The 71,152-nt window shown below is 31.0% G+C and overlaps 6 protein-coding genes and 1 pseudogene across 9 annotated transcripts; 4 read left to right on the top strand and 3 right to left on the bottom strand.

Annotated features, from left to right (window-relative positions):
- Positions 1 to 5,855: 5,855 nt before the first annotated feature.
- On the bottom strand, positions 5,856 to 10,139 carry LOC111305541 (alpha-1,6-mannosyl-glycoprotein 2-beta-N-acetylglucosaminyltransferase pseudogene; annotated as a pseudogene). The gene is made up of 2 exons (XR_016331449.1): positions 8,676 to 10,139; positions 5,856 to 6,153 (listed from the first exon to the last, which is right to left on the bottom strand). The product of XR_016331449.1 is annotated as an alpha-1,6-mannosyl-glycoprotein 2-beta-N-acetylglucosaminyltransferase pseudogene (transcript).
- A 1,315-nt stretch (positions 10,140 to 11,454) lies between these two features.
- On the top strand, positions 11,455 to 12,522 carry LOC111306202 (uncharacterized). The gene is made up of 3 exons (XM_022904115.2): positions 11,455 to 11,822; positions 11,928 to 11,997; positions 12,125 to 12,522. The coding sequence occupies exons 1-3, from the start codon at positions 11,678 to 11,680 to the stop codon at positions 12,267 to 12,269; spliced, it is 360 nt and encodes a 119-aa protein (XP_022759850.2). The 5' UTR covers positions 11,455 to 11,677; the 3' UTR covers positions 12,270 to 12,522.
- On the bottom strand, positions 11,983 to 19,394 carry LOC111306201 (SNF1-related protein kinase regulatory subunit beta-2-like). 3 transcript variants are annotated; one of them, XM_089750594.1, is made up of 7 exons: positions 19,096 to 19,394; positions 18,738 to 18,901; positions 17,895 to 18,044; positions 15,472 to 15,653; positions 15,204 to 15,366; positions 13,300 to 13,619; positions 11,983 to 12,258 (listed from the first exon to the last, which is right to left on the bottom strand). In XM_089750594.1, exons 1-7 carry the CDS (start codon positions 19,163 to 19,165, stop codon positions 12,222 to 12,224), a joined length of 1,086 nt encoding a protein of 361 aa, XP_089606720.1. In that variant the 5' UTR covers positions 19,166 to 19,394; the 3' UTR covers positions 11,983 to 12,221. The 3 variants fall into 3 exon arrangements, with proteins under 3 accessions (XP_089606720.1, XP_089606721.1, XP_022759848.2); XM_089750595.1 differs by lacking the exon at positions 11,983 to 12,258 and having other exon boundaries at positions 13,039 to 13,619; XM_022904113.2 differs by lacking the exons at positions 11,983 to 12,258; positions 19,096 to 19,394 and having other exon boundaries at positions 13,039 to 13,619; positions 18,738 to 19,034.
- Positions 19,395 to 29,936: 10,542 nt separating this feature from the next.
- On the top strand, positions 29,937 to 32,508 carry LOC111306200 (uncharacterized). Its single transcript, XM_022904112.2, has one exon. The coding sequence runs from the start codon at positions 31,636 to 31,638 to the stop codon at positions 32,386 to 32,388; it is 753 nt and encodes a 250-aa protein (XP_022759847.1). The 5' UTR covers positions 29,937 to 31,635; the 3' UTR covers positions 32,389 to 32,508.
- A 5,541-nt stretch (positions 32,509 to 38,049) lies between these two features.
- Positions 38,050 to 39,707, top strand: LOC111305540 (nuclear transcription factor Y subunit B-3-like). The gene has a single exon (XM_022903178.2). It carries the CDS (start codon positions 38,769 to 38,771, stop codon positions 39,402 to 39,404), a length of 636 nt encoding a protein of 211 aa, XP_022758913.1. The 5' UTR covers positions 38,050 to 38,768; the 3' UTR covers positions 39,405 to 39,707.
- Positions 39,708 to 46,133: 6,426 nt separating this feature from the next.
- Positions 46,134 to 47,732, top strand: LOC111305538 (fasciclin-like arabinogalactan protein 2). The gene is made up of 2 exons (XM_022903176.2): positions 46,134 to 46,727; positions 46,862 to 47,732. The coding sequence occupies exons 1-2, from the start codon at positions 46,209 to 46,211 to the stop codon at positions 47,486 to 47,488; spliced, it is 1,146 nt and encodes a 381-aa protein (XP_022758911.2). The 5' UTR covers positions 46,134 to 46,208; the 3' UTR covers positions 47,489 to 47,732.
- A 542-nt stretch (positions 47,733 to 48,274) lies between these two features.
- LOC111305539 (thiohydroximate-O-sulfate sulfur/sulfate-lyase (nitrile-forming) NSP5) lies at positions 48,275 to 50,967 on the bottom strand. Its single transcript, XM_022903177.2, has 2 exons — positions 50,724 to 50,967; positions 48,275 to 49,496 (listed from the first exon to the last, which is right to left on the bottom strand). The coding sequence occupies exons 1-2, from the start codon at positions 50,751 to 50,753 to the stop codon at positions 48,540 to 48,542; spliced, it is 987 nt and encodes a 328-aa protein (XP_022758912.1). The 5' UTR covers positions 50,754 to 50,967; the 3' UTR covers positions 48,275 to 48,539.
- Between the last annotated feature and the right edge of the window lie 20,185 nt (positions 50,968 to 71,152).

Below are 71,152 nucleotides of genomic sequence, written 5' to 3'. Positions count from 1 at the left end.
GCCATCAATAATTATTTTCTCTAAATAATGTTATTTTCATTTTCGAGGAATGTCATGGTGAATATCAATCAAATGAGTTATTTTTAAAGTTCAGCCTAGATGTTGAAGAATTTTAAGAGAATTCCTTAACTTAGAGATTTCTTCGATATTCTTAAATAAAAAACTTTAATAAAATTACTTTTTTTCAAAAATAAAAAAATAAAAATTTGAAGGGAATTAGTATTAAATTTTAAATCAAAACAATTTCATCCAACACTAAAAATAATGCATGATTAATTGGTATCAATTTATAGGTATTATTGGAGTGCTAATCCTTCTCTATGTATAACCGACTCCCAAACTCAAAATCTATTTTCATATACCAAAATTTATCTTTTGATAAACTTTAAACTCATTTTTATAGTTTATTTATAAGATAAACTTTTAGGTGACCAATCACACCATAAAAAAGATTGGTGGTGACTTTTTTCCTTTTTTTATTTTAAAATTCTTTTTGTCTAATGGTCTCAAAACCGTTATGACACTAACCATTAGTTGATTTCAAAAGAAAAAAAGAGTTTAAAATAACGAAGGAAAAAGGTGTTAAGACTGCTATCATAACGTATAAATCCGTAGACTTACCGTTAGACATGATTTAATAGAGTCATCACCAATCTTTTTATTTAGGTGTAATTGATCACCTAATCGAATTTAACCTATTTAAAGAGGAGTACCAAAATTGACTTAGGTATCTTTAAATAGTAGATTCTGATCCACGAAACAAGATTTTAGGTTCGAGAGTACAATTACGTGTGATGAAGGTTATAGTACCATCACAACGTCCATCAAAAGATGACATCAGTTTGGTTTCAAATTATGCGAGCCTTAAAAATGTTTACGCTTTACTAAGATATTTAATATTGAGAATTAATCTTAAAACTATTCTAATAATTTGGTAGTAATTTAAGATAATTCTCTCAACTTAGGAATATTCATGGAGACTAGTGTCCCGCTTTAAAAAGGCTTCGTTGTCAGATTTATTAATTTATTTTATTCAAAAAAATTAGTAAAGTCTTCTAATAGTTTGGTAAGATTTATTTTGAGGCAGATCTCCTAACAGTTTGGTAAGATTTTATTTGAAAATACTTCTAAAAATTTTATTTTTTTGAGAAAGTTCATTAAATCTCTCAATAGTTTGGTGAAACTTAATTTAGGAAGTAATTCTTCAATAGTTTGATAAGATAAATATATGAGATGAATTTATTTGAAAAGATATTTTAATTTTTTTATTACTTTTGTTTTCCATAAATAAAAATAAATTTTTGGAAAAATATTTAATAAATAATAAGTTACTCAAAAAAATAAATAAATAATAAAATCAGTAAGATAAAATAAATAATTAAAAATTAAAAATAAAATCAAAATCAAAATCAAAATATAAAATAAATACAAAATTAAAATTAAGTATTAATACAGGTAAAGATAACGGTCTTTCTTTCTTCTTTGGGATACAGAGTCACCGTTAATTAATTAACGGGAGTTATAAACGCACCCAAAATTAGTTAAACATTTTGTAAGTATTTGGATATTTATTATTTTTAAAAAGTCATAAATTTTTTAAATTTTATTTTCAAAAAATCATAACACTTATCGAAAATATATTTTTAAAAAATCATAAAACATCTCGAAAATATAATTTTAAAAGTTAAAGAGTAAAATTTTATAAAAAAATTATAAAAAGAGAAATATTATTTAAAATATTTATAAAATAGTGTAATAAAAAAGTTATAATTAAAAAATAATAATAATAAATTTTAAAATTAATAAAAATATTACTTTTATTGTTTTGATTTTAGAAGTGTATAACGTCTCTTAATATGACGATTATATACTTGCTAAAATTTTTTATGACGTTTCAAAGAGTTGGAAAAATAAGAAAAATCATTATTATCATGTCCTCGATCTCATTTGAATTTGAGAATCAATAGGAAATGTTTTGAAAAAAAAATTGAATTAATTCAAAGTTAAAAATTTTCTTAATCAGTATTGCATGCCTATGAATAAAGAGATAGTAAGATAATACATATAAATATTATATAATTTTGTCAAAATTTAATATGCTAATTGAATAAATCCATCGTAATAAGTACATAGAGATACTTCTCAAAGAGTTTAGTTTAATTAAAACTATTATAAAGTTTTAATAATCACTAAAAAATATTTATTAAAAAATGATAAATTTTAAATTTATAAAAAAATTATATTTCTTATTAATTTTTAATTTAATTAGATTTTCATAAGATATTATTCTTTCTTTAATAATAACTTTTTTTGTTACATTTATTTATAGATAATTTTAATAAAATTTACTTGTTGATAAATTTTCAAAAAAATTTAGTTCTAACACTTTTAAAAATATATTTTTGATAAGTGTTATGGCTTCTGAAAAATATATTTTTAAGAAATGTTATAATTTATTGAAAATCTATTTCTGAAAATTATAAAATTTAAGAGAAAAATATTTTAATAATTTCACTTAAAAAATTTTTTGAATAACGGTATACAAAGCAAAAACAGTAATGCAAATAGAATTCCCCATTGATTAATTCTTTTGAGTTTAAATTTCATTTAAACCCCTCAGCCATTAATTAATTCTTTTTATAACCCTTCAAATGCTACATGGTTATTCGTCGGTTGTTGCATGCTTGTAACCTTTGTATTGTAGAGGGAAAGAAAGGAAAAAATTATGAAGAATCTTTTTCTATTTGCGATGGTAATAATTGAAGTGTCTAACGCGTTTATTTTTCATGGTCAAACATTTTTGGCTTATACGTTTCTTGATTGTTTTTTAGGAGGCTTTTTAAAAAATGTTTAATTCTTTTTATAATGCAATTAGAGGTATTTTTAAGTTTTGTTTGATTTTAATTTTTTATAAATAATTTTAAAACTATATTTTTTATATTGACGAATGCATCTGAAAAAAAAAAATTGGTAGAAGACAAATTATGTTTATAGAAGTAATTCCTACATTCTTTTAGGGGTTTTGCTTTGTTTGGGATGGATGATTGGTTGTAGATGAAGATGCTTACTTATTTGGAAAGAATTTCTTGCTTTTTAAGAAAGCCCTTTAATGCATTGCATTGAATACATGATGGTTTATTTATAATGAATATGCTTAAAGTAGCCTCTCAATTAATAGTGTTCAATGGACAATTAATAAGTATCCAATTTCACGCTATTTGTCATCTTTTCATTGGTTGTTGTATAGATTATTTATTTATTTATTTATTATTATATTAATTTGAAGAAAGAAAAATATTCCAGAAAGGTAAAAACATCAGGAGAAGGAAAACAACAAGGGAAAGGAAATAGGGTAATTAGGAAAGAAGAGATGAGAAAAAAAATTAAAAGATGAGAGATGGGGATGGAAGGAGGGGAGGCAAAAGAGAGATTCGACCAAGTTGTAATCGGATTTGACGTATCTGAGCTATAATTGTGAGGGAAAGGTGGTTGAGTAGAGAGAAGTGGGGTTTGGAAGAAAATAAAGAGAGTTGAGAAGCAAGAGATGTGGACCATGAAGACAAGGAAGGGAGGGAAAAAGAAAATAAGTGATGTTGAAGAAAATAAGGGAGGGAAGCAAGATGTTTAAATGCATGTTGTCTTAATTTAAACATAATAGTTGTTTCTTGAAGTTTGATGTGGGGTTGGTAACTTGCATAAAATTTACCAAATCCTCGACCATTTGTTGTCTTAATGGATCTCATATTAATCATAATATAAAATTATGAAGCAAAATAGAAAAATAATATCCACAGCAACACGCAGAATATTTTCTAGTGAAGGACTACGTCAACATACCTTGAAAGGATTTTTGCTTCTTTGAAGTAGTTTATACCTTATTTAGATTTCATCACAATGATGAAATTCAAGAGAGTTCTTACATTCAATTGCACATTAATGGTGTTAATGGTATAATTGGAGGCCAAAATCTTTACAAAAAAAGAAAAAAAAGAATGATTAAATGAATTGTTGGATCTTAAATTAATTGTTTTAAGAGTAAAATTTAAAAATTAAAAAAAAATTCAATTATCACTGGTCACTATTTTTGATGGGGCAATGTGAAATGTAAAAATTTATTAATCTTTTTTAAATTTTAAAATATTCAAATTTAAAAATTAAAATATCTCATTTTTAATTTTAAATTTTCAAATCGATTTTGTAATTTGATCATTCAGGTGACTAGAGATTGAACGACCATATCATCTTTAATTCTTATATTTGACTTAATTATAATATTTAATTGTATTAATTTTTTTAAAATTTTATATGAATTTATTATTAAATTTTTGTACGATTTTTTATTATATGATTTGAAATCGTCAAATTTTAATAAAAAAAATTACGGATAAAATGCTACCGAATAAAAAGATAAGTGACAAGTGGCAAGTGATTTGAAGGCCATTCCCTCGAAATAAGGTAATAAATAAATGAAAATTAAAAGGGGTTAATCTGATAGTGCGCGTGGGAAGATTGATGTGTCAGCATCGCAATTCACATCTCACAACTTAATACCATCATGTGCCTGGTAGTTACGGGAGGCAAAGCAAACGGACACGTAATTTTGACACGTGTCTTTGTTTTACATTCCTGCCGTCCCCCAGAGGTGAGAGTGGTGATTGGTGAGTCCTTTCCATGCATATCACTTATAATTTTTTTATTATAATATTATAATATTTAATTATATTAAAAAATATAAAATTTATATATTAATTTTAATAAATATCATATAATTTTAAATTTTAATTAATTAATTAATTAAGTTAAATTAAATAATTATAGATAAATTAGTCTCTTTCCACCAGTTCACATCAGTCCAAATCCCTTCTAACTTTGAAAAGGCAATTACCAAACTAATATCAAGAAAATAGGTGACAGTTTTCAAAATTTTTGTTAAGAAAATTTTAAAATAAGTAAATTACTCTAATTTTCAAGTTAAGAGGTCAATTAGTATGTTCATTGTTCGCCAAAGGCTAGGACTAAAAACAAAGCTCAACCCATGTGGCACCCAACTGGCTTTAATACACGAGTGTCCTCTGTACGGAAAAGGCTTAACTTTGGTGTCAGAAAGGATGGATCAAAATTATTAATATAGTATGGAATAATATTTTAATTTTTTTAAAAAATATGATATATATTAATCTATATTAATATCAGTGATTTTATTATGTTATTTCGAAATTTTTGATTTATTATAAATATATATAAATTTGTCAATTAATATAATATCTTCAAAAATTAAATAAATAATTTAAAAATATAAAAATAATATCATAAATTTTTTATAATATTTTTAAATATTTAATATGATCATATGATATTTAAATAAATATTTTTCATATATATATTAAGATAAAATCAAAATGATAAAAAAATTAATCTTGATTTCATGATTATTAAACTTTATAAAAATATCAGAATTAATTCTTGAGAGAGATTGAGATATTTATGAACTTTAATTTCAAAAAATAAAGTATAAAAAATAAATAATTAATTAAAATATTTAACTTTTAAGAGTTATTTTATCGATTAAATTTTTTTATTAAGTTAAAAATAAGTAAACAATAAAAATAAATTTAAAATTTTAAAAATATATTTCGATCGAAATACATTAAATCACCAATATTTATCGAAATCAATCAAAATTAATAAAAATAATATGTATTACTTGACATAAATTTTCATATAAATAATATCTTTTAATGTATCACATTTTAATATAAATAAAGTGTATCAACTATTATATTCGATATCAAAACAAAATTAATAATTATGGAATAGACACAAAACAAGACTTTAACCCTGACCTCCATATCAAATTAGACAAAAGCAAATCTTGGTTGATGAAGACATTAGCCAGCACACATGATCCAAAGTAAAGGCTCAAAACCCTTGGGTCATATTATTCTCATTTACAACAGTCTGCATCATGTTCCCTCGTTTTCTTCTTCTCAAGCATACAATTAATTTGAATGTCGGAACGTTAGAACATACAATTGATATGAGTGTCAGAGTGTATTTAAATTCCAACACCTACTATTGTTCTTTGGTCCTTGATAGATCTAGTTCATCATCATCACCATCTTTGCAGCTCTTCTAAATCTTTTTCCATTAACCCTAAAAAGACCTCAACATAAATAAATACTGAAAAATATAATCTTCAAGTATAGAGTATCGAAATAAAAATAAAAATAAAAATAAATTTAACTTTAACTCACTTTTATTTATCAAAAAAAAAATTATTTAATAAAAGTGTTTCATTGGGAGTATCACTTCTAATTAATATTAATGAAATATTACTGTCGTATGCATCAAAATGCAATTAAAAAAAATATGACTAATGTCATGAATTAAAGTTTATAATGCAAAAAATAGAACTAATGATTCTCTTATTAGACTAGCCTAATTATCGATCCACTTGAAACCTAATTGGACTTAATTGAAATTGATTATAAAACATATATATTTTGTATTATTATTGAATCAAATTATTGGATGCCATATTGTTAAAACAATTCAATATATTTTTAAAAATAATTAATTTTGAATAAATCGTGATTTTTTTCATCAAAGGATATAAAATATTATAAAATTTTATATCAGTTAACAAAAAAGAATCAAGATAGCATGCTTGCATGGGAACAGGGAACAGGGGCCACGACCAAGGCCATTGGTTTTGGTTAGAGGGATGGCAAGGGAGACAAATAAAAGAGGCTGAAAGGAATTTTAAAAGTATTTTCTTTGTTTCACTGTCTGGTTGAAGGAAAGAAGATCAAAAGAAAGAATTAGAAATAGGTTAGTACGTTCAAAAATAACTTATTGCGCCCGAGTATTTGACTCAATTATACTGCAAGTTGAAAAATATTCTGCAAGTTCCAGGCAAAAATGACACTACAAACAATTTTTAGAGACTGATTTCCAGGTACCGAAATTGAAGGGCATCTAAAAGTAGGAACAAAGAGCTTTCACTTGAGCAACTTATTGCAATTGACCGCAAATTTAAATACAACAGAGAAAAGGGACTACCATATGTAAATTCAGCAGGGGAGGCTGACCCTCTTAAGGTATCAGTTACGCAGATAGCAGAAGAAAGAAGAGACAAGAAAAGAAATGGAAACATGGGTTGCCACAAGCAGAGGCTGATGCCCCAGGAAACACACTGCCATGAATGCATGCATGCAGAGACATGATGGATATGATCACCTTATTGTTCATATTGGAGTATATATACCTTGTATAAAATGAAAACACAAGGTGTAGATATGATGAACGACAACTTTTTGTCTTCATTGTTGACCCAACCTCAGAAACTCAAACCTCTTCCAGTTCCCCAGTTTTACAGAAACTTCCATGCAAACAGCCACATTTTTCCTTGCAAAATTTTTGTTTCACTACAAATTTGCTGTAAAACTAAGCTTGACACAAGAATTGCAATTAACAATGTACCACACTAATTTCTATTGATTTTTAGATATAGAATGAAATTATTCTAGAACTTAATGTATTCTGTAAACCTACTTCTCTTAGTAAGCTGCAAGTTCGATTTACACCATCTATCTTACCAGTTCCTCATAATGTTGGACCATGAAGGAATGAAATCAACATGATTGTACTATGTTTTCTACAATCCTCCCACCAATTACAACATTGTCGGTCTCCAATCATTCCAATTCCTATTTAAATAGTCTATAGCAAGTGAAATTTCATTCTCCATTCTAAACCATTCATATCTTTGTCATCCACTCAAAAAAGTTGAATGGCCTATCTCAAATGTTAAAAGATTCCGAATAAGTTCATGACACACCCAATAAATCTGCTCGAACACCAAAACAGAGGCAATCCTCAACATCATCTAGCAATTTGAGGTTGAAAAAAGCTGTATAGTTTTAGAAAACCTCTTACAATTGAGTCATAAGCCATTCTATTCCACTTATCTTATCAATCTATATTATATCTACATGGAATTCATATATCCTGTCAATCATCAACATGGTGCCATATTGTTTTGTGAACATAGAATAAGCACACGACAACTAACTAAATAGTGTAAGAATCTACAATCTTAGATGACTACTTCATTGACCAAAAGATCATCTGTTAGTGAAAGTATATGTTAATTTCAATTATGTTTTATGAGGAATTTGAGTTATATAGGTCTCTAAACATGTGTAGGTAGGACAAGTTAATGTACTGGCCAATAATCAAGCAAACACATTGGTTTAAATCATAGGCAATGCAACAATTTTCAACTCTATGGGAAAACGTAAACAAGGCATTTTTTTCTTTGTGCATGCATGAAGGTAGATGACATGCACGCTCATCCCGACAAAGGTATTAAAAAATAACATAGATGTTGGTGTTTATTTCTAATATCGTATAGAAAATTTTGCCTATCAACCAACTTACAGAGCAATCTGGCTCAAGAGGAATCCACTACTGTAAACATTGCTCCCAAGTAAGTAGTTATGACCTCTAGGAGGATCAAATTGCTTCAATTTTGCAAAGAAAACAAGATCTGGTTTCTTTGCAGCAAAATATGGTGTAAGAATAAGATTATTTCTCAATGTTACAAAATTATAACAACTTCTAATACATATATATTTGTAAAAACTATTGAAGAAAAATAATCAAGATCTCACCAGTTACAACAGTGAGAAAACTGAGATGCTGAAGTCTCAATTCATCACAGCTGAAGAAGTGCTACATGAATGGTACATTTGAGCAAAATTCAAGCACAGTAGACGATCTCTGTCATCCCCCCAGCCACCCCAACCCTTAAAACCAGCTTTATACCCTGGTTGATTGTGATACACATGCACATCCCATTCTGATCTGATATTAGCAACCTTATCAATGTCATCTACTTGAAGGTTCACTAATCCATTATCAATGCAAGCATTACTCTGCCCTTGACCCTGATGCAAACCACACTTCCCAAAGTGAACTGCACTAGTCCTTGGACCTCGCAATGTGTACACTGGACTGCCAAATGAAGGATAGACAGTTGCCCACATTGTTATATCCCAGTTGTAATCGTCAAAGAAGCAAAACTCTTTAGCCTTCCTATGAATTTTTCTCCAAACAGTCCGATTGAAGGCATAACCCACATTTCCCATTCTCTCTGCAATCAAACTATCCCATCCTTCTCCTCTTGAATTCACATCACAAGGTGCAAGATTTGCAGCATAGCAATCTGGGCATTTGTTAGGCTTCAGTGATACAAGAAGCTGTAAGTTGCGATATGCATTGGGATAAATGAAGTGATCCTCTTCTATGAAAAGAATATGTCCATCATGCCCTCTGGTCTCCTGCAATCCATCCCACACAGTGTTCATCATCCACCACCAATGATGCTTCAAAGAAACTATCTTTGGAGACCGATGGTTTCCATACTGATCAGGATTCCCAATACAAGGTTTTTTCCATCTATCATCCTTTTCCTTACAATCATTCGGTGACACACCAGGAAAACTGTTAGTAAACACATGGGGCGAATAAGGAGCAAATATCTGTTTAACTTGGCAAAATTTGATCCCTTCCACAATGTTATTCATTTCTTCAAAGTATCCATCATGGCTAACTATCAATAAAGTTTCACTTATCCCCACAACCTTGGACAAGCTCTTAACAACTACTTGAAGATATTGAGGTCGATTATGCACGTATAAAACAATAGTTATATGATCTTTAGCTAACTTGGGATACAGATCTATATTCCTAGGGGGCAACCGGTTTTGTTTTTCCAATCGAATTGAAAATTCATTCTGTTTAGGAAGGTTGAGTTTTTCACTAAAGCTCTGAATATCGATAGGTTCACTTAAATCTTCATCCAATCCATTTGAAGCTGGTGTTGTATTGGTCCTAAGAGACACTATCAAAAGTGAAACCCCTAACATAGTAACTAAAACTACACACAAGAAACGTTTAAAAGCTGCATCTTTCAAACGGGAATTCCTGTTATTAGCCATGGAACAAACAAAGTTGCTCTCTTCAAAGAAGCATCAAGAAAAAAAAAAAAAAATTCAAATTCATGCACAATCAAACAGCAAAAAGTAACAGCAACCCATTTCCGAAGACGCTGAATAAGTAAAAGGTTAAGTGCCAAAAACCTCAAAGAACAATTTTTTAACACTGAGCTCTCCCCTTGCCGCAACTGGAATCAAAGGTTTTAGCGGTTTAAAAGAAACCGCAAACCCAATGAAAATGGAGATCAAAGTTAGGATATGAGCTAAGCGAAGAGATCACGAAAAGCAAGACAAGAAAAAAAAAAAACAAAATGGGAGGAGGATAGAAGCCAAAATCAGAAAGATCAACGGTTTAAATTACTTGGTTGACGGGTTCAAAGTAAGAAAGGTAAGTCTTTCTACAAGGAGAAATTGACTTTGGTTAAGACTAAAGACGGTGAGTTCAAACAGAAACGGGATAAATGGAGGCTTAATAATTAATAACTACTGTTTACGATGCAAGTTTGGCCCAAAAGTGGAGAAAAATATTAATTAAGCTTTAAGTTCCATCAATTAATATAAATAATGAACTCGAAGCATATTTCAATGATTTATAGAATTATTTTTGAGGATTGATATTTAATAAATTTGAAATTTAAATTTTAGATTATAATTTTTATTAAAAAATATAAATAATGAGATTTAAAAGGAAAAAATAAGTTAATTTTTCTAGTTTAGCTTAATAGAATTACTGTATATGTTGGTTTATTTCATTTTTTTAGGTTTATAATAATAAAGATGTTATCAATAATTACAGTGAATTTTGATTCATAATATATTTGTAAGAAAATGTTATAGTGATATTTATAGAAAGGATTTTGTACTTTTGTTTTTTCTTAACTGAAACATTACCTGGTTGATGCTTAGCAATGAAGTGTTTCCCAAAGAATATGGTCACCAACCAAGTTGATTTAGCTTAAAGTTTAATCAATTGACACTTTTGTTTATTTTCATTTTTTAACTCTGGTTGGGAGGTCTTAATTGTTGAGCCTGCCGGCTGCTATGTTTTTGGAAGCAACACAGCTACATTTGCAGCATGGATTTTGTTAATTACTTTCCATAACTGGCTCTAGAAAGCCAGGCCTTGAATCCTCTAAAACTTTGAGATCCCTTCTCAATTTCATTATGTCTAATCAATGTTTCATAGACTAAAATTATAATTACCTCAATCATTTTATTACTACTAAAAGATTCAAAGTGAGAAGTCCTTGATTGGGCTTTAGCCTTCTTATGACTTGAGGCTTTAGCCTTCTTATGACTTGACTAATAGATACCAGTATTTTGATGTTTTGTTATGACTTGACCAACAGATATCAATATTGAACCTCTTGTTTCCTTGCCCAAAAATACCCAATGATTTTAGTTTTGTTTTCTGTGATATCTAAATTGCATAGACAGGTGATGCACTGCACTAAGTCTGGTGATGGGAAAGCCGCATAGCTACAAGGATGAAACTGTGGGAGTGAGAGACAAATGGGCCACTTTGGCATGGTAGTCATAGGTTTGCTTAAGATAAGGTTAGTATCATTCCCAACTTAGCTTTCCAAATATCAACTGCCACCACATCCATATCCAATGCCATTGCCATATATGTGGTAGTCAAGGAATGCAAAAAAAGTAGAAAATTCTTCTGAAAAATGGCAGCCATAGTGACTCTCTCTTCCTCTCTCAGCACCCAGACTCCAGTCTTACCCAAGTCTTCATTATCTGCATCTGCTTTCCCTTGTGCTCTCAGTTCACAAAAGACAAGGGTCCATAAGTTCAAAATTTATGCAAACTTAGGTATGTTACATTTTCTTTGAATTTCTTTTGTTTGCTTTTTGGTTGGATATTCAATCAAAACAATAGAGGGATGATAATAGGGAAGAAGTGGTTTTGATTTGTTAGGGAAAGCAGAAGGGGAAGTCAAGCCAAAAGGAAAGAGGAAGTTCATAACAAGAGATGAAGAACCAGAAGAGTGAGCATTCTTCAGCCATTTATTCAATAAAATTTTACATTCCTCGTTCCAAGTACCTTGAGCTATAGGTAGCAGCAATTCAAGTTCTAAATGATTGAATACCAGAAGTGGTTTAAAATGAGTGCAGGTTTTGGCAAACTGCAGGAGAAAGGGAAGGAGAGAATCCCATGAAGACCCCTCTTCCTTACATTATCATATTTGGCATGTCGACACCCTTTGTAATCTTAGCCATTGCTTTTGTTAATGGCTGGATTAAGGTACCTGTTCGATGAAAATGAGAGACAGGATCTTCAATGTTCATTCACTGGATATAAGCATCTTTAATTCAGCCTTCTTGGCTTTCTAATGTAAGCATATGTTGTAAACACACTTGTTTTGAGTATTTATGTTCTGAGTTTCGCAAGCAAAAGAAAAAAAAATTGTCATCTACAATCATTCATCATAATGAATGAAATGTACCAAACTGAGGATGGAAATACCAAAGAGACATCTCTCTCTATGCAAAACTAAAGCATTTCCTCCAGATGTAAGTACATTCAGACTACTGGTTTTGAATCAGTTTTTTTAGAAGAATAATCATTCATCGGAGTAAATGTTGCTTGGAAGATTTCTATTTTACAAGACCTTGGGTTCAAAGTCAAATCCACGCCTCAAGGTGAATATGGTGCAGTCTGCTCAAATTTTTTAGGTTTTGGTTATTTGTGTTTATTGGGTTTAAGTTGACATTTCCAGTGATCCGGATTGAGTTGGATGACTCTCTAAAAGTTGGTGATCTACACTTTGTCAAATTCTGCCATTTTCACCTAGCTAAAGATGACAATCAAGTTTATATTCAGCTTTAGATTTGAGTCATCTTGGGTTTGCATTGTTCAATTTTCATATCAAATCATCAATTGAATTTCGATTATTAATTTCCTGAGTAAATTCAAGTGAATCTAATTAGGTTTTAAGCAAATTAGAGCAGCTTTTACTACATTGAGCTTCTCCAAATATGATTCCGTAATTGCAGTCAGTTCTAACTACTAGTTAAACATCTGCAAATCAAGCCAATCTTCTTTCTGCATTTCAATACTCAATATAACAATAGAGGCTCAGTAATGAAAGGTTCCAACAAAAAGTTAAGTACTGTCTGCAAAAGGAATAGCACCTGAAAGAGCATGTTCCTATGGCAAATAATCCTACTTCCTATGCTAAATCTTTTCTTACCCACCATAACCTTTGTCATTTTCCTTTTCATTATGTCAACAATATCAAATAGTCATAAGCAGTATTAAATATACTAAGTATAAAGGTTTAATTTACCTATGCAAGGACTTGTATAGTACGACAGTCACATATTTTTGAAGAAACCGGTGTGTTGTGCAAAGCGCCACAGACTGACTATCATCACCATCTTGTCTGTAAAGATGGTTCAGCAGTGTATGAGAAGGCCTTCGCGAGAACCCGTGACTCCTAATAACAAATGATTGCTCATCCAACAACTTTGTCCGAAGCTGTGGAGGCAGTTCAGGCGGAGGCTTGCTGAAATCATCATCATTTAGTGATTGATTGTCATAGCTTGATATCGGAGAAGGCGGAGATTCGAACTCTGAGAGGCTTTCGGGAGCCTCTGGAACAAACTCCTGTTACAACACATCAAGAGTGAAGCTGGGTGTGAAAGAACAGCATCAAGGGATAGTCTAGCTTTTAATGTTGATATTCAAGCAATAAATTAAGTAATGCATCAAAGATCATTACACCATAGCTATTTAATAAATCAAAATTGCTATATTTAAGTCAATTTTGCAGAATAAGCGGCAGAATCGGGGTGAACAGAACTTGGACTAACAACTATAAATCCCGTTTGCTCGTTTGAAATTTTCCAAGTCTTGTTGCCGCAAGCACATGTCATTAAAGCTTTTAAAACGATGTAGAGGCTTCTGCAAATTCCATATGTCTGACTTTCCATAATGAATTATGTAAATATGGCTTGCTTTCTGGAACATAATACTTCCCCAAGTGTTGACAGCAATATAACCCGGTGAGATTTTGGTGTTATGAATAGCGTTATGGAGAATATGTGAAGAATAGTCAACTCAAAGTAGCAAAAGAGAAGCCATGGTCACTGTCAATCATAATAATATGTTATAAAGCCTTAGCAATTTGCAAGTACCATATACAGGCTCGTATCATTAGGATGTAAGTAGCAGATTTATATCTGCCCCTTGAAAACGCTAGCATTACAGCAGATATGAGCCCTTGCTCAAAGCAACTGACAGACCATAGATATAAGTCCCCAAAAACATTACAGACACAACTGCATTTTCCCTTCCTGTTATACTGCCTTATTGGCAACCAGAGATCATTAATTTATCTTGTTCAATCAATTAAGGTTTTTGGTTGCTGATACAGCACAAGAGGAAGAGCAGTGGCTGGTAGCTAAACCAACAAACAAGTTGCCTGATTTAATTGCTCGGTATGTTAATAAAGGGCTGTGTATCATATTTAGCTTCGGTTTAGTCTATTTGTATCAGAACAGGAGATGTAAGAAGCAAAAGGGAAAAGGCAGTCAAATATGTTTCCTAACATTGCATGAAGTCGTTATTGTTAAGGATCAAAAGCTGATAAATAGCTGCTACAAAATGATTTTTTCCACAGAAAAAAAAGTGCACTTATCTAGCTTTTGGTTATTTAACAAGCTAGCATCCAGGGACATGCCGATCTCTGCCTGCTCTAATCTGCAATTTAAATGTAATGCATGGGTGATAAGAATCAGATTTTTAACTTCCTCTCATGCCAGCTTATTTAGATCCTATTATTGGCGTCTCTGATAAACAGTACTTGTGGAACAAAAAATCAAATATCAGAAGGAAAATGGGACTACAAGTCATTGTAAGGTACTCTCGGCATTCTTTCCAATCTATAAAACAGGTATCTCCTTAAGATATTGAATGCCAGAATTTTTCACACATAATTCAGGCGCTATGGAAACATCAATGTCCTTATGCTTCAAAGAAGGAAAACATTCACTTTTTCTGGTGTGGGAGACTTTCTCAATATGCTAATTACTTTCAATATAAAGTTGGTGACAACAGAGAATCGCACTAACTATTCTACTTCTTTCAATGCTACTTTATTTTCACTAAAAAGGCTTGGTCAGAAAGTAACAATCACAATACTCAACTATTTGTAATGGTGTATCACTAAAAAAAGAAGCTTTAAAATACCTGCAAATCCAAAATGTTATAAGCACCCCCAGACTCGTCAAATTCCCAAGGCAAGTTTGGATCATATCTCATAACATCATCCACAATGAAGTAGTAGTGGTAAACACCTGATGGGAGCATCTTCATGATAATGAATTCTTTACCCAAAGAGTGCAAGGGTTCTCTAAAAGGAAGAAATAAAAGTTCCTCATTTTATATTGTGAAAAGAAAAACTGCTCAAACTAAAGAATGAACCTTTAAAGATAAAAACCATAACAAATTCCAGTACGTGGTCCTCCAGTTATCCCATGATCCAGTAATAGCTACTTTCTTGCCACCAAAACACCATGCTATCATCACTGCTCTCTTCTCCTCTTGGTGGAGATCCTCACAATATGCTGTATTTTCTACCAGTGGATCATTTTGGATTTGCATCATTTGACCAGGTCTTGGGAAGGGCGCCTCATGGATCTGGAGAAAGAAATGGAACTCAATTTGGATTTTCCTTTACATGTATCTCCATGTGTGTCCTTACATATGCCAAACTATAATGTAGATAATAGAAAGCCTTCATAAGCAAGCACTTTTTCATGTGTTGAACAAATATTACAATTACTTTCGATTCACTTTTGGCATAATGCTCTATCCCATTCAAACATTATAGTGACAATAAAGCATGTATCCCATCAACATTCACTACATTTCACGTGCAACTTTATAATCTCAACAGATAAAAAAAAATACTGTCAGGAAAAAGGTCTAAATTTTAAAGCAACCAAAGATAAATTGGAAATATCACTGACACAAAGATAGTGGAGATAAATTCCATTAGCTTGCACAGGTGAGCTGATTATTATCACTAAAATGAAAAATGAAACTAGTCATGGCAAAAGAGTTCATAAAGATTGATACTTTCAAGCATAAAGCAAATAAAGAGGAGCATATATTTGAGTAAGGGTAGAATTACACCATGTCAATTTTTTAAAGGCAATGAACTGTTACATTTTGCAACAATGGAATGTTACTTTAAAGTTTAACCCTTTACCATAGAAAAGTATATAATACAAACATCAGTAACAACTAAAAAAGGTAAATGAAAGGATATATTACATGAGGTGAAATGAAATATTCCATTTACTCAAACACATTAATTTGGTAAAGAAACAAAGAAATACAAGTCCATTCCTTTGAAGCAAATTAGAATATATGAACGCAAACCATAAAACAAGCTGTAAATAAGAGATCCTCCAAATATAACAGATAATGGTAGTAAGATCCAAGGTTTCCTTATTGTTCTAATTGGCAACAATCAAAAACTAATTTATCTTGTCCTACAATGAATGAAATGGTAGGCTCGTGGCAACATCAATTTACTAGTTTCTTTTTTATGTAAAAGTGGAGACCTACTGGATTTAAGTATTCAGCAGATAAAGGCAATGTTGCATATGGCTTGGTTTCAGTCTATTTGCAACAGCAGCACAAATTCTAAAGGAGATATTTGGAGCAAAATGGAAAAAGAAGCGTATGGTTTTTGGACAAGATATTAATTCATCCTATAATCTCATTCTTAGCCACGTTCCACTAGCTCAGAGCATCCAATCACTTCCTTCAGCTCCTCTAGTGTTCCATGAGTTATCCTTAAGTGGTAGGTAAAAGGTCTATCTTGTCTTTTCTACTGCCTTCTCAGCAACTATAGATGATAAATTTATCTTTTTTGGTAATGACTAAAGTGACAAGAAGCTAAATTATAAACGGAGGAAAGAAGTAAAGAAAAGAGAAAGGTACTTGATTTAACTGTTTTGGCAAGTAAGAAGCTACATTACCTTTTATAGAAAGGTTCCAGCCTATGTGCAACAGGGCAGTAAAAACTGCAATGATTCTGTACAGAGCTACTAATTCAACCCAGATTCTCATTTTTCTTCTTCAAACCTCCCAGCCGCCATACTTGAATAATTCTAATATTAGCGTTGTGTAAATTATCTCTTTCTAGATAGCATTGCATTTTCATGAACTATCGTTTGGTGGAAGTTCTGGAATGCCATTATTCTTCCTTGTTGGTATTTAGGACTTGCATTATGTAGAGATGGAAAAACATTGCAATCAGCTGTTACTAATATCCTCTCCCATTTGGTATACGCCAAATATAACACATATGTACCATTTGGTTGTTTGACATGGTCCAGATCTTGAAGTTCATAAAAATAAAACTTTTAGATGCCTCGTGCTATCTATTTTATTGTTTATACTATTTAGCAGCACCTTAGATAACAAGTACTTGCTAATCAAATGTCTTAGAAGCTTGTCGTGTGCCGCAAACATGACAGTTCACCAGCAAACCTCGGTTATTCTGTGAATCCCTTTTCTAACTATGCTACATGTATGCTCCAATCATACACACCTCAGATGGTCCAGAAGCATAATGGTGCCTATGCTATTAAGCAATCCTAAAAGTTACTATATCATATATTATGAGGAAGAGATACACTTAGTAAGCAGAATACAACTTCAAAACGAGTTAAAAATAATCATGGTGCCTATGCTTCCAAGTTCCAACATACTTCGTCCCAACACCGCTTGCTTTATAAGAAAAGTTAAAGACTCGGTCCAAAAGTACACAATGAGAAAGGAAAGAAAAGAACTATATCAGTAGTCGCAATCAAATTGCCAAGTCATTAATAACAGGGCAACAATTGAGAAAGAAGATTTAAATACCTGTAAATCCAAAGCTCTACGAGAATCGATGCATTCCCATAGCAAGTTATTCTCACTATGGAGATCCTCGTTGTGTGTAGGGTTTTGAACTAGCACATCATTTTGGGCTTGCATCATTTCTGCAGATCTTAGCCAGGGAAACATAGGGATCTGGAGATAGCAATGCAATTCAATTCAGAGGTTTTCTTTTTTTGGTTAATAGATGTTGTCTCATGTATGCTGCTTGTCTTTATACATTCCAAATTATGATCAAAACAGCAAGCCCTCATGAGCAAGCATTCAAATGTCATTTTCAGGCACAGCTATGCATTGACACTAAAACTCAATAGAGATGCTCTTTTTCCTTAAGAGATCAATCTAAATCTAAAATCACATACCTATCTAACAATAACAACTTTTTCATAAATCAAACAACTAGCATCCCAAAAGCTTGAATATACTCTTTTAAAAAGCAAAGATTCAACTCCAGCAAAAACAAACTATGATAAAGAATATGTCAAAACATACTATGAAAGAGGAAGAAATAATTTGCAAAATGAAACGCTGAGAGATGAATAATCAGCAAAGATCAATATTTTCTGACTACACAAGGAACGCCAGAGGGAATATGAATACAATTGGTAGGAAGTTGAACAATTTTTTTATGCCGCAACTTTTAAAGGCAGTAGTGGGAACTAATTGCAACATGTAAAATAAACTAAATAGAAAACAAACTTTACTCAAACAATATATATATATATATATATATATATATATATATATATAGGAAAAGCCATTAAAATCATCTCTCTCCCATGTTATTCCACCATTGTCCCCACCAAAAAAAGAAAAAAAGGAACCAACCTGTGGAGGGAATAGGAAAGGAAGCTGATAAGCCTCATTAGGACTATGGGGAGGGGAGTGAAGCATGGGGTCTGAATTAGACTGCTCATTATCCACTTCATATCCATTATTCTTTGCGCCTGAGGTTCCTTCTCCATCTTCTCTACCACTAGCATTACCCATTACTTCCAAACAAAAAGAAACAGCCCAATCAGTTAAATAACCACAACCACAACTATTTAACTCCCAAAAACCATCACTTCCCATGAAACCAAATTGCAAGGCAGAACAAGAAAACAGAACAGACCCAGAAAACCAAAAAGCAAAACTGACCAAGGACACCTGATGTAGGAGAGAGAGACAGAGGTTTGTAACTCACCCATCAAGTGCAACTGGACTGCACAATCACAAGAAAGCAAGCAGAGAAATAAGTCAAGGGAAGGCACCATTATTTCTGCAACTTTATTTTATGTAGATTTTTTTATTTGATTGATTGATTGATGGTTTAACTTTTAATGTGAAAGTGCAATTTGTCTGCTCCCTTTCTCTCTCTCTCTACTGGTGGCAGTTGAAAAATAAGAAAGGGTGAAACAACCTGAATAATGAAAAGTGAATAATATTCTCCAATGAGTTTGGAAGATCCTATGGTGAACTCATGGACCAACTAATGATGTTGGCTCAAAATCGAATGTCGTTTGTGCCACCAAAACTCAACTATTCCCCCTGTACACGCTGTGCCCTTTTCTACGGTTGACACCTTGAAGGAATCATCTCCTGCCACGTGTCAACACACCAATTAGATTTCATCATCTTTCTCAAATTTATCTGTGCCACCCTTTGAATCTTTTGCCCTCGTTAGAAAACTTCCAATTGGTGATGCATATTTTGAATTAATCGCTTGTTTCAATTAACATTGATGAGTTTTTTTTTTCATATTTGAGTCATTGATAATCATTGTTAATGAAAATGCATGACATTTGTGAGAAACAATAATAATATTTCTTAGTTAATGAAAAATAAAAAATTTTGTTTTCATTTTCTTGGTTTGATAAAAGAAAAAGAAGATAAGTGATTTTGTATTTTTTATTCTGCAAATTCAATCCTTTCAAGAGAAAAACATTCATTTAACTTAAATTAATAATTTTATTTATAATTTTTTTCTTTATTTTTTTTTCTTGTCCAACAGAATGAAAAAAAAAAAAAAAAAAACTCACTTTCTTTTCTTTTCTTTTTCTTACCTTTTTAATTCCCTCCATTTTTCTTTTTTCTTAAAAAAATAGTGTGAAAATTCAATATTTTTTCAACGATTATACGACTACGACAACTTTAAATCTTTTATATTTCTTTCGAGCATATTGCTCCTGTGGTGTTGCATAAAAATTAAAATAAAGTCCTAATATATTATGCGAGTAGATATTTAAAAAAGTTACATCCAAGCCCCTTAAAATCCGTCCAACCCTTGGAAGAAAGAAACTTTGAAAAATGGCAAGCAGGTCATAGGGTTGCTTTACCAAAAAACGTAATGGCTACCCCAACAGGTGCAGCGATGTAGCATATGAAATGGAAAACTGCCATGCGAGAAGCTTTTGTAAAGTAGCATATACATATATAGGAAGCTTTCTTTTCTTGCTTTTTCTCGAGAAAGTTATGGAGGGATTGACAAGTTTAATTTGAGCCCTAGCCTAATGCAATAAAATGCCCTTCTTACAAGGACCAAAGTGCCCATCTTTTCATGTGATCATGACTTGCCATTTAATTTTACTAACTAAAGATAAAAGTAAATGGGAATATAATCAATATATGAATATGCCTCAAAGTATATATATGTATATATATATATAGGTTTAATGTACCATGAATTTAAATATGAAGATAGAGAGACTTGATGGCTTTTGGAGCATGGGAGAGAGAGCAAAGCATGAAGGAGGCTTGAAGTAAGTGGACATCTCTTTTTTCTATTCCTCCAATCAATGATAACAAGCTCTAAAGTAATAAAAGATGCTTAATTACCCAATAGGCAATGGCCAAACCATCCTAGGCTTGTAGGTTTCTACCCCCAAGTCCTAACAAATGTACTGAAAACAAGGGTCCTTTTGTTTTCATTTGAAAACAAGGGACGTTGAGAATCTAATGAAATTGATTATTTTCTATCCAAGAATCAATAGCAAAATAAAAAGGGTAAAAAGGACAAGGCAAAGAAAAAGAGTGTTGTTTTTAAGGCATGGAATTCTTCAAGAGCAGTTTTTTTTAGTAATAGGATTAGTCGCATTTCATATTTTATTTACATTTAATTTTTTAGATGATTTTAAGAGTATAGTTTTATATTTGATTAATACATTTAAAATTTTGTTTTCGAAATATTCATAAAATTGAATCATGATTAACGAAAAAAATGAAAATATTTTTCTTACAAATTGAAATTAAAATTGTTTAAAAATAATCTCACCGTAATTAAGTTATTTGATCGTTGACATGTGCTAGATAGCTACTAGGCTAAACCAATATAGAGAGTTTTCATGACAATTCATGAATTGCGATGAGATGTGACAAATGAGAGAAATGAAATTCTACCACTACCAGCATGGAGGCATTCGAACATTTTATTGACAATTTTAAAAAATTTGTCCGTTATAAAATATGCTTCATTATGAGTTTTTATTCATAAAAAAGTATTTTTAGTATCTTTAGATGTTTATAAATATTTTCATTAATATTTATTTTAAAGCATCTTCATATCAAGTCTCTTAAAGATCATATCATTGTTTTTCATTATCATTGTTGTATTTGTAAGTTGGATGAATATCAAATGAATATGGCTTTTAAATGTACTGTAAATAGAATAATCATATAATGCAATAATTCTTTTATTATATTTTAAAAATATTCCAATAGTTTTTTTTTTTTGCAAAAAAAATAATAAAAATATTCCAACAGTTTAAATGTATAGTCAATTAACGAGATAGCAACGTCTAAGAATAGTTGGACAATAAAGTTGGAGAGAGAAATCATTAGTTTTCTTTATTTTTTGCTTTTGATTTGGACCATGTATGTAAAAATCATTTCTTTCATTTCACGTGAATTTGCTCTAACCGTCGTCAAAGAAATCAAACATTAAGATATGTGGAATCATATACGGCATTCCATGTTAGGAACCAATTCCAAAAGGGAGGGGCTGTGTCTCAAAAGACTATTCATTTTGCTTTTTGGAGCAGGAAAAGAAAATTTATAATTGGAACACAAAGAAAGAAAGATAGAAAGAAAGAAAAGAATTAATACAAGTCATATAGCCAAATAAACCAAGCATGGGTTGATGAAAATCCGAATCATATCAAGAAAGTAATTTTGATGTGAAATTATATTCCTAGTCTTAACTTGTGTCTAATATTCTCTATGATCTATTATTGTAACTTAAGTTTTACGTTTATTATTTGAGTATTTTAGTTAATGGTGATGAAAATAGTAATTTAAATCATATAAGAGATTTGTTTGAAATTAATTAAATATTATTTGATAGATAAAAAAATTTTGTAAAAAAAAAAAATCTAAAAGGAAAGTAGAGCCTCTATAAGGTTAGGTTAGGTTTTATAGGATAAACACTTATAAAATTGTGGGAGATTAATGTCTTTATGGATGTACATGTTTATGTTTGTTTGTGTTAAAAATATTTCATAAAACTAGAGAAGATTAAGAGGTTTTATGAGTATTAATTGTTGAGTGATTGATATGATTTGTATGTTTATAAATTTGTAAATTTTTATAATTATTATTTTTTCATCTGTTGATGTGGGTTGTTTAAGATGAATCACGTTAAATTACCATTTTTGAGTGATTGATTAAAAGTTTCATTATACTTCTACTAGTTTGAATGTTTAATTGATTTGGAACTTTTTAACTTAACAATTGTTATCAGAACTATCGTAATCTTAACAAATGATATCAGAACTGAAATTTTGAGACAAGGAAAAAAGCAAGCCTATAAGAGCTTAATTTAAGAAAAAAATTCGAGTTCATTTTTTTATATCAATTTGCATGAAACGTAAAGACATAAAGAGAAGATTGTTATGAAACTTCTATTATAAGTAAAACCAATCATGTCTAGTATGAAAATTTATGATTTAATAGAATTTAAATTAAGGTGAAAATTTAATAATAGTGATTTAAATCTCATAAGAGATTTATTTGAAATTAGCTAGATATTACTTAATGGATGAAAATACTGTAAAAGAAGAATTCTAAGAGAAAGTAAATTTTTTATAGACAAGTTAATATACTTATAAATAGAAGAAGTTTTTATAAGGTTAGATATGAAAAAAATATGTAAACAAGCTGTAATATTTTATTGAGTAGATACCCCATAAGATTATAAAAAATTGACATTTTTATGGATGTATATATCTGAGTAAATTATAGAAGAATAAGATAATCCACATATGTATGATGCATATGCGCATATGGGTATGTATTTATTTGGGTTGATAATACTCTATAGAATTAAAGAAGATTAAGATGGTCTATCGATATTAATTGTTGTATGGTTAATATGATTTGTATATTTGTAATTTTTTTATAATTAGTGAAAATTTTTTTTATCCCTAAACGTATATCGTTTGGACTGAACTACGTTAAATTACTATATCTTATGTGATTAATTGATCGTTTGATTATACTTTTGCTGACTTGAATGTTTAATTGATTGTGAGCATTTTAACCTAATAATTGTTATCAAAACTATTATGATTCTAACAAATGAACGATGATAATTAGTAAATCTGCTAATCTATGTATCAACATTTATATATTTTATGTTAAATACATATAGAACATAAAAATTATTATGTCATAATTTATGTTGATAGTCAAACACAAAACATTTTTTTTACCTAATTCACATACGATTTTTATTGAAAGTCTAAATTATATTGTTTTCATTTCATTTAAGTATAATATTATTATATCGTATCTAAAATTATCAAATATAATAATTAGAATATGTATTTCATACTCAAAATGTTAAATTTGAATTTTTCTTTTTCTCGAATTAAAAAAAAAGTATTTTTAAGTTTTTTCATTTTTCTTGCAAACTTCAACAAAGAGATTATTATTAAATTAATAACATGCTTAATTATTATTACAATATATAGTAAGGTTCCAGCACAAAATCTAATCACATGATTTTTCAGGGTGGCAAGAGAACTGGTGAGTAGAAATGATGGGGACAGGTTCATTTCATGATGAATCATTTTAAGGGAGAAAGAGTGGGGGTTGGATCCAATTTTCCTTTTATTGAGTTATGTTTGTAGGATAAGACATGAACAAATATGGTATATACATAGGGGTGGCTAACTGGCTCTAGCTAAAGTGGTGACACAAATCTTGTGATTTTCAGAAAGGAAAATCTTCTTGTCTGCCATTCCTTTAGTTGCAAGTAAACATTCTCTGTTTCTAGTTTGACTTGATTAACTTGTTCATCTTCTTCTTCTTCAATGGCTTTGCAAAAACAGCGTGAATCATCTCTTCTCCTTAACTTGTTCATCTTCTTCTTCAGTGGCTAATCAGCCTTTACTATAGCGCAATTCCCATTTTCCGTGGCGTTTAGGACTCTAATTCATGAGAATTAACTATTTAATTATAATTAGGGTTTAAGTGGATACATATATGAGATTCAACCTTCCTTTATTTTTTTTTATTTGAAGAGGGACATTCGAATTTGATGAATACTTCAACTTGTTAGTTCTAAGGGGGTATCAGAAGGACGAATAGATTTTATGGAATGAGAGAGGAATATATTACTATCTTATTGTACAATCCAATATTTTATGTACAAAAAAAAATCTAATTTAGTTAGTAAAATTTGTATTAATATGAAATACTTTTAATTTAATTTTTGAAGATTGCTAATGATTTCAATCTTAAAAACACTCGTTTTAATTTAAATTTTTAATATAAATCTAAATATGTTTAAAATCATGTAATATATACGTAATTTTAACTAATAGCCATTTATATGTCCCTTTTTGTTGTTTCTAAACTATTTTGGAACATGGTTGTCTCTCTTTTGTTGCTTTGACTCAATTTTTTTTTTTCATTTCTTGAATATTTATGAAGTTCAATTATCATTTGAGGTAATTTTTTTTTTATTTTTTAAGATTGCTAAGCTATTTCTATTTTTAAAAAAGTTATATTATATTTAAGCTTAATTTGTTGGATGTGACTGGAGAAGTTTTTCAATCGCCAAAAGGGCTTTTGAGTTATCTGTGACATCCACCAAAAAGATTTGCAGAATCGTTCTCAATGATTATTGATGACTGTCATTGGACAAGTCTGATCTTAAAAAAAAATGTAGGAAAAATCTTAAGTGTTGCCTATTGATTTGCAGAATAATCCTCGAATTGTGTCAAACTCGTCTCAAGGAACCGAAACAGATTCCTGCTGGTCTCAGCTTTTCCAAGGTTGATTCATTGACATTAATATTTATGGATCGAGCATATTCTATCCAAAATTTGGTAAACATGTAAAGCATATGATTTTAATTCAAGAAGCAGTTCCAGATTTGAGTGCTAATTAATCTATTTATGGTTTTGAGTGCCAACAGCAAACCCATATAATTTGCCAAAAAAAAAAAGGCAGGTAAACTATAAGCGAACATCAGAAATATACGAATTGATTCAATATGGGTTGATGAGAAAATTAAAATAAAACGATAAACTTACTAGTATTATTGCCAGAAGTTAACACAATAGAAACTAAAAATGTGAAAGGGGTTCATCAAAGAAATTAAGAAGCATAAAACATTAGAAACAATCATAATAAAAATAAATTAATACGGCAAGGAACAGGTTCAATATATGTAAGGTGGGCGGTGCTTTTAAGGAAGACTAGAATTGACAAATAAATCTTTCGTTGAAATTAAACCTTCATATTCAATGATATGATTAAGACTATCATTCCCTCGCTAAAATCTAATACGTTCAATAATATATTATAGCAACCTTTAAAATATAAGCGACATAATTTTGAATTTGAAATTTATATTGGAAGATAATATTTTACAATTTATGTAGAATTAATTAATTATATACAAATAAAAACTTCGATGGACTAGTAAAATTGGATCCTTAATTCCTGGTCCTCGCTTCAGCTTCTTCTTCTTAAATGGTGATTCTTAATTAAACTCGAGTCATGTAAATAATTACTGTGCTAATAAAGCATAATTCTCACGGTAGAAAAGAAAAATTTTCTCCACCAACAAGATTAGCAGATTTTTACATATCTTTTTAATATATTAAAATAAAAAAATATATATAATTAAATAAAGTATAAAGAATAATATTTTAACATCCTTTTATATAAATTGAATTTGAGAAGTTGGATTCATGTAAAAGATAATTAAAAATACCTAATAATTAATTAGTAACAATCAAAGTTCCGCCTAACGGTTGCATTTACTTCAAAAGAAACTTAAAAACCCTATATAATTAGGAGTTAATTGAATGAAGTCAAGATCTGATGTATTTTGGGCCATTTCGAGCCTAATCCACATAGGAAGATCGACCCATGTGATCTTACAGGTATTTAGTGTTGGTTACGTTCTTCATGAATCATCCACGTTTATATGTAGTATTTTTTTTTTATAACCTCATTTGTAATCGTAATGTGAAGGAGACAATTCCTTATATTGATACATTGGAATCGATTCGAATTATAAAGCAAAAATAACTGATGGCCGGTGGGTTCTCATATCTATGACATGCAAAAGTCTTTCATTGACCAACCCATATCATCACAGTAACCAAATAATAAAACTATAGTATTATACATTCACAGCATTATCTCAGCCAAAATACTTTTAACTTTTTTTTTTTTTTTTGCTATAACAATGGATTAATGGTGTCTCTTATTTTGTTATTATTGGAATCAACCAAAATTTAAAAAATAAAACTTTAATTTGAAGTAATAAAAGTTAGAGTTACTTTACATGTGCAATAACAATCAGATCAGAGTAAATACTATTTTTTTAGTAAAGATTAAAAATTTTGTTTAGAAAATTTAAATTCGATTATTATTGTTAATAGTTTTTTTAGATGAACAATTTATAAATTTAATATAAATTTTCGTTAAAACTTTTGATGTTTTGACTCTAAAATAAAATAACCTTCTCTCACTTAATTTTTATTTTTAACAAAATGTTATCTTTTTGTGTTAGAATTACATATAAAAAATTAAGTTAATTAGAGTAATATCACTTTGATTTAGAAATATTATAATGTGAACTATAATAATAATAATAATAATCTTTTTCATTATTTATTTTTTAATTTGGAAAAGAGGTTTTTATTTAAAAAATCTGTTGAACAGAAAATCTAGGCTCAAGATTCAAGGCAAAAGATTGTCCAATCCAAAAATTTGCAAATTACAATGAAACATTCATCAAGATTTAGATATGGTCCCCGCCACAAGTGTTGTGAGAGCTAAAACATTCCTTAAGTTTCACTCCCCAACACCGGTCGGATTTCTTGGTCTCATTCCTTTTCTCAAGGCAAATGCTGCTCCAATGCCTCTCGAGCTCGTTTTTGTTCCAATAAATTAATTGCCATTGAAACTTTGTTCCCAATGTGTTATAGTCAAATTCTAGTGCAAATAGCGGTGCGGTTAGGGTTTCATGCGGCACTGCTTTACTTGCACAGCTGGCCGACAAGTGGCACCGTCGTTCTCGGTCATTTTAATTCCTTCTTGCAAAGTCTTCTATATTAAGTTATGACAAATGTAGTAGGATTCATCAACAGTTGGGTAATTTATTAATAAAATATTAATAATTAAAATTAAAATTAATATGATCTCAATTATTAAAAAAATTATAGGAGTTAATTTATTTAATCTAATAATATTTATTAAGGTACACAAAAATTATATACTCTCATTTATAAAATTAAAAAATTTGATGATTAATATAGCTTGAATATATTTTCTTTCTATGGATATGAAGGGAAAAAATAATACTTGAAGAGATGATAGAAACTTAATTGCATCCCTTTGTCACAAGATTGACTGATTGAGGGGTGGATAAATATATAATAAAAGATGAAATATGAATGCATATTAATAGATGTGTACAATCTACTGTACATAACTAAGGCTAGGGGTAAATGATCGAAATCCTTCCTAATTAGTTCTAAATTTATGTTCGTTAAGAAAATGCATATTAACCAACTCAATCGAATCATTTATATATTACAATTATTAATGTCATGAATGTCTCATAAACTATAATAAAATATTTAATATGATAATTAAATTTAAAAATCTATAATATAATTTTTAGCTATAAATTTATTAATTAATGTGATACTTAGAATATTATTTATCCGTTATATGTTATCATTTGAAATCAATCATATTTTGGGTGAGTATTACTTTGTTAATAAATTTATAATTTAGATATCATATTAAAATTTTTCAAATATTTAGATATTATATTAAATATTTTATCATAATTTAATATTCATTCATGATATTAACGCTACATATAACTAACACTTATTTATACACTAAAGACTTCTTTTTCAAAGTAATTAATTTTAACCACTATAGCCCAACAAAATGCTACACTATTGCATATGCTTCTTTTGCTTTATTAATGTTTATCTAAACAATTATTAAAGCAAAAGTTAAAAAGCATTTGGAAACATTTTTTTAAGAATTAATTAAAAGTTAAAGTTTTGTTTATCATAAGTGTGAAGCACATAATTTTACTATATTACGTGTTCATCATAGTTGGTGTTATGTGTTAAGTGTTAGTAACCTTTGCCCATTCTTTTTTTTTTTTATTTAAAAAATGAATTTTGCTTTCGTTTTACAGCAATAATAAAAAAGTGATAAAAGAAAGAACAAGAAAACACTCTTTTACATAATTAAGTAACAAATAAAAATTAATTGAAAATTCAATCAATTAGCTTTCAAATGCAAAGGAATGACTAATCAAGAAAATTAAATGATACATTGACATTAAAATATTTTAATATGATAAGCAGGGTTAAGAAATTATCATAAATGGTTAATGAAGCTTTAACTTAGTGACAAAGAAAATATTTTAAAGCTCAAAAGTTTTAGATTCAAGTTTCATTATATGTGAATTTGATTCAAATTTATATTGGATTTGTCTAAATATACTCTAATTTGTTTAATTATTCAATGATCATTAATATGGAGTTATAATTTAAAAAAAAAATGAAAAAAAACTTGACATGTCTCTTTTTTAATTTTTTTCTAAATATTTTAAGCTCTATGTATCACCTTATGAACTTTAAAAACTTCACTTTTAATAGATGTAATAATTTTTCAAAAATAAAACCCAACGACAAAATGGAATACATTAAGCATTACTGAAAAGTACAATTTGTTTTAATTTATGGGCTTTTTATAAGCTTAAATTAAAATGCTGACCTACAATTTAATTAGTCCATAACAATTAATGTTGCTTTGATAAACTTCAATTTCTGAGCCTTTAGAAAGTGAAAAGCCCTAATGATAATGATGAACCAAAGCCCCGCATGAGGCTACAAATGAAAGCGTAAATCTCCTCATTCATATCATCATCATCATCACCATTTCAAGAAGTAGGTAGAAGAAGAGTAGGCCATGAGCTCACGCACCTCGGAAAAAAAAAAAAGAAAAGAAAGCTGTAAAGTGCAAACTGAGATGCAAAAGATGCCCATATTTATCAACGACTATGTAATATTCTAGATATATACTTAACGTTACTTTGGATGGAGCTAGCCGACCTCCGGCACGGCGTTGCAGTGCTTTAAACGAGAGTGGGCCTGCTAAGTTTTGGTAGGTAAGAGCATCCGCATTTCCATAGGTATATGCTTAAAGCAATTCTTGAATTCATCATCAGATTCAGATGCATGCAAAAATACAAATTAATGGCATGAATCACACTATTCACTTCTAGTATATCCTTCAAAAAAATTTTCCTAGAGCTAGGAAATATTTCCAGGATGTCCATGGCGATGGCCTAATAATCTCTCTCTCTATTTTGCTAATTCACTAAAAGTCTAGATAAGAAATTGGTAAGACCTAGCTATGGCAAAATGCTTATTTTGTTTCAAAATTCTTAAACAGCATTAAAATGAATAAATTAAGAAATGAGAAATATAGTGAATATCATAAATTAAATTCTAATCATTTTTTGGGGTATTTATATAAAAGTAGGAAGTGCTTTCTTTTTTGTTATAGGCTTTTGGCAAATGGGAGCATGCATAGAAGCTCTTTTGCTCTACTAAATAAAGAAACGAGGAAAAAGAAAGGGATTCTTAATTTCACTTGCTTATAAATTTTTTCAGCTACCCAATGGAGCACCACAAATTGTCCATGCAATGACTTGCTCTGTATGAAACACAATGTATAGTTTTGAGTGTTAGAAAACAGAACTTCCAGTACGGAATATTGGGCATCCTTTTGATTTGGACTCAAACTCATACACTTGTAATTCAGATACTTCAAGTTGAACTGTTGAAGTCATTATACAGTGAATATTCTTCCTTTTGTTTGTCCAGAGTTTTTATATGATGGAAAAAAGCCCGTCCTAACTTAACTTTTCTTCTCTCTCTAGCCTTTTTATGATTATCACAGTCTTGCAGATCAAAGGATTCTTTATTAATTCTTGGCAGTAGTTTGAGAACTTGCATACGTAAAGTCTTGATGTCATCGCAACGAAGCTTAATTTTTTACATCAGCTGGTTTCTTTCAGTTTATTGGCTCCCATGCGGAGTCTTGACCACTCTGGAAGTTTCAAAGGAAGAATGATCTTTTCCTAAGAGATTTTATATAAAGCATTCTGAAGAAAAGCTCTGTCTCGAAATAGGATTGGTTGTTTAGAAATGGGGGAAAAAAAATGAGAATGTAATGGTGGGTCAAAGAATGATGTTTCTTTTCAGTGTTTTCTGAAGCTTCAGGTATGGTTTTCTGGTTTTGATAATAGGGTTCTTGCCTCCTGGGTTTGGTTGAAGAGAAATGGGTGGGGAAGAGAAATAATATAATAATCCCCTCTCTGTTCAGATTTTTTTGTATTCTTAACCCGTTGAAATAGGAGGGAAAGTGCCATGTGGTGAGCTCAGATGTGTGCACATGGCTTCTCTCATTTCCAAGCTTTGAGACTGTAAATCAATACAGGGAAAACAGGGGTTTCGTGGGTTTCAAGAGAATCAGTTGCAGTAGGATGACCACCTGATTTGTGTGTTTAGGAATTGAAAAAGAAAAAAAAAACCCAGTTTAATATGTAGGAAGCAATTGGGGCATTGGGAATTGGTGAGGAGACTGTGATGAGAGAAACAACCCAGAATTTTAGTCCTATTTTGCAGAGTCCATTCATGTAAGCCAAAAACATAATTTTTCTTTATATTCAACTTGCTTCCTCTTTGCAAACCACTTCAGTTATTACCTCCCCGTGTCCTTAAGCAGAATACAGGCAAAATTGGCAAACTGGTTTCCTTCTTCTTGCCTTTTTGGTACTACTATTTATTTGAACTAGTGATCATATATTTGTCCTGCAAAAACCTCTTTCCTATTCTGGGTATGTTTCGTTTTTATCTATGAAAGTCTTTCCTTCTTTTGGGTATGTGTCCATTTTATTCATGCCCAAGAAATCAGTAGAAAAATGGAAGTTTGAGACTGCCAAGCTCTTATTGCTTCTGCATATGCCCTTCATTCTTACTTACAGTTTATACTGAAAATCTGGCTCAAATTTATCAATACATCAATATATGCTTTTGTAGAACAAATTTACTGTTTTCCCTGTGCTTCTGTTTTCTTGGATCTCACTTGCTGATCTTCCAAGCAAGGAGCAGGAAACCTAGCTATTTTTCCCTTGTATAGTTCATTTTGTCAGGTTAGGTTACTGGTAACAGCCTTTTTCTAGTCCATGGAGTTGGAAAACACAGTTGAGGATCAGATGGCTAATTCTTTGTTTCTCCTGATCAACAAGCCACTGTCATGGATAGTTGTTCTTGCTCCACTGATCACATTTGCTACTTTTTTTATCTTCGGGTCCTTATCCTTCCTCTTCACGTCTACAGTCTTGATCTTGTCAACCGTTCTGTTCATAATTTCTAAGAGAAGACCGAAGTTGGTGGAGAAATCAGTCGAAGAGATTCACAAATCTGTTCAGGAAAGCTCACTTCAAGTAGAAGATGTTTTGGCATCAAAACGACAGCATGAAAGTGAAATTTATACACAACAAATGCAAGCCTCGGTAGGGGAAGATGGTGCATGTCAGATTCATCATGACTACTTAGTCAGATCGCTGGATGTCCTATCTGAAAATGAGTGCCTTGATCAGTTATCAACCACTGAGGATTCTGAAGTGGAGTGGCCGTTTCGAGACAACATGGATCAAAGCCCAGATTACACCGATGATGGATCGATAACTGATGAGGATAGCCTGATTGAAATCTCCCTTCCTGAAGGACATTACGTTAGTCACAAGGAAGACGAGCCTAATAAGTATAGTATGCATCCGAAACTGCCAGATTTCATACCTGAATCCATTTTCCAGCAACAGAATCTAATGGAGCTTTTAGCAGAGTTCAATGACATGAATGAGGAGGACAACCTGATTGAGATTGACATATCCATGGGCTCTATCAAGTGTTCAAGGTTTGAGATTGAAGCTTAAGATCATGATTTTTTTGCATTTTTATTACTTCAAGTGTTTTTAAGTTTTTTTGATCCGTCTGGAATTGGTGTAACTTCTACAAATTTAGAAATCTAATATTCCAGCAATATTCTATGCTGCCATTTCATCTTGATCCTCAAGCTTTGGATACCCCCATAAAGCACTTTGTGCAACCCCAAAAACATAAGCAAACAACAAAAGGCCAAGATCATTAGGAGGTTCAACAAACATAGTAAAGTTCTACTACATGAAACTTTATTTTCTCTTAATGCTCATTAAAGTTATCAAAAGTTCACAGGCCATGGCCAATTTGATGGACTTCCACTTTCATTCTTTTCCACTTATCTTCCTTTTTCTTGTACAATATTTAGCATCATCTTACATCTTTAATCTGGACATTTTTGTGGGTCCCTGGAGACAACTAAGCTGAAACTAGATCAAAAATTAAAGCAAATTCACTAAAAACAGTACTGTCAAGCATTTGTTACAAATATAAATTACTTAATCAGTTTCGTTCGATTATTAAAAGGCTGTATATCATTATGGATAGGCATATCTTTACCTTTTCTTATTCATTGGCTCCAAGAATTTCTTCTCTAGTTTTATTCTATATTTCCACATACCATCTAAGTATATGATTATGATCTGGTGCATCACTACCTTTTTCTTTTTTCATTCTATCTTGATTCTCTTGGCTTAATGTCAAAAAAAGCTTTAAAGAAGAAGGTATGAAGGCTTTGTTCAAATCAAGTCATCTCATCCCCAAATCCTGTAGGAAAAAAAGAAAGCAATACTTTACAGCTTTCAATATTGCACTTTCGCCTATATTTGTAAAGCAAACCAGCTGTAAATAGAGAATTCGTTTTTCATACAATAACAGTATAATTTTTTAATTTTGTAAGTAGAATAGACTATATGGTTATAATTTGTTAAAGAAAAAAAGTTGAAGATTCGAATCCCATTTCCTCTAAGATATATATGCTTTCTGACATTTAGATGTCATTCATAATAGTTTGGTGGTTCATCAGATTAAATTAGGTGTAGACCATTTTCCATTAAAGTCCAATTAATAAAGAAATTCGATTAAAACAATTCAGTTTGTTGGTTAATTTTGAAAGTGTAATCGGTTAATTAAATTCACTCATTTGGTTTTGGTTTTGATATTTTTAATCAATTAATCAAATTAATAATAATAGTAATAATAATAATAATTTATATAGTTCATAATCTTTCAAGCCCAATGTTTATATTGATGCCCATCCATATCCACAGCTCTCACAATGTTTTAGCCCATCAAAAAAAATCTTACAAGGAAATAATAAAAATTGAAGAAGTACATTAAAGTTTTTAGAATTAACTTCATAAATATATCATGTGATTAAAGTTGAAATGAAATGACTCATGAGATTTAAAACATAACACTTAATTAACTTATGATTTGATTTATTATTTTTTTATCTAAAATTGTAACTATTTTCGTTTCTTCATTTAAATTCATACTTTCTTTTTAAAAATTTATTCTCTCTCTAAAATCAAATCAATTCTCTCTCAGAACTCATATCAATCTACAAATAACAACTTTCAAACTATCAGAATCTTCACATCATTATCACCACTATAAGTTTACCTCATCACTAAACTAGATGGTTACCACCAAACCTAACAACAACCAATTAATCTCACCATTATCATACAATCAACCCTGCCATTAAAACCAATAATCCACTTAAAATATTAAACAAAATCATTCCCAATAACCTATAAATAAGAACAAAAAAAAAAGTAACTAAATAAAAAATCTTTATCTTCATAGGTATTGAAAAGAAGAAACAAAAAAAAAAAATGACAAGGAAGCCAAAAAGAGTATTTCACGAGTTTATCGATGTCAACATACGATGGTTAAGTAACAGTGACGATGAAATTCACCGAATTATGAGATTTGAGTATTAGTTGATGAATTTGTTCTTAAAAAAAAAAATTTAAAAAGAGAAAAAGTCTAGTGGTTTTAGAGAAAGAGTATAAATTTTTGAAAAGAGAGAATGAGTAAAAAATGAAGTTTGATGGTGATATAAACTTGCAATAATAGTAATACTGTGAAGGTTCTAGTGATTTGAAAGATGTTATTTGTAGATTGATTTAAATTTAGAGAACGGATTAATTTGATTTTAAAAAGAGAGAATAAATATTTAGAGAGAAAGTATTGACTCAAATACAAAAATAATAAAAAAAAATCAATTTTGGATAAAAAATAATAAAATAAATCAAAAGAATTAAATGTTATATTTTAAATTTCATAAATCACTTTCATTTTGACTTTAATCACATTATATATTTTTAAAATTTATCCAAGTTTTTCAGATAAAAATTTCAATTAACAAAGTAAATTAGTTTGATGTAATTACGTTCATTAACTATGAGGTGAATTTCGATTGGATGGATTAATCGAAAAAGTGATATTAATTTTAAAATCTTTTAAAACAAATTAACCGAACGAACAATTTGATCACCCTTAAGAAAAAAATACCTGTACTACATTTTATAAATAATAAAATATGGATGAGCTGAAGTATTTGCAGCAAGAATTAATATATGTGAGGTGTCGTCAAGCTAAGTAATCTGACAGGCTTTTGACAGGCTTTTGAAGCATATCTCCGCCACCAATTAGCCCAGTCTCCGCTTCTCAGGTTGTCATTTATTGTCCCCCAAAGGAATCCAATGGCCATTGCATTTTTCATCACCAAAAATTTGCTGGCTCTTAAAACATTTACCAATCAACCAGAGTACCCTTATAAAATGCTCGGTGGCCCTGTTTAATCATACGCTTGCATGCTGACAAGGAAGAAGTAAGATGGTAAATATTTTGTCCATCTCCAGGACGTTCTCTTGCGAATAATAACTTCAATTTTAGGGGAGATATATTTAAAATTAGTTAAATATTATTTGACAAACAAAAAAATTTATAAGAGAAAAATTTTAAGAAAAATATAATTTTTGATAAAAAATTAATTACTTATAAATAAATGAAAATTTTACAAAATTAAATATGAAAAAAAAAAAAAAAATAATTATAAAATTTTATTGGATAAACACCATATAAAATTAAAAAGAGATTGAGATAAATTTTATAGATATATATATTTGAGTGAATTAGAAAATATGAGAGGGTTCAAATAAATATTGTGTATGAATATACATAATATATATTTATTTGGGTTAAAAGTATTTTATAAGATTAAAAAAAATGAAAAGATATATGGGTACTGATGCAAGTAAAATTTATTTGTTGATATATTTATAATTTTTTATACATAATAAATCTTTTTTTATTTGTAAACATAAATTGATTAAATTAAATCACGTTAAATTATTATTTTTATGTAATTAATTAATTATTTAATTTTACATCCACTAATTTAATTATTTAATTAAATTGAGATTTTTTATCTAACAATTGATGTTAAAGCTATCATGGCCTAATACATTTTTAGAGCTAAAGTTTCCAACTCAAATTTGTTACTTTTCTACTTCAATTTTGGGATGGTACAAATAGATACTAGGGGATGAAGTTTTTATATATTTGAGACTATTAATAATTAACTTCGGATCACTAAATTTAATTTTTTAATATTTTACTAAATTATATGTTATCCAAAATCATACTATATTGCATGAAATAAATAAAACTAAAATTTTAATTTATTTTATGTATTTATATTATAATTTTTACTTTAAAAATTGCGTTAAAAAAATTATCAAATATATCATTTTTATTTTTTTAGAATAGTCTAAAAAGTATATACTATTCTACAAATTTCGACAATAAATTTTAAAAATTTCACTGTTGATGAGCTAATGATTCATGATACGTTGGATCCAATACAATCTGGTATAATGTAACAAATACTCGGTAGATTGGAATTTAGAATTATTATATAAGGATTTACTTCCAGTTTCAGCAATTTACCAAGGTAAATACAAAAAAAAAAGGGCGGGGGGGGACCTATCACAAGTTTGTCGATTAAAGGACCTCTTAAATTTTTACTTTTTGAATGAAATTATAAATAATATTCTTCTAGAACTTGTTTATTTTGGAGGCAAAAAAAAAAAAATAGAGTTCTTCCTTCTTAGCAACTTAACATAAAAAATATTTTTGATGTTATAGGAATTTATCTTTCTTTTTTTTAAACATATATGATAAGAAAATGTTAATATGTGTTTGTTGACCATGATTAAAGTGATATTATAGAAAATTTTGATATTAATGCATTTTTTTTAATTAGTAAAAATAATGCAATAAATAAATATTTTTTAAAATATTACTTTAACTATTTTTAATTAGTACCTATAAATATATGTTATTCGAAGTCCAAGTCCAGACAATATAAACTGGAATTAAAGTTAGTGAAGTTGACATGAATTTAAAAAATTCATCTAATCTATTAAGTCTAGGGGTGTAAATGATACATTAGTACTCACAAGCTACTCGGGTTCGATTTGAAAAAAACTCGAATTCGGTTCGATTATTGTCGAGTCGAGCTTGAACTCGAGTAGCTCGACTTATCGATCGAGCCGAATTCAAGTATTCTTATATCTGACTCGAGTAGCTCGCGAGTCTAATCGAACTTTTATATTTAAATATATTTTTATTATTTTAATTAATAAAATATTTCGAGTCCGAGTTCGAGTTCGAGTTCGAGCATAAATAATCGAACTCTTATCGAGTATACGAATCGAGCTTATTTTTACATATTAATCGAGCTTAATCGAGCGAGCTCGAGTAGCTCGAATTCGATCACGAATCGAGCTCGAGCTTCAAAAATAAAACTCGATCGAGCTCGAACCGAATATCAAGCCCCAAATTATGAGTCGAGCTCGAGCTTCTCACTATTCGACTCGGATCGGCTCATTTACAGCCCTAGTTGAGCCCAACTTAATTTGATTAGAAAAGTCAATGATATTAACTCAAAATGATTTGAACTTAAAATTATATAAATGAAAAATAATTTGTTTTTTTAAATCGACCAAAAAGAAACATAAAACAATAAGAAGGATTATTTTTTAGGTTTGAATTTTATCGATAGTCACTTATTAAAATTATCTTGAATGTATGACTTGTAGTCACTTATTTTAAGATGTCAGATACGGCATATTTTATTTTGATTTGAAGAATTAAATAATTTATCTACTCTTAAATTTTTTTCTTACAAAAAAATTAATAAGAAGGACTAACATAAAATTATTCAAAATTAAATTAATTTTACTTTAAAAATTGACAATTTAAAATAAAAAAAAATTGAATTAAAAATGATTCGACCATCAAAATACCTTGAATTTCTTTATATCCAATGTAACTTGTTCTAAAATGACTTGAAATAATTCGTCCAATTGATACTTTTTAGGGAACATTTCATGTATAATTATTTTATTAGAATCTTAATGCAATTAAAAAAATGATAATTATAAGAATTTAATAAGGTGTTAGTTAATAAATTAAATTTCAGGCACTTGTTAAGATACTATTTATGGAATTAATTTGTATTTAATTATTATCTCTTACTGAATTTGATGAAAAAGTATATTAAATTTTTTAAGAAATACATTCTTATTTAGTGCATTATTAAATTCCAAAAACAAATTTGTTTACAATATTTGTAAATTACTGTAAGCTCCTCATTTCATAGGCTCGAAAAAAATGCATTAAAAAAAGAATATCAAAAAAAATTGCCACATCCGAAAGGAACAAAAAAAGAGTATTTTAGGGGGTACAATGAAAACGAAGTTTCCAGCTTCACGTGACATATCGGAGAATGGGCACTAAAAATTTGGTCATTTGGAATTGGAAAGCTCCGCAATCACGCACATGCAACATCTAAGGTTCATAATCTGCCACGTCTGCCAAGACAAAGGATGATGTATGGATGATGATGATGAGCTGCCATTAGCCAGCTCCATTCAGCTGAAGCCACCCAACACTGCCAAGCCGCGGCAGCCGCCTAAAGATTCTGCCGTGCTTTAGAAAACGCACTCCCTACTTTTCTCCACCACGTGTTTCATTTTCAAACCGTTTGGATCTTCGGGGCCCACATGAAATCCGACGACCTAAATTCCACATTCCTAGTCAACTCTTATCGATAAACAAACGGTCCACATCCAACCACGTGTCGTCTTCGATGCATTATTACCCCATCGATCCAACGGACCCGAACAACCTCTCTTTTCCTCACTCCCTTCCTCTTTCCCCGGAACCCCTCTTACTTCCGACGAGCAACCACCATCATCGTGAAATCCACATTCTACCTTTACCAAACCCCCAGATTCTCTGCTGACTTATAGAAAAATTGTCTGGAATTCGTCTTTTATTTTTTTTCTTTTATTTTTTGATGGCGGATTCGGACAATGAATCGGGGGGACACAACAACAGCGGAGGCAACGCGCACAGCGAAATGTCAGCGCGTGAACAAGACAGGTTTTTACCGATTGCAAACGTAAGCAGGATCATGAAAAAGGCGTTACCCGCAAACGCTAAGATCTCCAAAGACGCTAAAGAAACGGTCCAGGAATGCGTTTCCGAGTTCATCAGTTTCATCACCGGTGAAGCCTCCGACAAGTGTCAGCGTGAAAAGCGTAAGACGATTAACGGCGACGATTTGCTTTGGGCCATGACGACGCTTGGTTTCGAAGAGTACGTGGAACCCTTGAAGATTTATTTGCAGAAGTATAGGGAGATGGAAGGTGATAAGACCTCTATGGGAAGGGGAGAAAAAGATGGCGCCAGTGGTGGTTCCGCCGGCGGCGCTGCTGGCGGAGGGAGTGCTGGTGGAGGTGGACTCGGTTCAGGTGGTGGTGGGTTTAATGGGGGAGGAGGAGGGATGTATGGAGGCATGATGATGATGGGGCAACATCAAGGACACGTTTACGGTTCAGGTGCGTTTCATCATCAGATGAGTGCGGCTAAAAGTGGTGCCGCCGCCGCTAGTGGTGGAGCAGGAGGTGGAGCTGCTGTTAAGTCCAAGTAGATTGCTTGGTAGGGAATTGTTGATTGGGTTTTTAAAATTTATTAGTAGTATTTTTAAGCATTAACATAATTTGTTAGGTACCTTTTTTTTTTATTTTTCCTTTTCCATTTTTTTTCGTGGGATATGTAATTGTCGGCAAGGAGCAGAAGTCAAAAGAAGAAGAAATGATGCATAGTAAAAAGTTGTAACCTCTTAAGATAATTAGTAGTACTTCTAATTTAATGCAAAGGGGGAGAAAAAAAAGTTGTGTATGATATGGAAATTACTAAATTAATGTAGAGAGTTTGATTTTTTTTCCTCCAATTATTCTGTTACTGTTGATTTGTGAAAGAACTGCCCTTTTTTGTAGCTTTTTTTTTTTCCAGTTTCTTTAACTTGTTTTTATGTGAGTGCTGGGGTTGCAGATTTCTATTGCAGCATTGGATTGGAAGTGGAGTTTGAACTGACAGTTTTGAGAGACTCTCTGACAGATCTAGAAACAAAAGGAAACTTTGTACATGTTCTTTTACAGGAAAGGAGAGAAATCTATTGTGTTTTTGCTCCATGCTTCCCTCCCAAATTGTTTTTTGCCATTTGTGCATCTTTGCTTAGCTCTGGTTACGATGGAGAAAGAAAATAAAGGAGGGGTCATTCTCATCTAAAAATGAGCTATTTCCCCATCTACTTTGGCTTTCGAAATTTCATTGATAGGGTCAACTTTTAAGGGCTTGTATCTTTCTTGGTTATTGGGCAGCTGATTTTCTTCTACTCTCTGATTGTTGCGTGTAATTATGAATGTTGCATAATAATTCAATATAAATGCATATGATGTTGTAAAAGGGAAGCTTCTTTGTGGTCAGGTTTTCCATTTGTTAAAAGCACCAACATTCTCATGCATTCCAGATTCCGGAATCAGGTGGGTAACCTGCAGTTTTGTTTCTTAAACTGTATAGGAATCTTTAACTCCTGCATTTAACCATTTTCAGGAAAGGTTCCTCTCAAGTAAATTAAGAACCAACCTTTGCCTTGTTAATTAATTCGCCCCCTCAACTCCTTAAAAACATTGCTCAACCAAGAAAAGAGGAGAATCTATTATCTAGGTTCGGTGGAAGTGGGCAGTGAGGGAGTTTTGAAGGAGCATTAATTCAATGAAGTGGGCAACCAGTAACCTGAAAGCAATGTCCACTCTGTCTAGTTGGGTAGTTGCCCACTTTAAAAGTCTTTGTTCTTCCAACTGATCTTAATATTAATTTATTCTTAATTTTGTTCGTTTCTTTTTATCTACTCATCATTACCAGCACTTACAAGGAGTACTAGGTTTGTTTAGAAGTACGCAAATAAGAAGGAAAAAAAAATTATGAAAAATTTATTCCTTTTGTTTTAATCAAATGCGGAGTTAAAATATTGATAAAAGGAAACAAAACAGTGTCGTCTGCCCTAGCATCTAGGAAAGAAGAAATGTAGTAATTAAGTGAAAGTAACCAGTTAAGATCTTTGAGTTTGTGATGCTTTTTCTCTTTTGTTTTTAAGCTTTAGTTACAAAGATTGGGAAAGCTCAGAGCTGATCAACTGCACTTAATAAAGTGAACCTAATCAATCCAAAGTCAGTAGTGCAGAATGAAAAATGGCCCTACGCACCACATTTTCATGCCCCTCCATGCAAGTTTTCCAATAAAAAAATGAACCGACGGTATAATAATCATAATCATAGTAAGCCGTTTTCAGTGCTTTGCCGACCACAAGTCCTGACTCTAACCATTCACTCCACTCATGTTTTGCATCTTTCATAATTGACTCTATGTCTTTAATTATATATAACAAAAAAAGATACTAAATCTTCTTGTTTCTAAAGAAAACGACGAAAAAATCGTCTTAGAATTTTGTCTATTTGCATCTTTCATTCGTTTGTGGCAAAACCTTCCTGGTACCTGCTACTGATCGTTATGTACACAAGCCTGATAGTCGGCTAATCTTGAAAACCCAACGTTATACTTTTTTTTCTAACCATGCGTTGAACTTTGGAATTGGGTTTTGGTTCTTTTCATCTGGATTGTTTTTGATTTATTGGATTTTTTTTATGATTGTTTGCTGGCGGGATTATGGTGATAGCTGCAAATAACGTAAAGGAGGTCAAGTCTCAATGGAAAACTTCGATGATTGATGAGGAAAACTGACTCATTCTCCAATATGGGGATTCAATCTTGGCCTGTCCTTGGTTGGACTCGGCAAACACTCGACAATTCTCAATTTGCTGTTGATAAGTTTGCTCTAGATAGAGCAGGTTGCTCACTGCTTTTTTTCATTGGATTTTTTTTTCTAATCGGTGATCAATCACTTCTATGAGTGTAAAATTTAGAAGAAATTTAAAAATATTTCAGGTTTAATTTAGATTTGAATGAGCTTTTACTGAAAATTTTTTGAATATCTTTTTGTTTATTTATTTATTCTTTCACGATGAATTATTCATATATACATATATACATATATAAAGAGAGAGAGAGAAAGGCCGAATAAAGGAAACATCAATTTATATTAGTGTAAAATATTTTAATTTTATATTTTTAATCATTATTTTAATGGTATAATAGATGAGAGAAACAAATAAAAATATAATTTAATCCTTTTTTATAAAATCAATTATTAAAAACTATAAAATTAAAAAGTTTTACACTTATGTATGAAAATGAATCAACTTACATTAGTTTTATACATTTTTTTAATCATTAATTTTAATAAATCCAAATGACAAGATTAAATTTTTTTTTAACTTATATTTTTTATTCTTAAATATATTAAAATAAATTATTCAAAAATATAAAATTTAAAAAAATTTCATTAATATATATCAATTTAATTTATTCACACGCACGCATGCATATATATATATATATATATTTATAAAAGATTAAGACTCCAACAACTTAAAATTTTTTATATGAGCTTTTTAATGTGTTTTTATGGCTTCAAATTTGACTTATATTCTAATAAATAGTATAAAAACAGAAGATTTTATTTGGATGCAGTGAAAATGATGATGCTGAATTTTCAAAATATTTGCAAAATAAAATGATGTACGTAGACAATGTGTGATCAAGTATAGTGTTGAGCCTAAGGTGCATTTAGACAATGCGGATATACATGAAATGTGAGGTTGAATGTTTGGCCTGAGATTGCGTTGATAGAATTACTCTCACTAGGGAGTTGATGTCAAATCCCAAGCGAATTGATGAAATTGTTGAGCATCACTTGTATGATCTTTCGGCATTTAATTACCTCCACGATTATGACTAAACTTTTGCATCCAAAATGGGGTAGGCTATACATACTCAATTTTCCAATTCAAAGTTGCTTAGGATACCTACTCTAAGAATTTTTTGTCCCCTTTTTCTTTTTTTGTGGACAAATGGTAGGGGAAGCTAAGGAACAAACGCTTAATCTGTTTGATTCGGGACTTTGTGGAAAATATTAGCTGTAATGTGGATTATTGACTAAAGCTACGTTTGAGAGTCTGATTGGAACCATCGCACCGGATGTACGTTTTATGACCGACTGTCGTTCCAATCGGGTTCTCAATTGAAACCTAACAATCCGTTGTTAGTTTTAATGAACGGGATGACTTCAAACCGCAATCAACCATGCTTAAGTGAGTGAAAAGTTTATGGTCAACGTGAATAAATCTTTGCACCATGCCACGACTGATAGTTATAAACATGGATTATCTTTAGTTATGTATTGACAACGTAAAGATTTAAGACACGATCATTGAAATTTCCGAAGGAAGGTTAAAATTCTTCAAGTATCGTTAGAAAAAGTTTAAAGAAAACATTTTTTCAAGAATGTCACAATTTTCCTTCTTTAAACCACATTGTAAAAACTTTTAACCCATTAAATATAATAAGCCATTGGCCCAACAAACAAGGACCCATTACCGGAAATGGACAAGGAGAGTAATACATGGACTCAATGACTCCAGCTGTCCAAAAAAGAGCAGAGAATAATTGACAAGACTCAAGAATATTTAAAAATTTATTAAAATTAAAAATAAATAAAAATAATTTATTAATAAAATATCAATTCAAATCCAACTAACTTCAAATTTAAAAAAATTAATAGTGTAGGTGTAAATAGCGGGGGGGCAAATTCCATCCACATACACTACCAAATTATTTATTTTGATCTCACTTTAGTCCTCAATCTTTCAATTATTTCATTTAGATCTTTAAGCTTTAAAATGGTTCCATTATCATCCTTCTCTAAAATAAATTTGTGAACACTGATTTAACGTTCCTGTTATAACTCATATGGCACGTAACATGAACATTTTCTTGGCGGGTCATGTGGATTTTTGTTTCAATTATTAATAAAAGTGTGATAAATATTAAAATAAAATTATTTTAAAAAACTGGGAATTATATAGAATAATTTAAAAAATTAGAAAACAAAGAAAAATCAAAATAAAAAATTAGAAATCATAGATAGAATTTACATTTATAAGTAACGTTCATTTTAAAAACAAAAATTATGTGTTTTATTTTATTATTTGAGTCATTATGTATTGTATTACAAAAAATTATTTTGTTATATTTCTAGTAAAACTATTTAATTTTATAAGTAAAATTAAAAGATTAATATCTTAGTAACTCCTTTTATAAAATTTAAATATTTTATTATTAATGTATATATTTGATAAAATTTCTTTTATAATTGTTAATTTCTTTATAATTTTCCTAAATCGAAATTTAATGTCGCAAATCTATTCGTAATAAATGTAAGACGAGGATTGTCGAATGAAAATGTAAACTGTATTATTGACCTAGTGATAGGTAGAAGATCAATCTCATCCTCAAATCAAAAGCATTAGTAAAAGAGACAAACCTCAATTAAGGGCAGAACCAAAATTAATTAAATATGAGAAAAAAAAAACTAATGTAAAGAAAACAAAGAAGGCAGATAACAACATTGAAACAAATGAAGGCATCATCAGCTGAAAACAAAATCCTAACTGTCAAAAAGAAGAGGGACTGTCGGTGGAGCTTTGCTGACGTTGCAACACAATCTGGCACGTTGCTGCCGACACGTGTGGATCCCACAGCCTAACTACTCTTTAAATCTCCAACGATTCACAAAATATTTGTGTTAAACGAATCAAAAGTAGGAGAAAATGTTCATGAAAGAGTTGGCAATTAGGACCAGCGTGCGTCATAAAATCCTGAAGTTTTTATATTTTATTGTGTATGAATTTAATTTAATGTTATGTTAAATTTATTTTATTGAATAGTATTTTAATTATTTGATTATTCATTAATTAATATTTAGTTATAATTATAATTTATATTTTTAATTTCATAAAAAAAATTAAGACTAGCATGCATTAGAAAACTTGATCATTTAATCTTCAATTAACTACTTTGTGTAAGAAATTATTATTTTTTAAGTGTAAACTAACTACTACATTCCAATGTTTTATGTATAATATTCAAGTAATTATAACGTGAGATTATTGTAAAATTTTCATTTTTTTTTTCAAGAATGATTTTTTGAATAAATGAATGTGTTTTATAAATGCAACAAACAGAACTTCAAAGAATAAAAAAATAAAATAAATTAATTAAACATCATCTCATCAATATTTTAATTAATACATAGAGAAAATTTCATTTTCCTTCAACAATGATTTTTTTTTTTAATTTTGTAAATAATCAACTCCCAATGCCCTTTCTTGCAATTGCACGGTCAGGCAATACACCAAGAAAAATGAAATTCCAGCTATGTCACATCAACAAAAATTAAATTATGAATGGTTTGAAAATTATTAGTAATATAATTGAGCGGCTCAACCTCTTTTTTAGAGGACCCACGTTAAGTGCGATGTTCTATCTGAAAAATGAAAAATCTACTCAATCGCTTTGTCCTTGTCAAAGTTATAAACATATGTACTTTCTTCTGGTATTTCGATTTTTCTGCGTAACACGTTAATTTTTTGTTAAATCAGACTTTACATGTAAGAAGATATAATGCCAGCCAGAATCCAGGCAAGCCAAGGACATAGATCAAGTTCCAACAGCCTGCCTGCAAAAAACCATGTTTTACTGTCACATGGAGAAAGAACATTCCTTGACAGGAAAACAATTAACTCTCAATCCTATTTCTATAAAAGCATTTCGAACATGTTTTTGTCCCAATTTTGCCTCCTCGTTTGAAGGTTACTTGATTTAAGTTTCCTGTTTAGTAAAAGTACCAAAGTGAATATCAATAATTGAAGGTTAAAGGGTAAAAATATTTTTAAATTATAATTTAATAATTATATAAATTTTTAATATTTTATTATAATTAATTAAATTTTTAATTTTTATTTCAATTCAATTACATTTTTAATTAAATAAAATTTAATTACGTAATAAAATTAAATTAATAAATCCTCTTCACATATAATAATTGTAACTCGTAATAAGATTTTATCTATTTTATTAATGTCATTATAAAATTTTATTTTGATTAATAAAAAAATAGTATTAATTTTTTTATCTAAATAAAAGTTTAATTAAATATAAATAAATATCAAACAATTAATTAATTATAATATAATAAAAAGGTTCAAAAAGCTTTTTAATCTTTAGCCACCAGTGGAGTTACGCGGATAAGGGACCCATCTAAAATGTGGGTCCCATCCCAGCCACTGCTTAGTTGGCAGTGATCAGCCAACGTTGACTCGAAAGACTCCCCAGCTCACTCTACTTAAACTGTTAAACACAACCATCACATTCTCACATGTTCCCAACCCACTGTTAGTCTCCTCCACTTCCAAGCCACCACCTCTGTTCCATCATGCCACCACTAACCACCATCCTCTTCCCCTCCCTTGATCTTTTCCTTCTCCTTCTCTTCTCCTCCTCCACCTCAAATGCACACAACATCACACGCATCCTTGCCAAACACCCTGAATTCTCCACCTTCAACCACTTCCTCACCACCACTCACTTGGCAGCAGAGATCAACAGACGACAAACCATAACTGTTCTAGCCCTTGATAATGCTGCCATGTCATCTCTCCTGGCTAAACAACTCTCCCTCTACTCCCTCAAGAATGTCCTCTCTCTCCATGTTCTTGTTGACTACTTCGGTTCCAAGAAGCTTCACCAGATTACCAATGGAACAGCTTTGACTGCTACAATGTTCCAGGCTACTGGTGCTGCTCCAGGTTCCTCAGGGTACGTCAACATCACTGATCTTAAAGGTGGAAAAGTTGGATTCGGAGCAGAAGACAATGATGGAAAACTTGATGCTGTTTATGTGAAATCTGTGGCAGAGATTCCTTACAATATCTCTGTCTTACAAATTAGTCAGGTACTTATTACTATGGTCTTATATTCAATTTAGCATCTCTAGTTATTATCAACTGGTTTTAATCTACAATGAAAAAATATTTCTTGATGTTATTTCTTGTATATATGATTAGCTACTGTTTAATTTTGATCCAGGTTTTGAATTCAGCTGAAGCCGAAGCACCAACCGCAGAGCCAAGCCAACTTAATCTAACAGAAATAATGTCAAAGCAAGGCTGCAAAGCCTTTGCGGACTTGCTGAAAGCTTCAGGAGCTGATGCAACATTTAACCAAAATATTGATGCAGGTCTAACAGTGTTTTGCCCTACTGACCCTGCCATCAATGGTTTCATGACCAAATACAAGAGTTTGACAGCATCCCAGAAAGTGTCCCTGCTGTTGTATCATGGCATTCCTGATTATCAGTCCATGCAAATGCTGAAATCCAACAACGGGATTATGAACACATTGGCAACCGATGAAGCAAACAAATATGATTTCACCATACAAACCGACGGTGAGGTGGTGACATTGGAGACTAAGGTCATAACTGCAAAGATTACAGGGACTCTGAAGGATGAAGAGCCATTGATTGTTTACAAAATTAATAAGGTGTTGTTGCCTGGGGAATTGTTCAAGCCAGTGGAAGCGGCTGTGGCACCAGCAGAGAGTGATCCAGCTGGTGATCAGACGGTAGATAATGAAAATGGGGTTACAGGATTGGACGGTAGGAGATTGGTGATGGTGTTGTTGAGCTTGTGCATTGGGGTGTTGTTAATGTGAATATAGTGATATATAAATATTGATCAAAACGATACAAATTGCATCAGAGATGATTTTTCTTTTCTTTTCTTTTTTTAATTTTCTTTCCTCTTTTTCTCTGGTGGAATGTGAGCAAAAGAGCAGGAAATGTTCGATGAATTAAAACACATTTGTCTTCTTCACGAAGAGTATCAGTGAAAACAAAAAGATAATGTAAATTATGAAATTACTGCAGCAATGAACAAAAACTGAATAGAGATTTTTATTTCTTATGAATAAATACTGCTATTTCTTTGTAGCAGATAAGAGCAGCCTTTCATTTGCATTTGGAATTTCTCAATGATAGCTTAACAAGAGAATGATCACTCTGTTGTTAATTCCTCGGTAGCTGAAGTAACACATAAAACATCCCTTTAATTTCCTTGATTTGAAAAGCAAAATTAAGGTCTGACTGATCCAATCTCATTCCATTACCACTTTACCAGGAACCCCTTTTGCTTCTGGTATATAGCACACTAGTTCCTTTACATCAAGACAAAGCATAAGTAATTTTAGACAAAGCACTCAACATGTTCTGTTGCAAGAAAAATTGCAGCTATTAACAGGTTATTTATGCTTTGAATTTATATTTAGAACAAACAGATACATAAAAAAAATTGATAAATGCCATTTAGCCTTATGGAATTTTGTACAGAATATAAAAAAAAAAAAAATTCAATTTCTACCTTTATTATAATATTACATATTCCAATCCGATTGAATACCAGAAAACTGAAATGAATTCTTGATTTAATTTGTTCGTTGAGATAAAAGACAAAATAAACATAAAATATATAAAGACGAAGGCTAACCAGTAATTCCAATTTTAATTTTTACAGAAGAGGACTGAAGCAAACCCAGCCTAAACCAGATGCATTAACATAAGTAAACATATAAGAAGCAACCAGTCCAAAGCACTGAAGCACATAAAAGCAACTTATTAGACAGACTCATTCACAGCAACTTACCCGACACGGCCACACATTGTGTTTGTAATCCTAATACCAAATCACCATCAATTACTGCTTAGTTTTCAATTGCATGCTACAAATGGAGTAAAAATGAAAATGTCATCAAGCCTATCATTGCTAGGGGAGTTGCCACCGTAAACCAGAAGCCTCTGTTGGCCATCTGTCATCAAACCGCTTGCAAAAGCACACCATCCACGAGGCCCAGGATGACTTTCCAAACTCGGTGCATCCTCCCACTTCTTCCACACCAATGTCTCCGTGTCCAAGCCATAAACCTCTCCAGAAAATTTCCCAGCACCAAGGTGACCCAAGTCACTAGGATCCACTTCCCCACCATATATGATTATGTATTTGCCAATCCCAACAGTAGAAAATACACTTCGAGCTGTAGGTTTCTCTCCATTTGTCTCCACTTGGGACCATTGTTCTACAACTGGATCAAAGCAATGCACATCATCCATTTCCACTCCTGAGAAGCCATACACAACCCATATTTTTCCTTGGACCACAGCCAATCCTGGCCCACCTCTACCCTTGCAACTATCTTCCGGGGTTGGATATTTGATCCACTTTTGGTCAACAACATCGTACGCCCATAGATCATTAAGCCGGCCAGCAACACCACACCCACCAAAGACATACACGTGACGATCATCACCTGTCATCGAGTGGTAGCTCCGATGAGCTGGGCTGCTGTCATCGCTGGTAAGCAGGTTCCACTTGTTTGTCGAAGTGTCAAAAGAGTATAACTCATTAAGCTCCTTATGTGTGCTATCCCTACCACCAAACACATAGATAGTTTCACCAACGGTTGCCATTGTGACACCAACACGTGGAGGAGGGACATCACCAGTTACCTCAGCAACGGACCATGTTAGGGTATTGAGATCGAATACGTAGAGTTTGTTGTCAACTGGGACTCTTGGGGTGAACTCACCTCCAAAGACATAGGCTTTTTGTCCTACAATGGTTAGGGCGTGCGAGCTTCTAGCTCCAGGTCCAGTTCCATTCTGATGAAGCTGATACAAATTTACAAATACAAAGAGTAAAACTAGAGGTTAAAAACCTCAAGCATTTCAATTCTTACAATAAAGTTAAAAAGCGAAAATGGAGATGAATCATGTGCCTTGTGGCCTGCGTGTTCTCTGATAAAACAAGACCTCTTGCTGATGTGGCATGATCATTTGAGTGACAAAGTCTAGAACATGTGAATGAGATGAAGCTTTCTCATTCTTGGTCACAGACGATAATACTAAGATAACAAAAGATGCCATCATTTTGTTTTCACTCTTGCTGGGATTGTATTATCTAGGCTTAGCTGAATTTTGAGGTTTGATTTTCATTTTAACTGATTATTAACTACTTGAAATAATCTAAAACAGAGCAGAGATTATTAAAATACAACATGCACCAGAATAATTGACGGCATGAATATTGAATATGTAAAGATAAGTTTATAATATAGATTCAAACAGACAAAATCAAAGGTAATGGCAAAGAAAGGCACATCAAGAAGACAACCATAAAAAAATGGAAAGAAATCAAGAATCTCTTCATTGTCTAGATTTTATTCTTTCCTATTCTTACTTCCCTTTTCTTCTCAAGATAGGTCCTACTTTCCTTAATTCATTCAGACCCTCTTGCTTAAATCGTTCAAAGGGATGATTTCATAGAAATAACAAAGGATTTTGAGTAACATAAAATCTGCGATTTTCTAGTAAAAATTACCCGGATATTAAATCAACAATGCTAAGACAGCTTCTGCAAAACAGAGAAATAACGCAGTGAACACTTTGGTTGTATTAGGACTCTAGGATTAGGACTGCAGTGCCTGAGATTACCCAGGTTCATTTGTTCACTGGGTTAGTCTTTCAGGCAGAAAATTATGCTATAACCAGTTAATCACTTGACCTCTTTGAGGATTTTGCAATCGCCTTAAAAATTTCTTCCACATGGGCAGCCAAGATTCCAGAAAACCCAAATTGAATATTTGTCTGGTTTGTCTTGAAAAGAAATAAAACACTGATAAGAAGTCTAAGTCCAGGGACGTTATTTTACCATGAAGTCAAACAAGAATCTCCCCACACAAATATGAAAATTTACATATGAAACATTAAAAATTAAAACTCAGGATGTGATCAAGAGATGTTCAACCAACACAAAAATCCCAGAGTCTTGATTGTTTAACTTTTGCAAAAAGATACATAATAACACATAAAACAAGAATTAGAGAGGAGCAGGCGAACCTTGAGCCATTTCCCTTGAACATCAGTCATCACTGGAAAAAGATTTATGTTTAGTATTCTCAACAAAAAGTCACCGTCGGACCTGGATTCTTCCGGGCTATCAACATGTCCTTATATGCGAAGGTTCACTACATTAAGGTAATGTGGGTTGCATTGTGCATCAGCACACAGTTTTTTCCTTTCTTTTTTTATTAAAAAAGGGAGTTGGTATCTGGCTGAATATAAAATATCCTCAATTTTGATAACGATGCGGCAGTACTCTCAATTATGAATATAATATAGTAATTGCTACTTGAATTTAGAAAATTCAAAAATGAAATATTTTAACATTCATTTATATGAGTGATAAAATTAATTTTGATGAGATTAAAAGTAAAAATAATCACGAGATTAATTATTATTGTTAGGGCATTTAATGGTTCAAAAGGTATAATGATTTTTTTTTTTATTAGAAATCTTTTGCAGATAGTCAAAGGTAATTTCGACATTTGTGTCGACCTGACATATTAGGTCGGTCTGACACATTTAGTGTCATATTAGTTTGACCATTTTTTTATTGTCCCATAATGTTTTCTTATCGTTTATCTATAAATATGAAGGTCTAGGCACCATTAAGTCAAATTTAATCTACTCGTATTTTTTCTTACTACTCTCATTCCGATCTCACTCATTTTGACTTATGCGTTGGAGTGCAAACACAAGAAACACTATTTACCTTTGCCTTTAATTGTCCTTATCTTTTGTCTTTTCAAAAATATCCTGAGATCGGAGCTTGGCATAAACATTTGGCATGCCAGGTAAATGCCTTATTTATTCACTAGCTAAGCGCAAAACAATGCCACATAGGAAAAGAATTTTAAAGGAAGGAAAGACCACCATCCAGGCTGGGATGAAAACACACAATAGCCAACACTCGGACTGACTTACCCCACCACAGACTGGTCTAACCATGGAACAATTTTAGGCTTTGACTGAGTAGATACATGCCTTCAAACATATGCTGCAAACCATAACCTCATCATAAGCTTTGAAAGTGTTTGACCTAACCACCCATCGTTTAGGAGCTGCAGTAAGACAACTAAGTTATGAAGCAATGAAAACCTCCTCGGCCTCCAAAAAAGAGGAGCATTATACCTCATTCCACCACTAACCCAGTCATAATTTGACACATGCTACGACCCAAAAATCCAAACAAAAAAACATCGAACCCTAACCAAATAAGGACTTGAAAGCTTGGATGCAAGCCATGGAGAAAGAACTGAAAACAAAAGCAGTGGTATTTAAGGATGAGCTTAAATTTCTTAAGACTTCACCTTTTACTGAAAAGATCGATAGAACTATACCTCTTAAAGGGTTCAAAATGCCCACTTATAAGCCTACGATGATACTTTTAATTCTTTCGATCATTTATAATTTTATAGGATTAACATGATAATGTAGGGTACAGATGAAGCTTTGATATGTAAAGGCTTGCTACCACTCTAAAGGGTGTAGCTTGCTCTTAGTATAGTAGCTTGGAACCGAGGTCAATTACAACATTCAAAAAGCTCAGCCACTATTTTCTGTCTTAATTTGTAAGTAGTCAAATGGTGAAAAAGATAATTTTGAGTTTGATGTCGATCTACCAAGGTCGCAATGAATCTTTGAAAAGATATGTCATGCATTTTAATGTAGAAACTCTACAAGTATAAGACTTGGAGCAAATGGTCGCTATAGCCTTTTGAACAAGTGGACTCAATAATAGAGAGTACCACCTAAAGTTGACCTTATCACTAAAACCACCTAAAATTGTAGCCTATGTCCTATTTGTAGCTGAGAAATATATAAATGCCGAAGCTATAATGAGAAACAACTGAGGTGAGAGAGGCTCATCCCCCTTCGATTGTAAGAAAGATAATGATTTCTATGATCCTCCTTCAAGAGAGATATGACATAGGATTAGAAGCCCTAATAGAGAAAGGAACTACATCGCATTGAATACCTTTCAAAAGAGGATTCTAATGCCAATTGAGAGAAATTCTGACCTTAGATGATCAAAGCTACTGAGACAGAACACAAGGAGGGATGTGCCTTTTATAGAGATATAGGCCATAATACTAAAGATTACGTCGACTTAAAAAATAAGATCCAAGATTTGATAAAGATAGGTTAGTTGAAGAGGTTTATAAAATAGTAAAGACAAAGTTAACTTAGAATAGACTACAGATAAGACTAAAGAGAGCCCACTTGGGGTGGAGAAAAAAAGCCAAAAAATGGAAGAAAAAAAGTTCGAAGAGATGAACTAAGACAACAAGAATCCCGAATAGATAACAACAAGTTGATTGTTAGGGTGATTAATGTGATCATTAGAGGCAGCTCAACCTCAATTAAAAGAAAGTTCAATCTAGGCATGATCATGGCTGTATATACCTAAGTAAAGAAAAGCAAGACTAAAATAATGAACCAATCTCATTCAGTTTGAAATATTTGGAAAGAATCCAGCATCCACATGATGAAGCTATAGTAATCACAGCTATAATATACAATTATGTAGTCAAGAGAATCCTATTCAATAATGGGAGTTTGACTAACATCATGTACTATGATACCAAAAAAATTAGAAATTGGTGAAGACCAACTACAACCGATCATTACAACATTAGTGGGATTTAGGAATAAGTAGGTTCCAATGAAAAGAACAATCAAGCTATCGATCTTTTTGGGGACAAAATCAAGGACTGTAACATCGATAATAGAATTTATGGTTGTAGACATCCCATCTGAATACAATATGATATTAGGCTGAACTAGCCAATTTGTTATGCGGCTCATAGGCTCAACTTTTCATTTGAAAGTAAAATTCTCAACACCTAACGAGGTTGGAGAGGTTAAAGGAGATCAATCTACAACATGATAGTATTATGTCACAATAATGAAAAAGAGGATTGGGAAGCATATTGACAGTTTGATCAAAATCGAGAGTGCTGAGGAAGGGCAAACAACGAAAATTAAAAAAAAAGTAGAAAACTATGAGCAAAGACATATAACATAAGACCAACCTTATGAAAGCGCGCTCTTAAGTCATTTCAAGCTCTTAAGCTCTAACAAAAAGACATCTTTTGTTTTATTTAAAATTTTTTTGAAGTAGCTCTAAAGAAGACCAAGCTTTTAAGCTTGTGTAAACAATTACATGTTATTTGAACTGAGCTAATACATCGATCAAAATATAGCTTGAAATGAAAAATACGTACCAATTCAATTATGCATTCTAGCAAGTCACTAATAATGTACTAATCATAAAGTTGGGATTTGTTTTTGCAGAAAATGGTGTCTACCTAATTGAACAAAAAGAGATAATTGACAAAAGATTAGACTTGGATGAAAATTGACTTGAGTTGGTTGAGGATCTCGTAGCTATATCATTTTGGGATAGAGTTGCTAAAAAACACATGTAGATCAAAACTATACTTCAGCACAAGGATCGATTAATTAAATTTTTGAGAAATAATATTGACCTATTTGCCTGGACATCATCTGATATACTTGAAATTAATACCGAGATAATGGTATATAAGTTGCACACTAATCCTGAGGTAAAACTAGTTTGACAAAAAAAGAAAACTTTTATCCTAAAAAGACAATGAGTTATTGAGGAGAAAGTTTATGGATTACTGCAAGTAAGCTTTATAAGGAGTCTATTATCCTGAATGGATAGTCAATGTGGTCATGGTAAAAAAGCACAGTGAAAAGTAGAGGATGTGTGTTAATTTCACCTACCTGAACAAAGCATGCCCCAAAGATAGCTTTTTCTTCTCTAGTATAGATTGGCTAGTGGATGATAGTGTTAAATATGGCCTTATTAGCTTTATGGATGCCTACTTTAGTTACTAACAAATTAATATGCTAAATGATAAAGAGAAAAAATAGCTTTTATTACAGAGAAAAGCCTGTATTATTACAAGATGATACCCTTCGAATTGAAAAATGCAAGGGCAATCTATCAAAGGCTGGTCAATAAGTTGTTTAAAAACCAAATTAATCACAACATAGAAATATATGTGGATGACATGATAGTAAAAAACAAAAGCTTGACTAAGTACTTGAAAGACCTTAGAGAAACCTTTAACACCTTAAAAAAGTATAATATATGGTTAACTAAAGCAAGTGTGCTTTTGAGGTCACGTAGGGTAGGTTCATCAGTTACATGATTAATAAAATGGGGATAAAGGTGAATCCAAAAAAGGTTAAGGCAATTTTAAACATGAAGGCACCGATCTCAGTAAAAAAAGTATAGAAACTAACTAGAAGAATAGCTATCCTAAGTCAATTTATGTTTTGGTCAAAAGAACATTGTTTGTCATTCTTTAAAACTTTTAAAAATATTTCTAACTTCAAGTGGACTCTTCAGTGTCAAAAAGCTTTTGAAGAGCTCAAAAAGTTCTTATCCTCTCTACTTATCTTGTTTAAGCCAAGACCTAATAAAATCTTGTACTTATACATAGCCACTATGGATTAGGCTATCAATTCGATCTTAGTTTGAGAAGAAGAGGGAAAGTAAAGATCGAAATTTTATGAGTAAAGTATTAATAGAGCTAGAAATTAACTACAGTAGTATAGAAAAATTAGCTTATGTAGTTGTCACTCTGGCTAAAAAACTCAGGTCTAATTTTTAAGCCTATGTGATCTACGTATTGATCAATCAACCATTAAGATAGGTCTTACAAAAGCTAAAAATATTAAAGAAGTTAATCAAGTGGACAGTAAAGCTCAGTGAGTTCGACATACACATACTACTTAGGTTAGCCTTGAAATCTTAGCATACTTCATTGTAGAGCTCACCTCAGTCCACATTGAAAGATAACCTGAGGAAAAGGAAAAAAAATTAGACCAAGAAAGTTGGAAGCTTTTTGTTGATAGATCGACTATGAACCATAGTGAAAGAGTCGGCCTCATTCTAATCAACCCAGAAGAATTACAATATCCATGCATCTTAAGATTTAAGTTCAGGGCATCTAACAATAAGGCAGAGTATGAGGCATTAATAGCTGGTTTAAGATTGACAACCTAGTTGAATGTTTAATCTATAACAGTGTATAGTGACTCTTAATTAGTGGTCGACCAAATTAATGGGGAATTTGGAGCTTAAAAAGAAAGAATTAAAAAATACCTAGATAAAGCACTAGCCCTGATGTTTAGTTTTACTAAGGTTGAGGTAAAAAGATACCAAGGTTTAAAAATTTATTGATAGATTTCTTATCTAAGCTAGCTTCAGGAATAATGGCAAAAAGTTTAGATCAAGCCTTGGTAGAAAAATTGGCACACAAAAGCATCGAGAAAGAGTTCGTAAGGCTATTCATGAAAAAACAAACTTGGATTATGTCGATCAAAACATATTTGACCATGAGAATGCTACCCAAAATAGAATCTAAGCTAAAACATTGATGAAGAAGGTTCTTCGGTGTATGATGATCAAGAAAAAATTATGCAAAAAATCTTTTAGCCTGCTTTATCTAAGATGCATTGATGAATAAAAGATAGACTGTGTCCTGTGAGAAATCCATGAAAAAAAATATGTGAAAGCCACTTCGGATCTCAATCATTAGCTTACAAAGTGTTTAGGTAAGGTTACAATTGGCCCACCATAAAAAAAGCACGATTGAACTGGTAAAGAGATGTGATAAATGTCATAAGTTTGTTCACGTGCAATATCTTTCCTTAATCAAGCTCTCCCCTATCATCAATCTGTGGCCTTTCACGTAACAGGGAATAGATGTTCTTAGACCATTCACCTCGATCACGAGTTAAAAGAAATTTATCTTAGTAGTAGTAGATTACTTCATGAAATGGCTTAAAGTCAAGGCTTTAACCACTACAACAGAGATCCAAGTCAAGAAATTTGTATAAAAGAATATAGTTTGTAGATTCAGCCTATCATAGTTTATAATAACGGAAAATGTCAAATAACTTGAAAACTTGAAGTTCAAAGAATGAAGTTAAAACCTTTACATTGACCTGAGATTCACATCGATTGCTCACCCTCAATCTAATAGATAGGTCAAAGTGGTGAACAAGAAATATTAGAAGCCCTGAAGAAAAGATTGGATTTAATGAAGGGGAAGTGGGCTAACAAACTACTAAGGGTGTTATAGACCCTGAGAATGACCACTAAAGTACCAATAAGTGAAATTTTGTTCCATCTAGCATTTGGAACAGAGGTCGTAGTACCTGTCGAGATTGGCCTTTCGAGCTTAAGGATTGAATTAAGGTCAGAATAAGGAAATGAGAAAGCGTTTAGGGCCGATCTAGACCTTATCAAAAAATAGAGAGATATAGCCCTAACATGGATAATAGCTTATCAAAAAAAGGTGTCTAGCTATTATAACAAAAGGGTTTAACATAAGCACATTAGGAAAGGTGACTTGGTGCTTAAAAAAGTTGAAGTCGTAAGAATAGATGAATGAGGTGGCAAATTAGCCCTAACCTGGGTAGGATTATATGTAATTAAAAAGATCATCCATGATGCAACCTATAAGCTATTGGATATAAATTGTAACACTATTCTAAGGATGTAGAATGCGAATAACTTAAAAGTATACTACCAATAGCTCAGACTAAACCAAGCTCACATTTGTATTTTGTACTTAAATATATAAATCAAATTATGCTCATCCATTGACGCTTACGCTCATATTGAGCTCATATCCCAATAGATCCAATAAAATTTGACCTGAAACTTAGATGGATTCATAAGTTGATTTAATTTAAGATATTTCTGAACGACTAAGCAAACCCTCTGCCCATTTAACTAGGTTCGATCAAATTAACTTCAGTCAAATCAAACATCAAGCTTAAACTTGTACGAATAAAAACTTGAACAAAATGAACAAAACATATATTTGATTCCCTGTGAACATGATTGGTACAAAAATGGTTAGCAAATCATTCTTATATGAGGTTACCACAAAAATTAACCCTGTATATTAGCATTTCAAAAACAAAATATTTACAAAAGTTTAAAAAAAAAAACTATGTGTCAGCAACATTAGCAGCAGCAATAGTAGTAGCACCCTCATTAGTAGGAGTAGCAACAATAATGACCTCAGCCTCTTCAATCTCGTACACCTCGTGCTTGGCCCCTTGAGTTACCTTAAGTTCATTATCCATGGTTTCATCATTGTCCTTTTCTTTTTTTTTTCTCCTTAGGTTGACAAGAAAGAGGACTTGATTTGATATTATTAATATAAATATTAGAGATATCGAGGTTAAAGTTGACAAATTTAAATTGTACCTTATCTTTAGCCATATTGAAGGCACCGAGCACATTGACACTGAAAAACTCCACATAGAGCTAAAAGAATTCGTTGGAAGCTTTAAAATTTTTAATAGCTTTTTTCTTCATATCATCATTTTCGCTCTCTCTGGCCTCCAACTCAGATCTCAGCCTTTTTATCTCAGCCTGAAAATCATTAATCTTGAGCTCGACTTGCTCTCTTATAGAATCGATCAAGGCTTTATTAATCAAGACAGCTTTCAACTTTGTTATCAGCTCATCATTCTTTTTTTTCTACTCAACTTTTTTCTTATGGGATACACTGAGGCTAGACCTGATGTTACTCAGAGCGTCTGAGCTTTTCTTATACTTTTTAGTTAAGATAGCCATATCTTTCTCGTTCTTGAATAGGTGGGCCATAGTAAGGTAAGCATAGTGAAATGCTTAGTTGGTGATGTTCGGATAGTTGAGGTAGAAGCTTCTATTGGATTGCATATGATAAACTCAAACTTAAGTAAAATGAATAATAATAAGAAAGTCGAGTTGAAGTCAAGTAGCACTTACCAAAGAGAAGGATCATGACCTTGCAGAACCTCTTTGTTACGTTGAAGTTCTTGGTGGGGTCATCAATGAGAGTATACTCCAACCTTGTGCAAATCTTCTTCGAGTTGGGCCTTAACACCTTTGTTTTGGGATTCTCCAAGGTAGAAAAAGAAAACTTTACCCTTAAATTTTTGGTAGGAAGAGGTGCTACAGAGAGCTCTTAATGACCTATGGACTTTATTTTTTGGATTACGGGGATGTGCCGAGTTGAGGGGTTAATTACTTTGTCCCTTCTACGAGAGGGGATTTCGAGCTAAATTTTTTTACTTTAGGCCCTTTTGGATGTGGGGCCATGCTAAAACAGGGAGAAGTTGAAGTTTTTTATTAATAGACATCTTTACAAATTGGGCTAACAGTTAGATAAAAACCAAGTTAAAATAAAATCTTACAAGGTTACCTTACACCTACCCTAGTATTTCATCTTATTTATTACTTGAGGGAGGTCAGCTTGTGGGTATCAATAATGAGCTCCCTCTACGAGTGTACTATATTATTTTATCTCGATATGATAAATCCAAGATGAAAAAAGCTATTAGTGCATCCACAAAAATGTTAGACCTTTTATTATCTCCCATGCCTCAACCTCAGTAACTATTGAGACTTGGTCTCACTATTTTTATTTATTTTTTGCTTTTAAAACAGAGGAAAAACAACTTCTAATTTTTTATTGAGCTCAGACAATCGATAAATAATTTTTTATTAGGTCAAGTTGTTATGTAATACCACATCTTATCACTCGGGTACTTTTTAATAAAATTTTTTTTAAATAAAAGAAGAGTAAAAAAAATGTTTAAATGTAGATAAAGAATGATAAAGCCTACTATGTACCGTATAGAGTTGGGAGTAATCTAAGTGATAGTTAAATTGTAAGAATTAAAAATTGAAACAAGTAAAGAATGAAGTGAAAACCTTAGACCAACCATGAATGAATCTCATTATACATAGAGCCAATGTGGTTGTAATTTGTTAGTGACTCGATCTGAGGGATTCGACATTAATATGCTATACTCCTTTTTGGAAAAAAAAAAGTCATCCCCAGAGCATGGATATGATGATCTGAACAAATGTCAGGACATTTTTAAGATTAGCCCTATTTTTTACTTCTCTCATCACATCCTTGAAGATCGTACCGAGGTTATAAAGAGTATATATAAAAACCTTAATCAACTCATTCTTCTCCATAAGATTTTTCTTCTAGCCGTTACTTTCTTTAGTTAAGGTAACTCATTTCATTCTATTCTTCCTTGGAACCCTCTTTATCATCAAATTTTCATCACCAGAAGACTCTAACTCATGAGCAAGAGTAAGATTTTGAGGTTGAATCGTGGCTGAGAGCAACACGACTTCGAGGGAAGAAATATGAGGTAGGGATTCTTCAGAAGAAGAAGTAATCTTAATAAGAACTGAATGAGGGGGGGGAATAGAAGTGACAACGGGAGCATCTATAGGTGAAAAAATAAAAATAGAAAAAAATAGATAAGACTGAACTCCAGAAGTGGGAACAATTGAAGATGAAGGAAAGTTAGCTATAAAAGATAAACTGATTTGAAAGATAAAAAAAAATGGATCCTATAGATCAAAATCTATTTGAGCACACATTTTTTTTATGTTCAAGACCTATTCTTCTCTTACTCAAGTATTGTCCTCGTTTCACTGCTACATTTCTTTAGACATTGGGTTAAACCAAAAGGTCATCTTTTGACAATTATAACCTCTAATGATTGACGAAATCAGGTCATCATCATCTTACCCGAGTTGACCCTTAGATTTTACCCTAAAACTTTTGACTTCCCAAGAACTAAAACTACAAGACATAATTGAAAGTACGTACTGAAGAAAATGAAAAAAATGAGCAATGAGAATAACAACTTAAGGCCAGAAAGCTTTTAAGATAAAAAATTTAGATCAGATAAAAAGCAAAAAAAATAGAAAGGTGAAAGATGAAAGCCTTAACAGCCTTTTATATGGTCAAGCCTTAGATTTGATAAATGACACAGACTATGCCATGTGTTAGAGCAAAGATAGGAATACATTTTTTTGTCTTCCCTTTTTAAATTTTTTTACTCAAATTACCTCTCTCTTCATTTAATGCCACAAGACTGGCCAAATCAAATGGATCATAGGTCAGATCGACCAAACCGAATGTTTAGTTCATCATCAGAGTTCAAAGTAAATATTCGAATCTAAACTCTTGAAATAAAACACAAGTCCCACATTGACCAGACAAACTCCAACACTAATCTTGGATCATCCTGAATAATTGACACCTTGGTGACTTTCAAGCCGACTATATACTCAACCCAAGATATACACTCAAGAACAAACCCTCACAAGGTCGAACCATGACTTAAGGACTAATGGTCTCCTAATGCCAACCTTTTCTATGACGTCGGCTATGAAGAATCAAATTTGACATCATATTCTTTTACCTATTTGCCGTGCACGGAATGTGTCGATAACATACCCAGTAGTCTGATACTCAAACTGTTTGATAAGATGATAGAATATTAGGGCCATTTAGTGGTCAAAAGCATATAATGGCCTTTTGACTTTTGTACCAACCTGACATGTCAGGTTGGTTTGATATACTCAGTGCTACCTCAACTCAACTACGCCCTTATTGTCCCTTAATGCTCCCTTATCACTTATCTATAAATATGAAAATTTAGATACTATTAAGACAAGTTTAATCTACTCCTAATTCTCTTTATTACTTTCTTTTCGACCTCACTTATTTTGATTTGTGCATCTAAGTGCAAATATCCATACCTTTGCCTCTAATTGTCTTTCTCTTTTGTCTTGCTAGAATACCCTGAAATTGGAACTCAACACAAACAATTATAATAATGAGATTCGAGTTATAATAATAATATTAAAATTAATAGTAAAATATGTTTTTAGATGGTAAAACAAGGTGGATGAAAATGAAAAATAAACATTCAAATATTAATTTAAAAATATATTAATAAATATATTTATATATATTATAATATTGCTTAATATTTAGTATCTTAAAATTTTATTCAATTAAAATATTAACACATATTATCTAATATTAACATAATAATTAAGATTTTAAGTATCAAAATTATAAAATACTTTGAAATCTTTAAATATATATTTTAAAGAAATAATACTTATAACAATTCTAAATATTATTTGACAAAATAATATTAAACATATAAATGTAAAATATAAAAAAAATAATCATACAAATACACAATAAAAGAATTCAAACAAAAAAAACTTTTATGTTAAGGATATTTTAAGAAAAAAAATTAATAGTAAAAGCATTATGATCAAACTCAAAAGCCCAGCTCAATGGTTCACAGAATTCTTACTATTCAATCTTCAACTGAAACCCTTCCATTGGGTCAACTGCATCATAAAATGCTATTCAAACAGCAGTCACGATGCAGTAGAGCATGAATCGCACCGCCACTGGTACCTAACTGCTGTTCCAGATCGACCATTAGTCATCAAATTGAGTAATGAAATATTTAAATGCAGAGATACTCATGGACCGCATGGAAAGTGGCATGCTGACTAAAGTTCCATTGGAATATAGTGATCAACAAAAGCATGCTTCATTAAATTAATATTGGAATCCAGTATGTAAAAGGTGTAGGTTTTGCTTTCCTTTATTATATTAACGCCAACTTAGACCCATTCAAAATACACATTATTTCGCTATCTTACTTTTCATTTAAAATAAAAAAATTATGTTTAAAAAACATCACATAAAAAGTTTTTTTTTTTAAGTAAATAAAAAAGAGTTTTTCTTTTCTTCTTTTTCTAGTCATGAGCATTCTTTGGATCAAGTGGCTCAAACATGTTGACCATAAGAGGTTTTTTTTTGCTCTTACTTTATTATTATTATTATTATTATTATTTTTTTTTTTCACAAAAGATAATGCAATATGAAAAAAAGAAAAAACTAAAGGAATTGTAAATGTTAAAATTTAAATTTTAGATATGTAAGATATTATCTCTTAAAAAAAACTACATATGCCAACTAAGTTTAATTTCAAATTTCTTTTTGTGTTTGAAAATTTATCTTGCACTGCATATTTTGATTGATCAAAGTTCTTTTTTTGTTATCAAAAAATAAGGGAATTTTCAGCAAGTAATTTGTACCCAAATAAAGATGTTAATGATTAGTTTGCAATAATTTGTCGATTTACTTCCTTTTGTAAATTGCTCAAAATCAGTAAATTACATTTATTTGACCATCACCGGAGGATTAATTTACTTAAATTTCTCTATTTCAACTCTTTTCAAATGGCAATTATCATACATAGTAACTAGTAAGCAAAAAAAAAAAAAAAATCGTATAAAAATGAATAAAATCTTCTCCTTGTTTGAAACCTAATTAATATTTGTGCTTGTCCTTTCAATTTGGACTCCATTTGTTTTGGAAAAAATGATTTTTGAAAAATAATTTTTATTTTTTTAAGTATTTATTTGACAAAAAATTGATTGATCAACTCAAAATAACATACTAATTGATAAAAAATAAGATATATTTTTTTAAAATTATCTTACCCTTTGGAAAAAAAAAAAGATAATTTTTGAAAAAAAACTATTTATAAGTAAAACTATTTATTAATGTATTTGAGTATAATTTTATTCAAGTCAGACTTTGTACATGATTTTTTTAAACTCAAACTTAATTTTACTCGACCCAAAATATTATTATATTAATAAATAATATTTTTATTTAATTTTACTTAAAAAATTAATATTAAAAGTCTTTTAATATTTTTATAATTTTACTAAAGTATGATTTTGAATATAAAATTTAAGTTTAAACTTGATTTGATTCAACTTAAATTAGTATTATATTAATAAAAATATTTTATTTAATTTTAATTATAAAAACAAAATATTAACAACAAAAGTCTTTTGGTGTTTCAGTTTTAAATAATTTTATTTTGTATATTATTAAACATAAATATTTTTAGTATTTCAATAATAAATAGTATTATTTTATTATTTTCATAATAAATAATAATATTTTAATTATTTTAATAATTAATGTTAAATAATATAATAATATTATTTTCTTAATATGAATATTTTTAATAATTTCTTATTTTTGTAGTTTAAAATATATATTTTTATTTTTTATTTATTAATGTATTTATATTACCATTTTAAAAACAAATATAAATAAAAAATGATTTTTGTTATGGTTTAATAATAGATACTTTCAATATAAAATATAAATATTTTAATAGCACAAATATTTAATAATAAATGTAGACACTCATTTATGTTCGGGCCTAGTCGGACTGATTCCTTTTATATTTTTATTATTATAGTATATATTATATGGTACCATTGTTAATGTCATTATTATTATTATTATTATTATTATTTGTTTTTCTTTTCTTTTTTTGATATTTTTGTATTTATTATAATATAGTATTATTGATGCCATTATTATTATTATTATTATTATTTTATTTTTCCCGTTCCTTTTCTTTGTTTTCTTTGTTTTCTTTTCTGTTCTAATCTACACGTGCACAAAAAAAGATGAAATCAGAATCAGAATCCCTTGGTCAAAATGTTGATACAATTGTTGAAATTTTGGACCAAAAATCACGTTGGACAGAATGCAATCCTAGAATTCAAGCCTGGGATTGATTCTGTCCCTTTCCTAAAATTAATCCTAGGACTACTTATGAATTCAATCGGCTCTACAGAGGGTGGACACGAAAAAATTATTAGAAAAAAAGTCTAAGTAATTTTGGGCAGAAAGGGTTTTGAAAGTTTGATTCTGGGATTTTGGGTTCAATTTGAAGTTGTGGGTTTGATTTTAGGTTTCTAAGTTAGAATTAGAATTCGAGACGATTCTAGGAGTAATTGGAACAAAATTTGGGAGAAATTTGGAAAGATTTGAAGAAATCTAAATTTTTCTATAAATTTTTGGGTTTTCTGGGTTTGGATGAATTTTCGGTGAAGGTTTGAATTTTTTGGCCACATTCTGATGAGTTGTCTAGAAACCGGTGGGTCTTTCAGTTTTTGGTTGAATTTTTCGACAACATCCCTAGAAATTGGTGGTATTTTAAGTTTTCAGTTGAATTTATCGGTGGGTTCTTGGGAGATTTTTAGAGAGAAGACAGAGAAATTTGAAGGTAGAGAGGAGCACTGACCGTCTGAGGAAAAATGTTGAAAATTACCTTTTTACTGACCTAGAACGACGTCGTTTTGGGCACCTAAGATCCACATATTAACTCGGTGACCTGCATTACAACTTGACCCGATCGCAGGTTTTTTCATTTTTATTTTATTTTATTTCATTTTATTTTTACCTTATTTTATTTTTATATATTTTTTCTTTTCTGATTTTATTTTTTAAAATAAAAAATGTTATTTCTGTCATTTTCATTTCTGAAAGTAAAAAAGAAAGAAAAATGATTCAATAAAAAAATCTTTTCAAATAAAAATATAAAAAATATATCTTTTCAAATAAAAGTTTTTCAAAAGTATTTATAAAATCCTTTCAATAATAAAAAAGAGAAATCTTTTTCAAACAAAAATCCTTACAAAATAAATTTATGGAATCCACCAAACTATTAGGAAATTTCATAAATTAATTTTCAAAAAAATATAAATAAATAATTTTTATCTTCTAAACTATTTGAGGATTGATTCAAATTAAGTCCTACCAAATTATTAGGAGACTTTTTTGAATAAAATACTTTAAGAAATCCGATGATGGAGCCTCTTCAAAATGGGACACTAGTATCTATGGATACTCAAGAGGTGAGAGAATTATCTTAAATTGCTACCAAACTATTGGGATAATTTTAAGATTAATTTTTAATATTAAATTATTTGGTAAATTATAAAAATGATCAAGGCTTGGATAATTTGAAATCAAACTGGTATCATCCTTTGGATGGATGTTGTAGGGGTGCTAAAACCTTCCTCATGTGTAACTGACTCTCGAACCTACATTTGTTTTTGTAAATCAGAATATATTTCAGGTGGCCAATCACATATAGACAAAAAAGATTGGTGGTGACTCCTCTAATCTATGTCTAACGGTAGGTTTATGGATCTATACATTATGACAGCTTAGTGGCTTCACTGAGGATATTAATAGTCAAGCCAGTAAATAATTTGTTATTATCCAAGCCTCGCTTAATAAATTTGAAATTATTTCTTTTTATTGGATGTATCTGCTTTATTATTTATTTTCTTTTTCACCGTGAATACATGCTTATTTATTTATCTTTCTTTTATTTCCTTACTTATATTTGCTTAATTATTTATTTATTGTATATATACATGTCATTCATTTGTATATGTATAACATAAGCCCTCCACTCGAGCTCTACCTTTAGAAGAGAGTGAAGTACCTATGCCTTATATGAGATTTCATGTCTCCGCATGGGCTTGCGAAACATTCTCACTCAGATTAAACTTTTTTCGCTTATAGCCTATGATGGGTGAGGATTAGGGTGCCTTACTAGTCTGTAATAGACCGTGATGTAAGGAACAATTTGGGAACCTTTTGGAATTAACCCAAATCGCATATCGTCAACCTCAAAAACCTAACCATAGATAGAGCCTTATCTTCCCACCCTTTGTAGTTAATCCAAAATTCAAGGTCATGTTGTTATCTTACTTGTTATGTGATGTTTTATTGAAGTGACTAACTAATCTCTTTGTCTTCTTTTACTTCTTTTCCTTTTGTGCACATTCATAAACATGTTTACAGATTACATAGTATTCTTAACCCAAAGCTATTTCAACAAAAGCCCTCATGGATTTCACAGAACGTCAAGTTTGCACCTTATTTACACTATTCAAATGTGACTCTCCCATATATGTGAAGATAGAATCAGAGAAAGAATAGCTAAAAAAAAAGAGATTGTTTTCCACCTGGTCATGTCTCTACATTGCCAAAGGAAGTTCGCTTACTTTTCAAACAAAATGACTTGAAAAGCTTATCAGATATATGAAACAACATGACTCTTCCAAGGCAAGAAGCTTTTTGTCAAAAGTTTGGGCATATTGTATATCTCTTATCAGTGGAGGTTGATAACCCGCTTATTAAGGTGATGATATAGTTTTGGGATCCTTCTTACCATTGCTTCATCTTTAATGAGGTTAATTTGGTGCCAACTATAGAAGAGTATTCAATTTTAGTGGGTATGTATCTATTATACCCAGATAGAATATATGTGAAAAAACACAAATCTGAGAATCACAAAAATTTGGGCCAGATTCTAGAAGTGGGAAAGAAGATTATAAATTCATACATTCGAGAGAAATGAGAGATAAGGGTGGCCCATAATAGATTCTTTGAGATTTTATTATCAAGCATCAGATGAATATCAGAGAATGAATGTATTTGCTCTAGCCATATATGGGTTAGTCATTTTTCTAAAGTTTTGGACCACATTGAGATAGAAATGGTTGATCTTTTTGAACAAATTAAAAAAGGGTGTAATCATTCCTTACCTATTTTAGCAAAAACTATCAGATTTTTAAACTTTTACAGACAAAATAACAAGGCAAGATTCATGGGTTGCATACATTACTATTTATTTGGATGAAAAGCCATTTTGAATGTAACAAAAATGCTTTCTCCAAGCTTTATTTCTACACCCGAAACTTGATTAGGGAATTCTGTCAAAGTAGCTAGCCAAAAACAAAGACTTAGAAGGAATGGAAACAGTTGTTGCAAGAGTTCATACCTGATCAAGTGAAATGGTTAGCTTCACAGATGAACAGAGAACCAATATTATATCAATGTGAAAATAAGACATGGGTTCCACTTTTAGGATTATGGGGGTCAACAAGTTATGTACCATTGATGTTAAAGAGATAGCATAGGGCTGAATGATTTACTCCTAGAACACATAAGCTCAGCTAGTTTAATTGTTTATATGGGAAGCCCAAACTCTTCAGAGGATTGATAATGTGATCGAGGCATGGAAGAAGCCCAAGAGGATAAGCCTAGGATCATTTACTAATAAAGCCATTTAGAAGTATCTGATTTGAATAACCAAAAAGAGTTAAGAGGTGGCACATATACCTAAAGACCATTGCCAGTCAGTGAACTATGAGACAAATGATGTATTTCTAGAATCTACAAAGAAATAATATGAAGTAGAAAAAGAAAAATTGAAACAAGAAATTTTGAAGCTCTAAGAAGAAAAAGACCAATGACAAAATAAAGTAGAGAAATTAAAGATCCAAGTTCATAAGATTTTTAAGGAATATAGCAAGACTCATAAAGTTGTCAGAGAATGAGATGATGCCTTTAAGGAATTGAAAGAGCTGCACTAAGAGCATAAGAAGTTATGCATACAAGTGCAAGCCAAAGAAATAAACAACACAGATCTAGCTCGTGAGAATGAAGAATTAAAAAAAAAATGCACAAATCGAAGATGATTTTGAAAAAGTTTAATAGGAAAATGAAATGCTTATAGATTATGTTTGAACTTTGATGGTAAAGTTAAATAATCAAAGAGATCGTGTTAAAACCTTTATAGAGAAACGCAGAGAATTATCTTATCAGGTGTGGTGTGACAAGAGAAAAGGGTTAGGAAGACAAAAATACATGAGCACCTCATAGCTTAAATAGGTAAGGTTATGATCAAAGTAGGTGAGATGGTAGAAAAGGTTGAGGCACTGAAAGCTTCGGTTACACTAGCAGGAGAGTATAGACAGAAGTTGCTAAACTTCATTGAGGAGGCTAAGGATCGGTATGAGCAAGTTAAGCATTTTTGTAAAGGGACAATATTAGATTTAATGTAAAACAACTCCTATAGAATAAATGGAAGTTTTTTTTTGTTAAATTTTTAAGGGGTAAATATTTTTTTTCTTTTTTTTTTTTTCATGCATTTGCATCACATTCATTCATTCATTATAATAACATTATCATTGAATCTTTAGTTACGGTACTAAGGTGTAAGAATAACTACACATCCATACAATACTTGGGCTAAAACCAAGAAGATAGAACAAAACAATGCAAGTCATCTTGAAAAGATAGAAAAGACTCAAGAGGTACTGAAAGAAAAGTTGAGCAAGATTTTGAAAGCCCTAGAAAAAGAAAATAAAAGAAAAAAAAATAAAGTGAGATACCTCTCAGAAAGCTACTGAATGAACATATCCTCCAGGTTTTAGTCTATAACAAACTCAAACTACCCCAATATTCCAACCTCCGCAGGTAACTTTTCTAAAGTATAATTACTTGAGAATGACTTATGTACCCGATCATGAGAACATCCAAAGTTACGACAATCCTGTTTTTATAAAAAAAATAGTCGAGCCCATTCAACTCCTCATTTTGGATGAGGTAAAGGAAAAAGAAAAGCCATAGATAGATACACTTTTGGAAAATTTTACAACTAATCAGGCCATGAATAAGCTTGAAAAAAGATTGGGGCTATAGAAAGAATTGATTTTTATAGATGTATAGATGTAGTGGGGCTTTGCCTGGTACTTGACGTGGTAGTGTCACCTAAATTCAAAGTGCTAAAATTTGAAAAGTATGATGGCACTAAGTGCCCTATCACACATATTGTAATGTATTATCATAAGATGACAACACATGCTAGTAATGAGAAGTTGTTCATACATGTTTTTTAAGATAGTTTAGCTAGATCTACAGTAAGATAGTATGTCAAGTTAAATGAGACCCATATAAAAACATGAAAAAGATCTGATCTAGTCTTTCATCAATCAATACCGTCATATCATTGACATGACCTCGGACCACCTTTTTTTGTAAAAAATGAAAAAAAAAGCATCTGAATCTTTCAAGTAATATGCTCAGAGGTGGCAGGATGTAGCTGCTTAGATGCAACCTCTTTTGATAAAAAAAAAACTACAATGCTGTTTGTGAGCACCTTAAAGTTGTCATACTATGAAAAAATGATATGAAATGCGACTAAAAACTTTACTGATATGGTGATTTCAGGATAGATTATAAAAAATGCTATAAGAAATGGTAAGCTTGAAAGAGAAGAGCTTTCTAAAAGAGTAAATAAAAAAAAAAGCTCAAGTTGGGAATATTGAAAGGTAGCAATTCAGAAGCTACTCTCGACTGACCTATCCCACGTACCATCACATAGTAAGTTTTACCTCTACCTATCAACCAACTACACGACTTTCTTATCCATATTCACCATGATCACCAGCTCACCCAGTCGATGTAACAAGTAGTGCTCAAGAATCATGAACTAGGAAAAAACTTACATTCGACCCTATCCTCATAAGTTACACCAATTATAGCAAGAACTTTACAAGAACCACTTAATTGCTCTTGTATTTGCTAAATAGCTTGAACCTTCTTACCCTAAATGGTATGATTCCAATGCTTATCGTGACTACCATTTTGGAGTAATGGGACATTCTACTGAGAATTGAGTACTTTTTAAGCATAGGGTGCAAAGTCTAATTAAAGAGGGGTTGATAAGCTTTGATACTAGTGAAAGTTTAGTACCCAATATCAATGAGAATCTTTTGTTCATTCATATAGTCAATGCTTTGGATGTGAGTGAAAAACATGTGAAAAAAAATAAAAGAGCTTAAGATGCCATTTAACCAGTCGTATGGAGCCTTATGTAAAGTTGGGATGATACAACCAGTAGCTTTATGCATTTATATGGGAAGATGCATCCCAAATCAAAGATGTAAGTATCACAACAGAGCTTTAGGACACTTAATTGATGTCTACAAGCAATTTTATGGTAAAGTTCAAAAGCTAATGGACTCTTACCAAATAGAGTTATATGAAAAGTTAAAAGCCTTGGAATACATTGAGGTAGCTATGAAAGATAGGTGGGTGTCAAAATCTATCACCATACGCTATAAGAAGAAGCCATAATTAATTGGGAATAAGTTTGTCCCCAAACCAGTAGCTTTCAGAGTTTCATGCCCATTCTCTTATAAAAATAAAAAAATAGTGCCTTAGAGATATGAGTGTGAAATAATGACTTTGGGGTAGCAAAACGATATATCAAAAGCTTAAACTGCCAATATAACGAGTGTAACAAGCATAACTAGAAGTGGAAAATATTGTACTCTAACAACTTTAGAAAAAGAAAAAAATAAGTAGATTGAACCAGAGACTTCAAAAAAAGATACCTTAAAGTTTGTGGTTGAAAGAAAGGTTTATGAGTTTTTAAAGTTAGTCAAGTATAGTGAATATTTTGTGGTGGAGCAACTAAATAAGATGTCAACTAGAATTTCTCTATTATCACTTCTTTTGAATTCTGAACCGCATCGTAATGCCTTGTTAAAGGTGTTAAATTAGGCTTGTGTGGCTCATAATGTATCCATGAAATATGTAAATCACTTGACAAAAAATCTAGTGGTGCCATATCATATCTTTTTTAACAATGATGAGATTTCGCCTGAGGGTAGAAGGAACACCAAAGTGTTGCACATCATTATAAAATGTAAAGGCCACATAGTAGTTAAGGTTCTTATTGATAACGGGTTGGCTATTAATGTTATGCCTGTGTCCACTTTGGCTAAGCTGCTCTTTGATATGTCCTATATCCAAGATAGTTAAATAGTGATCTGAGCACTTGATGGGATTAGG

The sequence above is a fragment of the Durio zibethinus genome, chromosome 21, assembly GCF_047325235.1.
Source record: "Durio zibethinus cultivar Kanyao isolate XHJ-2024 chromosome 21, ASM4732523v1, whole genome shotgun sequence".
NCBI classification, from domain to species: Eukaryota; Viridiplantae; Streptophyta; class Magnoliopsida; order Malvales; family Malvaceae; genus Durio; species Durio zibethinus.
This window is presented reverse-complemented; position numbering and strand designations above follow the sequence as displayed.

What these genes read in the sequence shown, in the direction of transcription:
- LOC111306202 (XM_022904115.2), top strand. Translation starts at nt 11,678, where the DNA reads ATGGCAGCCATAGTGACTCTCTCTTCCTCTCTCAGCACCCAGACTCCA. An exon ending in CAAAATTTATGCAAACTTAG is followed by an intron (nt 11,823 to 11,927) that starts GTATGTTACATT and finishes TTGATTTGTTAG; the next exon opens with GGAAAGCAGAAGGGGAAGTC. An exon ending in AGAGATGAAGAACCAGAAGA is followed by an intron (nt 11,998 to 12,124) that starts GTGAGCATTCTT and finishes AAATGAGTGCAG; the next exon opens with GTTTTGGCAAACTGCAGGAG.
- LOC111306201 (XM_089750594.1), bottom strand. Translation starts at nt 19,165, where the DNA reads ATGGTGCCTTCCCTTGACTTATTTCTCTGCTTGCTTTCTTGTGATTGT. An exon ending in GTAGAGCTTTGGATTTACAG is followed by an intron (nt 15,654 to 17,894) that starts GTATTTAAATCT and finishes TTCTTTCTCCAG; the next exon opens with ATCCATGAGGCGCCCTTCCC. An exon ending in ATAACATTTTGGATTTGCAG is followed by an intron (nt 13,620 to 15,203) that starts GTATTTTAAAGC and finishes GTGTTGTAACAG; the next exon opens with GAGTTTGTTCCAGAGGCTCC.
- LOC111306200 (XM_022904112.2), top strand. Translation starts at nt 31,636, where the DNA reads ATGGAGTTGGAAAACACAGTTGAGGATCAGATGGCTAATTCTTTGTTT.
- LOC111305540 (XM_022903178.2), top strand. Translation starts at nt 38,769, where the DNA reads ATGGCGGATTCGGACAATGAATCGGGGGGACACAACAACAGCGGAGGC.
- LOC111305538 (XM_022903176.2), top strand. Translation starts at nt 46,209, where the DNA reads ATGCCACCACTAACCACCATCCTCTTCCCCTCCCTTGATCTTTTCCTT. An exon ending in CTGTCTTACAAATTAGTCAG is followed by an intron (nt 46,728 to 46,861) that starts GTACTTATTACT and finishes ATTTTGATCCAG; the next exon opens with GTTTTGAATTCAGCTGAAGC.
- LOC111305539 (XM_022903177.2), bottom strand. Translation starts at nt 50,753, where the DNA reads ATGACTGATGTTCAAGGGAAATGGCTCAAG. An exon ending in TTCAAGGGAAATGGCTCAAG is followed by an intron (nt 49,497 to 50,723) that starts GTTCGCCTGCTC and finishes AATTTGTATCAG; the next exon opens with CTTCATCAGAATGGAACTGG.